We start from the raw sequence: 59,433 nt of genomic DNA, 5'->3' as shown, positions 1-59,433 counted from the left end.
CCCAGCAGATCATCGAGATGTAGGAGCATCCCCGACAGATTTTCGACCAAGTTCCAAGAGGTTCGGACAACACAGAGTGGGGAAGGAAGAGAAGGAAAATTCATCCCCAGCAAAATAATCCCCAACAAGTTTTGATAGCGTAATGAAACACAGAGCGGAGAAGGGAGAAAGGGAAAAACCATCCCCAGCAGAAGTGGCACGACCACTCACCATGTTTTAAAACTAACAAATTTTCTTTGATTTGAGCAGGAAAAGGAAATCTTATTAATGGCGAAAAAACATGCCACAAGGAAGAGCACCAAACTGGGGCAGAAAATTTTCTGCTATTGTCAAAAATTTTCTCGGAGGAACGAGGAAATCAATTCAAGTTTTAAGGGATAGCAAGACAGCACGATTTTAAGAAAAACAGTCGGAGGTAAGACAATTTCGAGTTTTGAAGATGGGTTCATCCGCCCCCGAATAGGATATTTTGGGTTCATCCGCCATCGAATAGGATATTTTGGGTTCATCCGCCCTCGAATAGGATATTTTGGGTTCATCCGCCCTCGAATAAGATATTTTGGGTTCATCCGCCCTCAAATAGGATATTTTGGGTCATCCGCCCTCAAATAAGATATTTTGGGTTCATCCGCCCTCAAATAGGATATTTTGGGTTCATCCGCCCTCAAATAGGATATTTTGGGTCATCCGCCCTCAAATAGGATATTTTGGGTTCATCCGCCCTCAAATAGGATATTTTGGGTCATCCGCCCTCGAATAGGATATTTTGGGTTCATCCGCCCTCGAATAGGATATTTTGGGTTCATCCGCCCTCGAATAGGATATTTTGGGTTCATCCGCCCTCGAATAGGATATTTTGAGTTCATCCGCCCTCGAATAGGATATTTTGGGTTCATCCGCCCTCGAATAGGATATTTTGGGTTCATCCGCCCTCGAATAGGATATTTTGGGTTCATCCGCCCTCGAATAGGATATTTTGGGTTCATCCGCCCTCGAATAGGATATTTTGGGTTCATCCGCCCTCGAATAGGATATTTTGGGTTCATCCGCCCTCGAATAGGATATTTTGGGTTCATCCGCCCTCGAATAGGATATTTTGGGTCATCCGCCCTCGAATAGGATATTTTGGGTTCATCCGCCCTCGAATAGGATATTTTGGGTTCATCCGCCCTCGAATAGGATATTTTGGGTTCATCCGCCCTCGAATAGGATATTTTGGGTCATCCGCCCTCGAATAGGATATTTTGGGTTCATCCGCCCTCGAATAGGATATTTTGGGTTCATCCGCCCTCGAATAGGATATTTTGGGTTCATCCGCCCTCGAATAGGATATTTTGGGTTCATCCGCCCTCGAATAGGATATTTTGGGTCCATCCGCCCTCGAATAGGATATTTTGGGTCCGTCCGCCCTCGAATAGGATATGTTGGGTTCCCTCGAATAGGATATTTTGGGTTCATCCGCCCTCGAATAGGATATTTTGGGTTCATCCGCCCTCGAATAGGATATTTTGGGTTCCTCCGCCCTCGAATAGGATATTTTGGGTTCCTCCGCCCTCGAATAGGATATTTTGGGTTCCTCCGCCCTCGAATAGGATATTTTGGGTTCCTCCGCCCTCGAATAAGATATTTTGGGTTCCTCCGCCCTCGAATAGGATATTTTGGGTTCCTCCGCCCTCGAATAGGATATTTTGGGTTCCTCCGCCCTCGAATAGGATATTTTGGGTTCCTCCGCCCTCGAATAGGATATGATGGGTCTATCCGCCTCAAATAGGATATTGAATTTAATCCTTCCTCAAAAGGACATTTAATTGGTCTCGACCCGAGTGGTCCTGCTTGTATAAATATTGCCAAAATATATATTTCCATAAATCATTGCCAAATGATTTATTTTTCAAAGTTGCTGAGGAAGTCAGGAGCCCGCTTGGAGAATGGAGGCTGAATTATTGTTAAATTTTAAGTTGAAGTCAGGAGCCCGCCTGTAGAACGGAGGTTGTTATATTTTAAGTTGAAGAAGTCAAGTTGGAGTCATGAGCGTCCCCGCCTGTAGAACAGAGGAATACATTTCAAGATTAAATCAGAAGTCAGTAATGAGGAGGGTTACAACAAAAATCCCCAGCGTAACAAGTTTTTGAAGGAAGCAGTATCCCCAGCAGACCGAACAAAATAATGACACTTGTAAAAGCAAAAGGCCAGTGTCATCCCCAACAGTTTTCGAAAGAAAGGCACCAGAGGAAACACAAGTCGACAAGAAAGCAAGGCATCAAGAACAAATGGAAGATAGATGGGATCTTGTCATCCGTAGTCTAGCCTAGCTTCTTGATTTTTCTTTAAGCACGGTGTAATGAGGAGATCGGTAAGTAGTAGTAACAACATGCAGCAGCACTAATAGCAAAATTGCAGTCTCATGGTAGTCCCAGCTACCAAAACTTCCCGAACTACATTAACCTGATTCTTGTTTAGCCCAGGATATGTAGGAAACCTCTGAAGCAAAGGTTCAGTCAGATCTTTCAGAAAATGCTTCATACGGAGTATTCCAACGGGCAAACAAATCGCTCGTATTCGCTCACTTTATCTTTGCGCAAAAACCCTTCGTGCTTCCGGACAAAGAGGGGCAGCTATGAGCACGTGATTTTGCCCTATATGAGAATTACTCCCAAAAATTCAAAATAAAATAATTTTTCTTTGTGTGCAATGTTTGAATTTTTCGTGGCATTTTTTGATAATTATTTATATTTTGTCTGTGCATGTTTTTTTGTTAAATTAATAAAAAATATGTCACATTTGCATTTAATATGTAATTCTACAATTAGGAGTAATTAAGTTTGTTTTACAAAATGAAAAAATTACAAAAAATAGGCATCTTTTGCATTTTTAGCATTTAATGTCCAAATTGTGTGATTTTATTTTATTGATGTTTAATTTTGGGTGATAATTATTATTAGAAGTTAATTAGTATTTTAAGATAATTTTGGTTTTTATAATTTAATTTCATACATTTTAGTTTTATCAATAAGTGAAAGAAAAGAGAACAAAAAATAGACGAAAATCGGATTGGGCCTCTTCTTCAATTTTAAACCACAAGCCCAAGGATACCCAACCTTCCCATATGACCCGGTCCATTTTAATCCGGGCCGACCCAGTCCATAACACCAAAAACCCAACACCCCTATCTCCCTATCTTTCATTTTACAAAAAAAACAAAACCCTAAAACAAAACCTAACCATCCCCCCCTCTCTTCTTCTTCTCCAAGCTTCACCAAGAACCCCTCCCATAGCTGCCCCCCACAGCAACACACACACACCCACAACAATGCACACACACCCCACAGTAACACACACGCACACAACAACACACACACACACACACAGCCCTCGTCTTCGACCAAACGACCCTACTGTGTCGCCATAGCTGTTGCCTTTTCTTCTTCGTCAAGCTCCAACAGCCATTGCGCGAGCTGCCAGGCTTTACCTTCTTCGTCGTCGTCACATCGCCGGTAAACCTTCGTCGAAACCCAGCTCCATCAAGCCAGCCCGTCGCTGTTGATGCTCCGCCACTGTTGCTGCCCGTCGCTGCTGCTACTCCGCTCCTGCTACGTCCGTCGCCACTGTGGCTCCTGCTACGTCCAGCCATGGACGAGCTGCAGCTCGCTAATGCTGCCTTCTGCTACGTCCAGCCATGGACGACCACGGACTGCCCAGCATGACTGCTTCACCACCTCCTCGAGGCCACTGTTTTGTCTTCAAACGACACCAAACGACCATCTTCTTCGATCATCCGTTCGTGGTCGTCTTCGGCGTCAAGTTATTTTGGTGGGATAATTGTTTCCGGGCAGATTTGTTTTCATTCGAGTTCGTCGTCCTTCCGATCCGGTTAGTGGGTTTAAGTTTCATTTCTGTCCGTAGTTTGTTTTGATATTCTCGGATCTTAAATCAGTAGATGTTTGATTCTTGTTTTTGTTCGTGTTTATCGTTTCTTGATTATTTCTTCAGGATTGTTTCATTTGTTCTTGTTTATTTTTATGTAGAAATTATTTGTTTAATTATAATGTTGTTAGTTTTAAGTTGAAGTTCAATTAATTATTTCTTCAGTTTGTTCTTATTAATTTAAAAGGATTTAGTTTTTAATATAGAAATATGTTAGTTTGATGACTGGAATCCTTTGTCTTGACTATTATTGTTAGATTTAGTTTGAGGTTCAATTGGTTATTTAATTTAGTTATTTGAATCCGTTTATTTGTTCTGTTTAAGTTTAATTTGAATTTGAGCTCAATGATTTGAATATACTCGTTTGTTATTGTTGTTGAATCTGAAAGTAGATTTGTTGTTTAAAGATTGTTCAGTCAAAATAATTCCAGTTGTTTCTTTGTTGTTCATCATTTAGTTTGAGTTTGTTCATAAAATTTGATTAGGAATTGGTTATAGCTGCTATATTTTGGTTGGAATTGATTAGGTGAATTGGTTATAGCTGATGGGGGTAGATTGGTAAATTGTAGTATTTTCAGGGGTAAAATGGTAATTTCAGTAAGGTCAGAGGGGTATTTTTGAAATTGAAAATCTGAACAATTATTTATTTTGAGTGCTCTGTCCATTAAGATTAAATAATATTTTAATAATATTAAAATAGTACATGGTGGGGGACAAGACATGAGGTAGTGGGGGTTTGATATAATTGTTTAATATAGTGGGGGACAAGACATAAGTTAGTGGGGAATAATGTAGTTGTTTAATATAGTGGGGAACAAAGCATGCAAGTGTGGGGGTGGAAGAATATTTTCGGGTTAGTGGTTCAAGACAAGGGTCTTGCTATAAATAAGAGTCATTTTTGACACAGAGAAAAAAAGAAGAAAAAAGGAAGAAAGGGACTGAATTTGGAGATAGAAATTTCAGAACCAAAAAAAAGATAAAAACAGACTTTTAATCTTGAGAGTGTTCGACTTCGAATCTTAAAAGAACAAAAATCAGAATTATCCCAAAGCCTCTTCTGTCTTTTTGGGTTCATTTTGTCTTGTCTGTGAAAGTTATTGAGGTTTTCGGGTCTTTTCTTGGTTTTCCTAAGTCTGGTTGGTTTTTGGGTTACTGCTCCACCGGTTTGCAAACTCTGTTCCTAGGCTATTACTGTTGCTAGACTGTTGTTGCTGTGCTGTATTGTTACTACTGTTGCTGATTTTCATCTTCCTCTTCTCTTGTATTCAATACCAGGTACATGGTTGTAACCTTGTCGATATTGTAAGCTGAAAATGTGAAAGCATGAATACATATGAAGAATGGAACTTTGAAGTTTTAATTTCGCTTTTTCTTCGTTTCTTTTACTGATTGTATTTAGGCTATTTCATGTATTACTGTTTAATAATTGGAATAAGAGGAAAATAACATAAGTTGGTCTTTAGTGAATCAGCTTGGCAAAACGGGTTAATTCACTAGCTATGAAGGTTTTAATATGGTCAACAGTAGGTTAATCATGAATGGGTAGCTAAATTTAGTTAAGGTCAAACAAGACTAGATAATGTTTAAGTTTAATAAACTTTCTAATAAGCTTTAGTAATTATGGTTAAATCTAGTTTCAAATGGTTGTGAATAATTAATTCCAATAGTTTTTTATATATATAACAATGCGAGCTTCAATCTAGCTATATTTGATTTCTTTTGAATATTAGTTGTCGAATTTCTTATTTTATTTATAATTTCGATTTTTTTTAGTAAAATTCCTTTCCATTAATATTTGTCTTAACCTAGCAATTAGTATGTTACATTTTCTTAATTTTTTTGAAAGCTCCTAATTAATTAGGATTTTCTTTCTTTATTTTAGAGACTAATTTTAATAGAAAAATGTAGTCATTTTAGGATTGTCCATTAAAAAAAAATGCGATGAGCCTCACCTAGTAAAACGTATAGATTGTGGGGCCCTCACAAATGTATGTATTAATTACTTAGAACTCGGGATCGGCCGCTTAGCGAAATTCACGGCTTTTTCCAAAAATAACCACGCGCTAGTCGTTTTAGGCACGCATTCTAATAATCTTACCTTCTTAAACTCGGGTGTGCATTTCATGCGACCCAAATCCAAATCCCAAAACATTGAATAAAATGTGTTCCGGATTGCGGGTGCATTTCATGTGACGCAATCCAAAGACATGTTTTAAACGATGTTCACATTCTTAAAAATAATAATAATAATAATAATAAAAGCGGCTAAAAGTTAAAATTTGCAAATAAGTTCACAATCGTATAAAAATCAGATATTTAAGCCAAATATGACAGTGGAGCGACCGTGCTAGAACCACGGAACTTGGGAATGCCTAACACCTTCTCCCAGGTTAACAGATTTCCTTATCCGGATTTCTGGTTCGCGGACTATTAATAGAGTCATTCTTTTCCTCGATTCGGGATTAAATCGGTGACTTGGGACACCATAAATCTCCCAAGTGGCGACTCTGAATTAAACAAACAAATCCCGTTTCGATTGTCCTTTAATTGGATAAACTCCCTCTGCGCCCTTATCGGCACGGGTAAAAAGGAGGTGTGACAAGCATAATTTCTCTTTTACTTCCTGAATTCAAGAATAAAGGAAGATATAGTGATGCCATCGAAAAAATGCAAGAAAATTTCAATTTTTTACCCTATTTATTTAATTGGTGTTGTTTTGAACTCTTCTATTAAGATCTCTATTTGTCACCAATTAATCAATGCTTTGTATACCTATACGAAAATTGGACCGACTGAAATCCTGTACATTCATACTTGTATGAGAGATCTAAATGAGCATTTGCAGCAATTATAAATTATTACGCAAACCTGAATGATGCTTCTTCTGTTGTAATAAATATTAATTCGAACATTCCTTATAGTTTTGTTTCTACTTCTGTTTCAATTGAGGAAGATGATGGTGTAGATGGTTTTGCTATTGGTCTACACTATATTTTTACACAACACAATAATAGAAATAATGATGGACATTAATTTTATTTGCAAAAACAGACATAGCCTCGCACATAGGATTTTTTGTCATGGGCATGATAGAAGGATAACACAAAGCCGTTTCCCATTCTTTTCGCATGGCTCGAGACGTACTCAATGTGCCAATTTCAATCATTTCATCACAAAAGCGCATTTAGCCAAATATAAGGCAGCACATATGAGACACATGTCACTCATTGGTAATAGTGTATTTTAGAGAATGGATTAGATCGTAGCAATGAAATTAAGGATGTGAAAATGTAGGTAAATCGGAAAACCAGAAAATTTAAAATATATTCACAATTGATTGCCCATCTGGACTAAACACCCAAAAAAAAGCCAAGTAATTCCTATTGACATGGAAGAACTACAAAAGACAATGAAAAATCTTTATTGAGGAATTTTCAGAAATGACTATTGTTTAGTGGCTATTAATTTGCTATAGCTACCATTTACTTAATTATTTCCTATAACTATATTTTCACTTGTTATAAAGTGTATTCGATGTATTCAAGCTACTGTATTAGAGCTCGGCGTAAAACAAGGAAGTCCAGCTAAACATAGACTGTATTCATATGTATTCGCGAGCTGTATTCGTGAATACAATATCAAAAATCTGCGAAAAAAAGGTCTTCATCTGTTTAAAAACGGTAAGTGAATCAATTAACGCGATAGACTCCTAATATGACTCAACAAACTCAATTATAACACGCAAAATTTGCATTTTCAGTTATAGAAAAGATTCTCAGCCGAAAAACACCTCCAAAACAGAGCAATCTTCAGAGATTCAAAAGACATGGAAGAACTACAAAAGACAATGGAAAATCTTTATTGAGGAATTTTCAGAAATGACTATTGTTTAGTGGTTATTAACTTGCTATAGCTACTATTTACTTAATTACTTCCTATAGCTATATTTTCACTTGTTATAAAGTGTATTCAATGTATTCAAGCTACTGTATTCATGAATACAGTAGCAGAAATTAGTGGAAACAAGAAAGTCCAGCTAAACATAGACTGTATTCATATGTATTCGTGAGCTATATTCGTGAATACAGTAACGAAAATCCACGAAAAAGGCCTTCAACTGTTTAAAAATGGTAAGTGAATCAATTAACGTGATAGACTCCTAATATGACTCAACAAACTCAATTATAACACGCAAAATTTGTATTTTCAATTATAGAAAAGAATCTCAGCCGAAAAACACCCTCAAAATAGAACGATCTTCAGAGATTCAATACATCATTTCTTTTTTAGTGGTATCTTTACTAAAATATTTTTAGTGGTATTTTTTACAAATAGATTATATATTGAAATTATATAATTACATTGAATACAGTTAAATACATACAATACATTGAATACATGAAGTATAACATGTCATCTATAGTGCAAAACATATGAATACATATTGCAGATACATTTGAATATATATATATATATATACACACACACACAGACACACACACATCTGAATGCATAAATTATATTAATTAAAAAAATATGAATACATTCTACAATACATTGAATACATACTGCTGAATATATAATGCTGACAAAATAGTGAAACAAAGTGAAGCTTTGAAATTATATAATTACATTAAATATAGTTAAATACAGTGAATATATTGAAAAAGTAGAAAAAACTAAAGACAGTAAATACAATGAAATACATGAAATACAGCGAGATACATTGAATACAATGAAAATAAAGTATCTTTTCCCTTAACTCCTGAATCATCATCCATAAGTTTTCTTCTCTTTTCCGTATCAGGAAGTGTAGATTCTTTCGAAGATTTCTCAAATTGGGTTTGTTTCGATGTTGGGTAACCCTCTTGTGAGTTGTTGAATCAGCCATTGGAGATGAAATTTTGAGTTTTTCTGGTGAAAACATAACAATGATGATTATTTCTAAAAAATTAGTAAAGAAAAACAGAAGAAGCAATGTACCAGCAAAAATCTAACGATTTTAACACTTACCACAACTTTTTGGAGCAAAACAATTTGAAAATTTCGCGAGACAATGGAGATGAATTAGTGGAGAATCGTGGTTACATTCATGAAGAAAAGACTGGCGTTGAGAGAGATGGTGGAGAGAGATCGTGGTTTCTGAAGTTGTATACTATATGGTGGTCTTGTGAAAGAAAGAATAGAAAGTAGGATAGAGAAAAATATTACCCGGCTTATTTAATGGCTAAATGGTAGGAAATGACCACAAATACATATTTTGCTATAAAACATAGGTACCTATAGAAAATAATATTTTAAAATGATATTTATTTATAATAAATAAGGTGTAAAGCTTTGTTATAGGAGGTAAAATTTCCATCTTTAAATATAGTGGCCCTGATATGACTAGCCTGGTACCGGAACCAAAACCGACCGAGTGACTTATTTCACGAACTAGCCTGACCCAACAATACATATACTAAAATATACTTCCTTTATTCCAATTGATGTGAACTTATTTATTTTTTAGTCCGTTTAAAAAAAAATGACATTTTCTAAATTTGAAAACAATTTAAATTAAACTTCCAATTCTACCTTTAATGAAAAACTTTTATAACCAATAAATACTCTGAACCCGCTTTTAACTTGTTTAAGACCATAAATTTCAAAAATCTTCATCTTTTCTTAAACTCGGCACCTAGTAAAAAATTGGAACGGAAATGACACAAAATAAACTAGGAATCCCCAAAAATATAAGACTAGAGACCAAGCCTAATTCCCAATTCACCTTGTTTCATCAACCATATTTCTAACAGAAATTGTAAATAGTTACGAAGTTGGTCACAGCAAACTTTCCCTCTCCCTCTCCTACCAATGGCTGACAGTTCTAGTACCACCAGTAGCACTACCGCGTTCGTCGCTGACAGTTCTAGTGCCACCAGCAGCACCGCCGCTTCTACGACGGCAAAGTCACGAGAAACTAGAAGCTGGGCAGACGAAGCCGACGAGATAGATCAAGCCGAGCAGTCTGAAAACGCTAGCGCCGAGACTGAAATTGGATCTCTACAAATTGACGAGTCCAAAAGAGTCAACAACTCCACTCTTGATGATCCAGTAGATTCCAGAATAGAAGCCGTACGCATTTCCTCACTCAATTATAGCTTCATAAGTCGATTTGTTTTACTAGTAATAACTAAATTAGGGTTTAATTAATGAAATATAGGTTACATCTGGCGACACGTTGTACAAATCAGCGAAGAGATTTGAGGATTTGAACTTGTCTCCTGAGTTATTGAAGGGATTATATGTAGAGATGAAGTTTGAGCGACCTAGCAAAATTCAAGAGATTAGTTTACCCATGATTCTTACGCCGCCCTACAAGAATCTTATTGCTCAGGCTCATAATGGCTCTGGTAAAACTACTTGCTTTGTACTTGGAATGTTGAGTCGGGTCGATCCGAAGCTTCGTGCACCTCAAGCTCTCTGTATTTGTCCAACCAGAGAATTGGCTATTCAGGTTTGACATAAATGCTGTTTTTTATTTTCTTTTGGATTTAAGTTATATGCATGACACTGTAATAAACTTTTTACACTAATGTAATCCGTTGCCTGTTAGGTTACTTAACCTTTGTTATAGATAATCAATCAATATCTTTAAATAGAATTGCATGCAATTACCTTTTAAGTGAGCTATTTGTGTAAATATTTTTTACATCGTTTGTGCATGAAACTTAAACTCCTTACTGACTAAGAATTAGGCAGGTAGCGAAGAAATAAAGTTCTTTTTTTTTTGTTTTTTTTGTTTTCAGTTTCATTAGAATTTCAATCCAGTTTCATTGACCTAGGTAAATCTTTGGGTGCAATATTAATGTTAGCATTGGAGAATTAATTCATAGCAGGATCAATTACTTTATTTTCTAATGAATCAATTTGATTAGCTGAATAAAAAGTTTTGTGCAACCTTATGTGTGTCAGGTTATGCATGTGGTTTAGTTTATATACCTGCTTTGCTACATATCTGTTTCCTTTTTTGAAAGAAAAGTGCTTCTACGCATCTATTTTTTAGAAACTTTTATCATGATGCTTGTAAGATTATGTTTTGTGTGTTCTTGTATATAGTTTTTAAGATGGTTTCATTGATGACGCGAAATCTTCATATTTTATCTGGTTGTTTGCCATCTGGAGTGGTGGTTTAAACTATTTTTTATGGGGAACTAGAATCAAATGCCGAGATAACCGTAGGAAGGATCTTTTTTAACGTTGTTACATTTCAAAGAAAAACTTAATAAGATTCTTCATCATTCAAAAAAGAAACTTGAGAAGGTTTGGTATAAAATGGTGAAAAATGCTGCAGAATATGGAAGTGCTGTTGAAGATGGGGAATTTCACTGGTATAACATCAGAGTTAGCTATCCCAGCAGATGCAGCCAACTACATACCAATTTCAAAGCGGCCACCTGTGTCAGCACAAGTAGTAATTGGCACACCTGGAACTATAAATAAGTGGGTGACAGCAAGGAAACTGGGCATGAGTTGCATGAAGATTCTTGTATTTGATGAAGCGGACCACATGTTGGCAGAGGTAATTGATTCACTATCAGCACTTACGATAGTTCCTTTGATTTTTTCCCTTTTTGTTGTTGCTAATGATTATACATGTATTATTTTTTCTTTTAAAATCAGTTCTCTCTCTTCTTTTTGTGTGTGTATTTGTTGGTGTAAACATTTTGGATATAGCTTTTGGTTTCTTAGATGGATGGTAATGTTGAGCTTAATGAGCTAAATATTTGAATATTAAATTTTCAATCTTCATTTTGGGGGGGGAGGGGGGGGACAGTTTGTGCTCTGACATTTTATCAATGACTTCCATTTTTTCCTGGGGATAAGTGTAAAAGCACATTCTTCTTATGGGTGCATTTGATCCTCTAGATTTCTTCGAGGTTACCTGCACTTGTTTGGGGGGGGGGGGTTATTGTTATCCTTGCAGACAAATCTTAAGAAATTAAAACTTTTTTGCTGGGTGAGTGTATGCGTTACCTCTTTATTAGGGGGAAGAAGGAATTGACATAATAGAAGTAATCTCGAATGTAGTATGTAAAATTTTCACTTCCTGGATAAAATTATTTGTTTCATATGCCGGCTGGATTTTTCCGTAACGATGAGGTTATCTTTCATGACCTGTCAAGTGTGCTATAAAAGGCAAGGCTCCATGTCACGGACTTCTTTGCTTTTGCCCAACAATGCAAGATTCTCACTGATTAATGGACCTATTATTAATGGAAACTGTAAAATGATTAGGAGGCAATTCATAATTCAGCTACCTCAGAGTTTATGTAAATTACGACATAGTTGGTAGACGAGTTGTTTACTAGTCCATTACTTAATTTGAATTTGGAATTGACTGCTTATTGAAAAAGGAAAAGTATTGTCTGCAGAAGATGAAGGCAGTCCAGTAAAATTAAGGCAGGCACTGTCTGAAATTCCTGCTCAGTATTTGATTGCTTATTGATGTTCTTCTTTGTGCACAGAGTGGTTTTCAGGATGATTCCATAAGAATAATGAAGGCAATTGTCAAAGCCAGTGCTGACTGCCAGGTTGGTTAAAGTTTGGCCCTTGTGCTTTTCAAAATTCCAGTTAAAGTTGTGATGAATTCTTTTTGGGGTATATTGCTGCTACATTTTTTGGTTTCCCACATGGTGTCCGCCTGTCATGCAAGATCAAGAATGCTAAAAATTCATGAAATTCAAGAAGCGAAGAATCCATCCAAGATTAGGATTTCTTTTCCTTAAAGATTAGGATTTGTTATTTCTTATTTCCTAGTAATTTAATTCTTGTTTTAGTAGGATTATATTTGTAGTTCTAGTCAAACTAGAATTGTTAGTTGGTATCCCATTCTTACTAGAATTCTTTTTCCTATTTTAGTTAGGATAGATTTTCTTAGCCTTATTCTTATTCTAGTCTAATTAGGATTAGTTTTCCTTAACCTTACCAATTTTACTCATTGTAAGGCCTATTTAAAGGGCTTAATATGCTGAAAATAAACATTGGTGATTAGTTTTTCTAAGCTATTGCTTCAAAAACGTGATTTACTTTTTATTTCATTGTTCTTCCTTTATTCAACGCTTCTTGCAATCTTGCGGGAACGCGTGGGTGAGGTTTATTTCCATCTTACATTCTTCTAACGTGAGTTTGAAGAACGCTTTCGCTAGTTTTGTGAAAAACTTTAGCGGGGTGCTTTTGTTTTTCTCTCTTCTTTGTACTTGAGAGGTGCAAAACCTTGAAAATACATCAATTTGGTATCAGAGCTCATGTTCCAGGTCCGAATTCTTGATTTGCTACTTTATTCATCGTGTCACCAAACAAGAAAATACCAAGTTCAGGATCCTTTTCAAGATCCTCTTCAATGGATCTTCAATTACAAGTTCATAAATTAAGAATTAGAATCCTTGAACGAGACAACGAAGAAATTAAAGTGCAGCTAAATAACTTGAAGGAATCAATGGAGAATCTGACTAAATTAGTTGAAGGTTTGGTGTTTCAATATCAACTACCAACTCCGCCACAACGCCTACAACCGCCACATCTACCACTTCTATATCCACCAATTCATTCACAAACAACTGAAGAGGTTGAAGCTGACCAAGGCACAAGAGAACCAAGGGCACTATGCCCATTATGATAAATATTCAGATAATCAGGGGCGTGAAGAAGACAAAGCTGATAAAGACCAATATCAAAGAGACGAGGAACATGCATTAGATCCAAAACTTGAGGAATTACCACCAAAGTTTTATGACGATCCATTGGATTATCCAGCCATATGTGTTGTTGACTTTTCACCGTCCAGAGATGCTCAACACAATATTGACTTGATTGTTGACTCAATCAATCCAAACAAGGCAACATATTGCGTTAATTCTAAAGTTCATAGAAATATGCTAGAACAAGAGGAAAAATTACCTATAAAGGAGTGGGTAATGGAGAGTTTGAGACCAGATATTGGAGAGACAAGATGTCTTAACGTCATAAGTATATATGGCTATCATCAAAGTGTCTGTTGGTGTATGAGCGATGCAATTGATGCATTCCCAAGAAGAGCGTTGATCTCCATGCTTAACTCAAAGCTAGACATGGAGTTAGTTAAGTCTATACCAATAACTTCATATCGTAAGTTGAAGTTTGAGAGTCCATATAGAAAGATTACATGGAGAAGACTTGGTAGAAAGTTGAAACATAGAAAGTGGGATTTAGTTCGACCATATGCCAAATTTGCTTATAACGTGAAGAAGCTCTATGATAAACTAGCAAAATGTAACTTAAAACCTGGTGAGCATTGGGTCCCCATTTTTTCCCCTTGGGTCTCCGTTCTTACTATAGCAAATCTTGCGCCATCTATGGAAGCTGTTAGACTCGAGGACGAGTCTTTTTCAACCAGGGGAGAATGATGCAAGATCAAGAATGCTAAAAATTCATGAAATTCAAGAAGCGAAGAATCCATCCAAGATTAGGATTTCTTTTCCTTAAAGATTAGGATTTGTTATTTCTTATTTCCTAGTAATTTAATTCTTGTTTTAGTAGGATTATATTTGTAGTTCTAGTCAAACTAGAATTGTTAGTTGGTATCCCATTCTTACTAGAATTCTTTTTCCTATTTTAGTTAGGATAGATTTTCTTAGCCTTATTCTTATTCTAGTCTAATTAGGATTAGTTTTCCTTAACCTTACCAATTTTACTCATTGTAAGGCCTATTTAAAGGGCTTAATATGCTGAAAATAAACATTGGTGATTAGTTTTTCTAAGCTATTGCTTCAAAAACGTGATTTACTTTTTATTTCATTGTTCTTCCTTTATTCAACGCTTCTTGCAATCTTACGGGATTGGGGAACGTGTGGGTGAGGTTTATTTCCATCTTACATTCTTCTAACGTGAGTTTGAAGAACACTTTCGCTAGTTTTGTGAAAAACTTTAGCGGAGTGCTTTTGTTTTTCTCTCTTCTTTGTACTTGAGAGGTGCAAAACCTTGAAAGTACATCAGTCCGGTACCTGCTTTGGGGCCCGACTTATGCGAATTTGCACCGGAAAGTTCCACTTTTTTTTTTGAGGGGGTGGGGGGTCTTAAAGCGCTCCCTACGAAAGTAGGCTCCATTCCCTGAGCTCGAACATGAGACCTATGATGTTTATTGCTGCTGCTATGAATTGTAGTTCAGTTTGTAATAAGAGTCTGAAAAACTTCAGAGGTCACATGCATGGTTGATTCGCTCAAATGGTTGAGCCTTAGAGTAGCACATTGCATTATTACCTATTACAAAAAAAGTGGTTAAATTTTTTTATTACTACTACTAAACTTGCTGATTCTATAATTTTACCAAATATTATTCCTAGGGGTGTCAATGGTTCGGTTCGGCCGGTTATTTTATAAAATTTGTACCATACTAATTTTTCGGTTATTCTATTATGTATAACCAAAATTTAACTTTCTGAAACCATCCCAATTATATCTGTTTCTCTTCGTTATTGGTATGGTTTGGTTAGTTTTCGGTTGTTTTTTAAATGTCATGTAAAAGCTACTAGTCGAAGTAGAATGCAATAACATAAGTACTTTTATAGGACTTCGCAAAACTCTCTAGACATTTTAGGGTGATGAATTAAGAAAATGTGAAAGATGGTCAGAGTATACATCTATCAACCATTCTATAGCAGTGTAAAAGAAACTAAGCAAAGACAAAGTAAATATAAATCACACTAGTGGAAAGATATTAACCAAGCTGGGACTCAAGAGTAAAATCTATAGAAGATTAAATATTCAAAAAGATAAATCTAAATCATACGAAAAGAAGCATATTTAACACATTGTAGTTTTCTACTCATAATCGCTAGAATACCTTGTGTGTTGCTAGTGAATATGCTGGAAATAAGTTAATTTCAATAGGAGGAGCATAATAGGCTTGGGAATTAAGATTTTGAGGTTAATTACTTGTTGGCTTGTAACCGTTTTAATAATTCCAAGGCTCAAGAAAAAATTTAATACTTTATTATTTTTAAACTTAATATATAAATATATTTTCCACATGTAAATTTATTCGGTATGCTTCAGTATTTTTTCAGTTTATTTTCATAAAATAAAAAACCTACCCTAATTATCTACCCCTCCGGGTAGGGGTAAGGTCTGGTACACTATACCCTCCCCAGACCCCACTAGTGGGATTAATACAGGATTATTATTGTTGTTATAAAAAACCTACCCTAATTATCGTAAGGTTATAGATTTATAAAAAAACATACGATCATTAAAAGAAACTTTAAAATCGGTTCGGTGTGGTACGGTTGGGTCGGTTTAGAAATATCCATTGATACCCCTAATTATTCCTTTACCGAGGTTTTTGTGCCACATCAACAAGGATGACATATTTTGAAGATTACACTCAACTGGAAGACTTAATAGATAATACCTGCTCTCCCCAATAAACTAATGCTGTGCTATGCTAGAAGTGAGAACTTAGTTACAGTGTCAAATTGGAGAGCAAGGATAAATGATGTGCTGTGGTGGTAAAAGTGAAATATTAGTTACTGGACTGAACTATAGGGTAAGGTCCATGGCTTATCTATACTAGGGATACATAGGTTAAAAGTTATCTTATCGACTACACATACCTCAAAGGAAAAGAGATACTTTTGCATAGCATACACGAGTGTAGCATATCAGAATTACAAATCAAATTGACACTTATTTTCTTTTAAATCACGGTGGTGTCCGGACAGCTCATTTGCACCTCTACTGATTCACTAGGTACTGCTCCCTCCTACCTACACAGGTACCATGTAAATCTTTCTACCAAAGGCTTAGATAGATGGGAAGAAACCACCTTGGTTTTTAGGCTACTAGGGTTTAAACCCATGTCTCCCATGGTCCGTTCTAGCTTCATGGACTGCTAAGTCACACCCTTATCAAATTGACATTATTTTGACATGGAAAATTCAAGTACTTAATATACTCTCGAGAAATTCAATAACTACATGAAAGATATAATCAGTCAGTCAATATTTGTTGCTCACAAGTAATAGGGTAGCAAGCATTATTTGTGTCGAGTTGTTGGTGTAGTTTTCACTAGTGTGTATCTTTCATTACATCCTCCGGAAATAGGGCATATAAAGCATGCAAAAGGGGAACGACTTTAGAGCAATTGAGGAGTATAAGTATAGACCCTTAAACCAAGCTGTTGCATGGATAATAGAAGAGAAGAAGAAGATGAGGGAAAATAGAAGAGGACAAGAGACTGAAAGGCGGATGGGGATTTACTGCATACTTTAAGAAGGGTAAAGTTTAGCACCCAAGGAGCGTTAATGATGGATTCTTTTTGTTTTTTTCTTTTTGGGGTGGGGGATTTACTTACCTGTTAACTGGGTAAGTTTTGCATTTCACAAGTCTCAGTTTTTCTCATTCTTTTGTGGATAAATTTTTAGTATTTTATAGATGTAACTTTTTATTTCATTATTTTATTGGGAAAAAATCTTGGTACAGGATATCACTGTTAAAGATTGTTTTTCTTATTGGGCATGTAATAACACTGTCAGTCCCAGAACCTTGGAAGTGTGAAGCTCGAATCTTAGCATTTCTATTATGTGTTTTACTTGTATGTTTTACATATGTAGTTGAAGCCTGGTTTTGTGTGTGTGTACATGTGTATGCCATTGGTGGGAAGGAAGAGATAGTTCAGTTAGCATTGCAGATAAGAGAGAGAGGATTAGTCTCTGCTTATTATTTTGGGTCTTTTGGTGGGGTGGGGGGGGGTGGGGGATGTGCTCTTGTATGTCCTTTCTGATAAATTTCAAATTGTTATTGGAACTATACACTTGGAACTGCTGTTAGTTTAATATCAATAGATGAATAGAGTTGTCAACACCAAGAAAAAGCAGTTCAGAAATGAGGGCGAATATTGTAATGAATTTGATACGAGTCAGCCACTCTCTCAGTGGAGATAATAAGCTGCATACAAGCTGATGTTATCTATGCCCTTCATGGAGGTTGCCAGGTTCCACGTTCCAAAACTGACCAGTTAGTAATTATTTCTTTGCTTTGAAGTACAACTGATAATATACATTGCACTTGCAGCTGCAAAATAAAAAAGAGAAGCAAAATCCCTTTGTCTTTATCTCACTTGTAAAAAGGAATAGCGTCTGCCGCATGTTTCCTTCTTATTTACGCCATGGGAACTAGAATACTGCTTCTAGCAATGTCTAACTTCACCTTCCTCATTTAGTGAGTAACTGAGTATAGTCTGAGGCTTAAATTAAAGTGCAATTCATGGAGCTGGTTAACACCTGAGTTTATCTTAGGTAAGAAAGTGATGGGATGTGAAGGGCGGCGGCGTCTGCGCTAAGTTTTTGTTTATAATACATTCTTCTTGCTAAACTTCCATCATCGGGCTATTCTTTAGAAAAAAAAATTTGATGTTAAAATTTACCTTATCATTTTTTTTAATTTTAAATATTTGACTTTTCATTTTTAAGACAAGAGGGGTTGCTCTGATGGTAAGCAACCCCCGCTTCCAACCGAGAGGTTGTGAGTTCGAGTCTCCCCAAGAGCAAGGTGGGAAGTTCTTGGAGGGAAGGATGCTGGGGGTCTATTTGGAAACAGTCTCTCTACCCTAGGGTAGGGGTAAGGTCTGCGTACACACTACCCTCCCCAGACCCCACTAAGTGGGATTATACTGGGTTGTTGTTGTTGTTGTTGTGACTTTTCTTTTTTATCATTTTAATTTTTAGGTGCTTTTGTTTTCTGCAACGTTTGGGGAAAGTGTCAAATCATTTGTGACAAAAATTGTTAGAGATCTTTTCGTGAAAGATTATAACCAGATGTTTGTGAAGAAAGAAGAACTTTCGCTGGATTCAGTGAAGCAGTATAAAGTGCAGTGTCCGGATGAACTTTCAAAAGTCATGGTGATTAAAGACAAAATTCTTGAACTAGGACAGAAGGTGGGGCAAACAATTATATTTGTTCGTACAAGAAACAGTGCGAGTATGTTGCATAAATCATTGGTGGACTATGGCTATGAAGTGACAACAATTCAAGGGGCTCTTAAGCAAGAAGATAGAGACAAAATAATCAAGGAGTTCAAAGAAGGATTGACACAAGTTCTTATATCAACTGATCTTCTTGCTCGTGGATTTGATCAATCGCAGGTAACTTTAGATTTTAATCTTCCCAGTTGTCAATCATATATGATATAAAATTAAGGTTCTTCGTGTAACTTCTTTCATAGCAATGATGTTTTATTTATGTAAATGCTTTCTTGATTTCTGTTTTGGTGGCTAACATTTTGAATTCCTAAAAGCTACTACAAAATGTATGCAGGTTAATTTAGTGGTTAATTATGATCTCCCTGTAAGACATGAGAGTCCATCAGAGCCAGATCATGAGGTATACTTGCATCGGATTGGTAGAGCAGGGCGTTTTGGCCGCAAAGGTAATATGTTTCCACTTTTTTATGCATCTTCCCTGCTCTTGTTTGTCTCTCTCGGCGTATTTATCATTCTGTATCACTTACATATTATTTATATAGAGTTATTTTAGAGACCTCCATGCACTAACTTCCCTTGTGGTTTATGATATTGCCGTTACCTCCCTTATTTTGATTTTCTTGTAACAATTCTTTAAATCTTTTTGTCATTAAATTTAAATAAAATACGATTGACAGATTGCCCTTTCTTAATATTAAACTCTTCCAATTAATTAATTCAATGAAATTATCTTAATTGACAAGTTCGTTTGAAATAAAAAAAAATGCAATCTATACTTAGCTTCTCCAGCCGTTAATATTTGGGTTGTTTTCTTTTATAATAATGTAGAAGAAGAGTCTTTGGTCTTTGGATTTGGGGACGTTGTAATCCTCTTGCAAGGAAACATTATGTAGAGTGATTCTTCCGCTCTTGGTTCCCATCCCTTTTAACTTTGGAAAATATGGTTTTCTATCTTCTTTATGTCTCGATAAAGTTTGGTTATTTTCTTTTGCTAAATCTTGATTGGAACTCTCATTGGTAATACTTCAATGAATATGCCTATCCATAATTTCTGAAATGGGTGAATTTTGTGCTACTGGGCATGTTCATGTTCTGGATAATATTGAAGTATGAAGATTCCTTCATTTGTGGGTGGCCTTGATGGTAGTAGTTCAGAACACCGAAGAACTAGCCTAGGGTATTAGGAGTATGTTTTTCTAATTCTATGAGAAATTAAAGAAAAGATATTTATAACATTAATCAAACAAGTTTAATATTAAAAAGGGTAAATTGGTCACATTGTAATTAGTTTGTATTAATGATAAATAGTTTAAAACAGCAACAACAACAAAACAACCCAGAGAATCACAATTGTTACGAAAATGAAAATAAGGGAGGCAAACTTAATATCGCAAACTCTAAGGGAGGTTAGTATGATGAAGCAAAACCTCGAAGGAGTCTCTAAATTATCCCATTTTATATTATGTTATGATACTAGCAAAAGAGAGTATGTACAGTATCTATCACAGAAAAGAGTATGTACAGTGTCCGTCATAGAAAAGGGAGTATGTACAGTTTCCGTGGTGCATTTCTCGAGAGCATTAAAAAATATACTGATATGAACGAAGATGAAGAAATAAAGGAAATCTACTTGAAAATAATGGCAAATTCATAATAACCAACAGACAAACTTTTAGCCTGCAAGTACTGAGACGTACGGTCTTGAAAAGGGGAGTTTAGTCTTAAGCATTAATTGAAAGGTTGTAATCCTTGTAGGAGTTCACAATGAAATCCCCTTAAGAACCGAGATATACATAGGGAAGAAGCACTTCAACTTTCTCAAAAAAAAAAAGCACTTCAAAATATGTATTCTGAAAATTTCTAGAATGCTCTTGTTAGCATGAAAATTCTCAAGTTTTCCAATTAAAAAAAAAATCATTTTGTATGTACTCGAGAAAAAAGTCCACTATAACATGAATACAAATTTTTATTCTGAATATTTATAGACTGCTTTTGTTAGTATGAAAATTCTCTAGTTTTCCAATTAAAAAATCGTTCTTTATGTACTCGCAAAGAAAGTCCACTGCGACATGAAAACAAGTATTTATTCCTTAACATACTCTTCTTTTTTTCCTTTCTTTTTTAGTAGTGCTCGAATTTCCATTTAAAATTCTAGTGCTTAACATTATAGTAGGATCGTAGAGATAAGACCATCAGTAACGCGCTTCCAAGCACAGTGTGAAAAGACCATAACCAACGGGAAGTGAGGCTTAGTGTCAAGCAAAAGAAATGCTGGACTGTAAGTGCATAAATTAGTGCCAGAGTAAGGCGTTTACCATGTGACATAGGAGCAGCATTGGTTCTCTGTAGATTGTCGGCTTCCCATGAAAGAAAAAACCTTCTTAATATGTGGCGAACTGCAATAGATCAACATTTGCAAAATAAATGTTCTCTTCCGTAGTTCTGTAATAGCCAATGGTTATGGTGTCTGCTTGAAGTGAAGGACTAAGCTTTAGGATCTGAAAGGAAGGGTCAATAACCTATCCAAATACAGAGTTCACTCTACAAGATAGAATCTAGTAGTTTTCTTTTCTCATTAGGAGATGAGGAACCAAATGGATAATGCAATGTGCAAACCCTTTTGCTGAGTGCTCATTGTTAAAGGGATGACTGGATATATATTTGTTGCCTGCAGGAAAATAAATTAAGAGAGAACAGATAAGAGACAAATTTGTGCTAATTCCTTTGGTATTAGAATACAATTGAAATGAGCCATGTATAAATATTACCTAGTTTATGTAACATGCTTAATATGACTTCCCTTTTGTGTTGAGCAGGTGCCATATTCAACTTGCTCTGCGATGACCAAGACAACATGCTGATGTCAAAGATTGAGAACCATTTCAATAGTCAAGTGACTGAGGCATGTATCTACTGTTTGTGTTACTGCATTTCGGGCTTTGCTCTGTGACCATTTGGGATTCTGCCTACGATTTTTGTACGGTTAGGTCATACCTGCTTAAAGGTGCTTAGCATGCTCCGCTTATGTTCATGGTTTTCTGAACTAAGGCTGGAATTCTAGTACTCCCCCTCTCCCAATTTATGTGTCATACTTTCCTTTTTAGTCTGTTTCAAAAAGAATGTCATACCTCCTTATTTAAAAATAATTCAACTTTAAACTTCCCCTTTTATCCTTGATGAGATAATTTAAAGCCACACAAAATTTCTAAAGTTTGTTTTAGACCATAAGTTTCAAAAGTCTTCTTTTCTTTTTTAAACTCCTGCGCAGTCAAACACCGCCATATAAATTGGGACGGAAGGAGTAACATGATTAACTAATAAACAGGGTTGGCAAATTTGTGGCCTGAAAATAGTTTGAGAGTATATTATCCCTCTTAATTCAAGAGATTGAAAAACCTATCCCTTAGAATTTCCCTGCTTTATGTGTGTGTGTGGGGTGGTTTCTTCTTTTTTTTTTTTTTTTCCGGGAGGGTTGGGGGTTGCAAATTCACTATTGTAAAAGCTAAGTGTTCTTCCAGTATGATACATTTCCAAGTGATCTGTGTGTGCAGATTCAATTCAAGATAAAGGCAAGATGAATAAAGCATTTAGCATTATGGTCAAATGCAACATTTGTAGTATGCTATTCACCAAAAAGAAAAAAAAAACTGGCCACTTTCTCATAAAAAAAAAAGAAGGGAAAAGAAACATCTTCCAGGGAAAAAGGGTATAGAGTATTTTTCTTAATTTGATAAGGTGTTCAAGAGTTGCTCTATTTGGGGGGTGGGGGTGGGGGGGTTCCCATTTTTTGTTTTAGAGAATTGTTTTGTATGATATACATTGCTGTGATCTTCATATTATGTAAAACAAGATAGTAGATTATAAACTCTGGTCAAAATAGTGGTCAATCACTATTTTATATTACAGAGATGCCATTCCAAATTTTCCCTTCCTGAATATTTGGCAATTTAGGTTTTGATTCCATGAATTTGGATTTTAGGATAATTCAATACAACTGGGTTATGTCTTTACAATGAACATGGCTTGTCATGACTTGTATGACCCATTGTGTCACAACTACTTTCTTATGGCATCTTGAGTGCTGCTTGAGAAAATATATACCTTGCTTATGAGATATGGCATGGTAAACTTCAGAGATAATTTTTCTCTATAGTAGAATGCCAACATAGTTGAGCTTTAACTGCTTGAATTATTTTTCAGTTTTGGTATAATTCCCCATGTCCTTGGCCATGGGCAAAACGTTAAACTCAGGTTGGTTGTTTCATGTTCGTTATGCAGATCGCCTCATGGAAAAGTGAGGAGGATTTTGAGAATGCTCTGAAGAAAGCTGGCTTGCTCTAAGTTGAGTAGAATGTACCTTTTGTTGGTTAACAGATCTCAGGAGGTGGATGCACTATCTGTAAATTGATGGCATGTATTTAGCTATTTGGTCTTGTCAGGGTGATTTTTCTTCCTGTCTTGGTAAATATGTTCTATTTTTTTTTTTCTCCTTAACAATTTTGAGTAAAACAGACTGGTAATGCTTGGAAATGGCTTTTGTACTGTTGAAACATCATAGACCTAGAGTGCTCCTGAAATGCAGAGGTTATCATTGTTCATAATTGATTGCTGTCAGGTTCACTTTCTATTTTCAATTTGGCGGTTCAACAAGCTTTATCTGATGTAAAGAGAATGTACATTGCAAATAATGCAAGTCAAGTAGGTATCTTCAGTGGTTGAATCCTGCCTTGTCAGAAGACTTTGGAGTTGGAGAAAGACTCCACTGTCTTTTCTGTTTGTGAGGGTAAATGATCTGTGAGTGACCTAGAGGCTGAGCCAGGTTTCCAAGATTTGAAGCTTATGTGTTCGTTCTATTCTGCATATGGAATTAGAACCGGGCAAACCCATGATCGTGATTTGATCATCATTAAGTGGTGAGAAAGAAATTTTATTCTTTTTTAAGTTGCTAGATTCTAAATTAATAATTTGTATATATTGAAATAATTTTTTGAGACAAATACACGAGTTGAATCAAAGCTACTGGTTCAGCTGACACTGTAGCTCGGTCCCCATGTCTAACAGCTTTTTCTATTTTTCTATTCGGACTCGCACTTTTAAGGAATTTATTCTTTTGGCCAGATATGTAACAAGCTTGGTCGGAACTCCATTTTTTCTACTGTTGCTATAGTTCTATGTTTTAAGATGTATATTTTGCTCTTTCACCGAATACTCTGCAATAGTAAGGTAAAAATTGTATTGGGCGCCCCTTTTTAACCTGTAGTTGTTTTGTCTTTCTGTTTGCACTCGTACCTGTTTTTTGTTAAAAGCCTTTTAAAAAGACTATTTTGTCCTTTTTCATTAAAAGATTACTTTCTCTCCAAGTATACGCTAGTCCTTTACTGTCTCTCTCTCTCGTTATTCGCGTTTTTTGATTTGTTCTTTTCTGAAATCAAAGGGTTTTCGTCGTTTTGACTTTTCAACTGCTATTCGTCGTTGTTCCCACATTACGATTTAATCACAGGTACATTGCATTAATTTTCTAGGTTTTATTTTATGATTTTCTAGGTTTTTTTTCTGGTTTTGGTTTTGATAGTCATGTATTTATGATTAAATAGTTTCTTAGTGTTTAGTTTGATAAGTGCATTAGTTTTACTTTTACGATTGTGTTTTTAGGTTTTTTGAACGAGTTTTTATGTTGTTGATGAAAATTTTATAAATTCTTCAGTGATTAGACGTCCAAATTTTAAAAAATTTTGAGAGTTAAATAGATGATACTATTAAAGTGATGATACCTTAGATAGGAGCTGAAGTTTTTTTCCCCATGTTTTGACATTATTTTTGGATTTGAATTTGTGTTTTGTTTTTTTGTAAAAACTAGAGCATGGGGCTGAATGTTTTGTGTTTTGTAACTGGTGAGTTGAAGTTTTTGTGTTTTGTTACAGGTGAACTTCAGCTCTAGAGCTGAAGGTTTTGTTTTTGTAATCGAACTTCAGCTCTAGAGCTGAAATTTTTGTTTTTATAACGGGTGAACTTCAACTCTAGAGTTTTATTTTGTAACTGTCGAACTTCAGCCTTCTTAGAGATTGAAGTTTTAACTGATCTTTTTGATAATGTCTTGATGTTATTTTTTGTATGTTTTACTTTTTTGAACAGATGGCACCTAAAGCACCTAAAGATCCTAATGCAGCTAAAGTACGCAAAGCAGCTAATGCACCTAAAGCACTTAAAGCACCTAGACTACCTGTAATACCCCCAGGTCCTTATGTCCCTGCTCCTCCACCTACAAGACCAGGTTAAAGATATTTGAGTTTCGAGATTGGTTTAACTCTAAGGGTTACTGGAAGGGAAACCACGATTTGAAGAAATTAATGCAACTTTCTTGACTCCTACACAACGGGATAAGCTTCATAATGGTATATTTCGATACATTATGGCTATGGAGAATTTCAAATGCAGCATGAAGTTGGTTCATTGTCTGTGTCTTTCTCGAATATTCACGAATGATCGAGACTCGATTAGTTTCAAGATTTTTGGCCATGATGTTTCCTTCACCCTTGAAGACTTTCACATTATGTGTGGTTTGCGGATCACAACACATAATGTTGAAAAACCAATTAATCGAGAGAGCAATATTCTGAAGCGCTATTTTGGTAAGTTCAAGGGTGTGACTTTGAAGGATATTCGAGATTTTATGACTCAGAATGAAATTCCAAAGAATGCTGTGAATCACATACACGTATGCGAGAGCGATGATGATACTGTGAAACTTATGGAAATTCTTGTTGTAGATTTATTTTGTTTGGGAAAAAGACCGAGTCATCTGTGATGGAGGAGTATACATCTATTGTTGAAGATGATAAGGTTTGTGCTGAATATCCTTGGGGTAATGTGGCTTATGAGAAGCTCATTTACTCACTGAAACATGCATTGGACAAGCAGAACAAATTCCATGCAACTGAGTATAAACTTGGTGGATTTCCTTATCAATTATGTGCTTGGTTCTATGAGCGCTTCCCAAATATTCGGGAGAAGTATATAAGAGAGGATGAGTACCTTGATACCCCTCAGGTTCCCAGGATGTTACGTTATGTATGTGTGGAAGACCCTAAATTTCCCGAACTTCTTGAGATGTTCAGTAGTCATGAAGTAAGTTACTTTTTTTTTGTCTTTGTGTTAATATGTTGACGTATTAGTTTTCTTCTTCTCATAATATACTTTTTTGTATTAAACAGAAATATCGCAGCTTTAGGATATTGGATATAATTCCTACAAAAGAGGAATTGAATTCAATGCCTTTAATTGGCCAATTACCATGCAACCGGATTCGTTCAAAGGTACTTAACGCGGGTCCTTCAACTGGTGAATCACCATGTACTCTGAGTTGATCAAAAGAATCGAATCGAACTCCTGTTATTGGTGAATCACCACGTAGTCGGAGTCGATCAAAAGAAGCGAATCGAACTCCTTTTATTGGCGAATCATCTCGTACCCAAAGTCGTTCTAACCGTTCTACAAGTGACTTTGATGACAATGAATTACTCGACACAATATGTTCTGTAAGTTTTGATCTGAAGTTTTTTGGTTTTGTGTTTTGTAAAAGTACAACATGTTTGAGCTGAAGTTTTGTTCTATATTTGAATTTTTGTTGTGTGTCTATTCTAGAGATTAATGATGGAGGTTCAAAGGCATGCAGAAAAAGAAAGAAGCACAATCGTGAAAGAAGTTTTTGATAAGTTTAAAAAGGAGGAGCGATCTGCTTTTGTGGATGCAGTTTTTGTAAAAGTGAAGGTAAGCTAATTTATAGAGAAGTCTTTTTATATCTGCTGATGTTATTCAGATTAATCATTGTTAGTAATTTTTTCTCTAGGAATATTTCGATGAGAAGTTTGAACAGTTGTTTAAGATTGTCAACAAATCAAATGGAATGGACGATGGCAATTTTGATTTGAGTAACCATCGAGAATATGATAGGGGGAACGACTGTTACGAACATCCATCGGATATTAATGTTGTTGATGATGCATTAGATAAAGTCGCAGATGTAAATGCTACACGTGAGGAAACAACTTTTGTAGGCGATCAACATGTTCAAGAACAATTTGAAGAGGAACGTCCCAGTGCTGATAGATTAAGCAGAGATGGAAATGATGAAGCACAGTTATCAACTGAGAATATTGGAAGCAAGCAAGGTGCATATAATCAAGTTGTTGAGACTGAAGAACATAATGCTCATGATGCATTGTGTAAAGTCGCAGATGATAATGCTACACATAAGAAAGCGGCTGTTAAAGGCGATGAACATGCTCAACAACAAGGTGGAGAGGAACAATCCAATGTTTGTAGACAGAGTAAAGATGGAAATGATGAAGAGTTAACAACTGAGAAAGGATCAGATGATCAAGTTGTTGGCACTGAAAAACATGCACCGAGTTGTCCTTTGGTAAGTGATATTGAAAAAGGCAATTTGTTTGGCGATGGAGATCAAGCACATGCTGTACTTTAGAACTGAAAGCGAGTGATGTGTCTAGCACTATTGGGAAAGACGATCAGTATGCAGTATTACTAGCTATTTGCAAAGAACTTCTAGGTGGTGATACACAGGAAATTGTTACTACAGGTACAAAGTGTGAAGTTTATAATATTTCAATGATACCTTAGATTGGAGCTGAAGTTTTGTTTCATGTGTTTGTGTTTTTTGTAAAAATTACAGCATGTTTTTTTGCTGAATGTTTTGTTTTGTAACTGGTGAACTTTAGCTCTAGAGCTGAAGTTTTCATTTTTGTAATTGTCGAACTTCAGCTCTAGAGCTGAAGTTTGTTTTTTTGTAACTGTCGAGATTTTAGTTTGTGACTATCTAACTTCAGCCTTCTTAGAGTTGAAGTTTTAACTGTTTTTTATAATATCCTGCAGTGAAATTTTCACTACAGGTATAAATATTTTCTATGTTATATATATAGAAAAACTAGTTGATATATTCACCCTCTTTATGAATATGCAGTGGAAGTTGAAACTAGTTGTGCTTCAATTGACACAACTCAAAAACTCTCTGATGATGCTGAATTGAATGAAGGTATAGTTGAGAAAAACCTTCCAGAGAATACTCCAATTCTCCTCGACGTTGGTTCACAATTGAATGAAGCTGTAAATGCTGATATTGACAAAGGCATTGACAAAGGCATGTAGCCTGGGGAAACCACAGCGGAAGACAAACGTCAAGGTATTCTATAGATCATGAATTTATTATATTTGATTGAAGTATATTTTTTACAGTTTGAAATTTTACATACTTTATTTTCTTTCTTATGTTTTTGAATGATTTTTCAGAAAGACTCGAGACAACTCAAAAAGAATTTGGTGAGCTTATGCAGCTATATGAAAAAGGAGAAATACATATATTCACACATGTTGCCTCACAGAAAGGTGTGAAGTGTGTTGGTATTATTTTATAAAATTTAGTTAGTATTATTTAGTATTTTTTGCATGAAGATACAGGATCTGTTGGAATGCAAACACCATATGTGTCGCAACACTTAGACCAAATAGTTATTTTCTGCAATTCAATTACAAGCTATTTTTTTGCTTAATGTGTGTTTTCTATCAGTTTTATTTATGTTTATATTTTCCTTGCTTTTGCAGATCTCATCTGATGCATCGGAACTTCTTCCAAAACCTAAGAGAAGGAAGATTTCCAGTTCTCCTATGTGTGACACCAGTGATATCCCCAACTTCAATTTATGTTCATTTTCACTTGGTAGTACACAAGGGACTGATTCAGAAGGTAATTCTGCTGCTGTTGTTGTTCGTGAAGAGACACAAGAATGTCGTCAACAGTAGGGAGTTGGTCAAGCATCTGGCACGATGGCTGTAGGTTTTCCCCCTGCTGCTGAACAACAGCAGTTAGTTGTGACGGAACAGCAAGAAGAGCAAGCAAAAAGAAAACCAGATAAAAAAGGAAAAAGGATTCGTATGGAGAGTATTTGGTTGAGATCTCCTTATGTAGTTTATCAAAAAAAAGCAAAGGGGGCAAGATTGGAAAGTAGGAAAGAATACAAGAAGGTGTCCCTTCCATTATGTTAATCAAGATAATGGATTGATCGAAAGATTTACATAGTGGTTGGAGATGGATGCCAGTGAATATGATTCCAATCGATTCAGATTAGCTGGATTTAATATTGCAAAATCATTCTTTACCAAGCTTATGGATCCTGACTCTGATCTTGCGATGAAGTAAGTTATTAAGTTTGTTTTTTGAATTGGTTTTCAACTGTATTTCCCAAAACTTCAGCTTATTTTTTATAGTAAAGTTTTTGCACTGTAATTTGGAAAACTTCAGCTTTATTCATAGTAAAGTGCTGAAGTTTTTTAGCTTATTTGCTAAAACTTCAACCTAACACTTCAAACTGAATATGCTTAAGTTTTTGTCATGCTGTTTGTAGTTTTGTAGTGAGTTTTTTCTAAACTTCATAGTGGTAATTTCACATGTTATCATTTGTTGTTGTTCATTTGCAGCATATTGATGTGGGCATATATTACTTGCGCAAAAAATATTGCTATCACCTTCCACGTTATCCAAAATCAAGATGTGCCGTAACAGATTTACTTTTCGATCAATATATGACTAAGCTGGATGGTATTCATCCTTCAGAAGAAAAGATGAAGATAATTAACAAAAGAAAGCAAAAGAGAATGCATGATCAAAAAAGAGCAAATCAAAGAGAAAGAGGATATCCAAACAACAGGCTGAAGAAGAAGAAGAAGAAGAAGAAGCGATATTCAGCCACTTACGAACTTTAGTTGGTTTGAGGAAGAATCAACGAATGAAAAGGTGGCCAACTACGTAAAAGGCCTCGACCTTTCCTGTGGTATCTCATGGGCATCTGCTAGAAAAGTATTCTTTCCATTTCGACTTAAGCCAAGGACGGGCCAGACATCTACACACTATTTTTTTGGAATTTTGGACTTTAAAGATAAAATTATATATGTGTATGATTCCATGGGCAGTGTAACATACGATCGTGCGCTTGAACATGTCAGAATTTATGCCCGGTTGATCCCACACTGTCTCAAATGCTTGGATTTTGGGGCACACAATAAATTTTATGGGGAAAGTCCTGTGGAAAAATTTCAAATTATGTGGATGAAGACACCGCAAGACTAACAAGTACGTGTTTCGCATATGTTTTACCATGCATCTTATGTTTATTATTTTTTGCCCTTGTGTTAACTATTCTTCAATTTCTTTTTTCATGTGTTTTTTGTAGTGTTGATTGTGGTATATTTGCTCTTAAGTTTATTGATATGCGGTTGAAGAAAGAAGATGTCTTCAATTTCGATCAAAGTCAGTCATTGACATTCAGGAGAGAATTGGCTGCCAATCTTTGGGCTCATGGAAAGTGGAAAAAGATAGCGGCTATGAAACTCCAGAAGAACAAGAAAGACATGATTATGGAGATTTTGAAGAGACTCTCTGTGAATTTTTTGATTAGAGGATTGGTTGAACATAATTTGGATTTTATGAATATACATTAATTATTTTTTTAGTTCACTTTTGTGTCATACAAATATGTTTGTGTCTTTTATCATGAATTTTAAGTACATTTTTGTTTGAAAAAACTTAAGCATGAAGTAAATGACTTCTGCTTTTTAAGCTGAAGTTTTGGTTAAAAGTCATAACAAAACTATTGAATCCAACACAAAAACTTCAGCTTATCGGGTGCTGAAGTTTTTAGAAATATACTAAAAAACTTTAGCACATTGGGCCGAAGATTTTTGAAAATGTTTTACGACAAAAACTATTGAATCCAACACAAAAACTTCAGCTTATCACGTGCTGAAGTCTTTAGAAATATACTAAAAAACTTCAGCACATTGAGCCGAAGTTTTTTGAAAAAGATTTACGACAAAAACTATTGAATCCAATACAAAAACTTTAGCTTATCGGGTGCTGAAGTCTTTAGAAATATACTAAAAAACTTCAGGACATTGGGCCGATGTTTTTTGAAAAAGCTTTACGACAAAAACTATTGAATCCAACACAAAAACTTCAGCTTATCGGGTGCTGAAGTTTTTAGAAATATACTAAACACTTAAGCACATTGGGGCGAAGATTTTTGAAAAAGCTTTACGACAAAAACTTTAGCATGTTTTGGTATTTTTTTTTAACTTGATACTTATCTTTTTTGCATTTTCTAGCTACTTTTTGTCATTTATCACCTATATCACCTACTTTTTGTGGCCTTATTTTTTACTATTTTTTATTGCATTTACCAACTACTAGCATTTAGCACTTATTTGTTTTGCCAACTACTTACATTCAATTTCTGTGAACAAAAAATAGTTAACAATCTCTTCAGCATTTATAGATATTAAATTGATTAGGTGCACTCTTTGGCTATATTAACAATCTCTTCACTTGAAAATTTCATAGTCATCCATAGACTTCCATCATATTTCTTTAAATTTGTATTCAAAGAAAAACAAGAAAATGTTGGCTAAGACATGCTTATTGGGTGTAGCAGGGAGTTCGTGGGGAGCAAAGATAGTGAAGGAGAAGTCCAAAATACTTCATATGTGACGGAGAGTGGCCACATCAAATACTCGAGCTCCAGGACAATTTGCTCTTTTTACTAGTTGATAAATTTAACTTTTAGGAAAAAGAGCAAATTTCCCAGGGCTCGAGTATTTGATGTGGCCACTCTCCGTCACATATGAAGTATTTTGGACTTCTCTTTCACTATCTTTGCTTCCCACGAATTCCCAGATGCACACCAGTAAACATGTCTTTGGCCAATATTTTCTTATTTTTTTCTTATGAAAGAAGACGATAGTTGCTAAAAAAATCATAGTACTAAACTTCGTCAACCTGTGTCAGGTGCTCGTATTGCCACTTTTGTGAATCAGTTGAAGACATAGTGAAGGTTCATGAAATGTGGTTAAGAAAACCAAGAAGAGCAACTAGGATATGACTATGGAGAATATGAAGACACTCTGTGAACTTTTTGAATAGAGAATAACTTGTAAACAAAAAACTAATTTTTTCTTTTTTTCCAAGGATGTAAGTGAAAACAAAATTGGATTTGTGAATATACATTATTTTGTGTGAATTATGTGACTTGGATTGATTCAAATATGTTTGTGTGTTTTTCCATGAATTTCAAGTATATTTTTGTTGAAATTTAGCATGCTAAACTTGAGCATGAAGTAACTAACTTTTGCTTTTTAAGCTGAAGTTTTGGTTAAAAGTCATAACAAAAGTGTCAAATGTACGACAAAAACTTCAGCTCATCACTAAATACACTAAAGCAGTTTCTGCGTAAGTTATTTGAAAAAGCTTTACGACAAAAATTATTGAGTCCAGGACAATAACTTCAGCTTATCAGGTGCAAAAGTTTTTGTAAATGCACTAAATAACTTCAGCACATTGGGCTGAAGTTATTGAAAAAGCTTTACGACAAAACTATTGAATCCACGATGAAAAGCTTCAGCTTATGATGTGCTGAAGTTTTTAGAAATGAACTAAATAACTTCAGCACATTGGGCTGAAGATTTTGAAAAAGCTTATGACAAAAACTTCGGCATGTTTTGGTATTTTTTTAAGTTGATACTTATCTTTTTTGCATTTACTATCTACTTTTTATCTTTTGTCACCTATTTCATCTTTCATTTAACTTTTTTTTCACTATATAGTAAATGATCCAAAAAGATATTTTTCAGGCTGAAGTTATTTTTTTACTATAGAAAAACTGTGGGCTTTATTAGGGCTGAAGTTACATTTCTTTTTGCATTTACCACATACTTGTTTTTACCACCTACTTATCTTGTATCATTCAATTTCTCTGAACGTAAAGCACTAAAAATAGCTGAAAAGTTACTTTTACATTTATAAATATTAAATTGATTAGGTGAACTCTTTGTCTATATTAAGAATCTCTTCACTTGAAAATTTAATAGTCATTCATAGACATCCATCATATTTCTTTAAATTTATATTCATCCTTATTCTTTCAGCTTTTGTTAAAGAAAAAATGTCTGGTGCAAGCGAAAGTAGGAAGCCTAATATGGATGAAATTATGTAGAAGTGGGAGAGTTTGAAGTGTGAGTGGTACAATAACAAAGCGATGGCTAATCTTATGCTTTTGTGGGATCAAATAAAGGCTAATTGAGAGAGAATCAGACCAAAGCTCTTTGCGAATGAATCATTCTAGAACAGGCTTAACCTGGAACGTAGTTGTGGAGGTTATTCAACCTCGTTCGACAAGGTTGTTCAACAGTTTGATAGTTTTCAGTTTCCCAGCTGGAATGACTATTCCAAGCTGCAAAACAACCTAAAGACTCTTCTTACTCTTATGGACAGAGTAATCGTCGAACAAAGTCAGCTGCGTGATGAATTCAACAAGTTGAAGATTGATCTTCTTGGATTCAGTGGTCTTTTGCACGACTACCCTATAGTTATCTCCGATGCTGATGATGATGAGATATTTAGAGAAATTGAGGAGTACTATGATGATGATGATGATGGTGATGATTGTTAGTGTTTGTAATCCTTTTTTTATGTTTTAATGTTATACTTTGTTGTTTACTTCAGCCCATAGAGCTGAAGTTTTTAGGTTCATTTTGTATAACTTCAGCCCAGAGAGCTGAAGTTTTGTTTGTATTTTGTTTGTTGTTCTCATCTCTTTTATATTAATGTAATTGTCATCCTCTTTGTTATTAGATTTCTATTGCATTATCCTTGTTATTTGTTGGTATTTGCTTTATATTTATTAGTTGCAGTATGGTTCTTAGTTTTTATTAAGTTCTTTTTCTATAACTTCAGCTTAGAGATGCTGCAGCTTTTGTTTGTACATGCATTTCTTTTTGTGTGCTGTACGTGTATGTGTGTGTGTGAGTGTGTGTATATGTGTGTGTGTGTGTGTGTGTGTATGTTTGTTTAAGGATATGTATTTCACATACTGTAAGCTGATGTTTTTTGTCGCAGAAGTCATTGCGTACTTTTTTAAAATGCAACCAAACCTGTAAGCCTGCGCAACAAAAATGAGTGATTTGTACTTTAGCAGTATATAAAATAGTCCAAGAGCTTATTTTTTTTATTCCTATAAAAAAATCACATTTCAATTATGTCATACAATAAAGAAAGTCTAAATTCAGACCAAGGATTATTGAAGGTTAGAGTATTTTTCAGTGTATTTCTTGGAATATGGATGAGGTGCTGGAGAAGATAAACAAGTTGTTCTGTTATGCCCAACTTGTTTACATCGACTGAATTTGGTAGACTTGAATGGTACTGATTTAGTCGCAGGTATATGCCTCTTCTTTTGTCTCCTTTCTTGTAAAATCTCTACATCGAGAGGTTTTGTGATCTCAAATTGTACATTTTGTGGTATATCCCATGATTTTTGATCTCCCACGGTATTCACATGTCCTTCATATGTTTTCAACCATGTTTTCCTTGAATACCAATTTGAGCAGTAATCAGATTTCTGCAAATATCTCTAATTTATAGCAGCAATTGCATGTGGACAGGGCAATTCATCAAGTTGGAATTGCAGGCAGTCACAAGTTCTCTTCTTTAAGTCCACAATGAATTCGATTCCTTCACTATTTATTCTAAACAACATTGAGTCAAGGTTGAACACCTAACAAGGAATAAAAAATTAAGACAAACTATATTAGTGTATTTTTGCTTCAAAAAGAAAAAGTATGAAATTTTTTAAATGTAAGCAGTAAATCACTGCAACAGATATAAAAAGTTGAAGTTAATAAATATACCCACAAATGTTTTGCAAGCCAAGTCCATCTTCTTAGTCATCTCTTCTTCTGCCCATATTGATACTCTGTGAAAAGTTTCATTTGCCTTTTTTCTCCGTTTGTAAAACCACTCTCCCAACATTTCTTGGATGAAATCTAACATTCTTAAAATAGGCATTTCTCTCCCTTTTAGTAAAACGGAATTCATTGATTCTACTATGTTTGTTGTTAGCATATAATAACGTCGTTGTGGGAACCACGATCGAGCCCATCTCTCGGGAGGCTCTTCCATTATGTAATTGTATGTTTTCTTGTCAATACTTTTGAGTTGGGACATTAACTGATTAAAATCTTCATGTTTGTATGACCTTGCAACACTTTGAAAAAGATTTATTACTGTGGCTTTTGCATGTCTTTGCTTTAAATTTTTTTCAAAGTGATAGAGGCATATACCATGGTGAGCTTCAGGAAAAACTTTTCTAATCCCATTTACAATCGATTGGTTTCTATCTGACAAGAAAAGCAGTTCATGACGGACTTGAATTGCTTTTCTCATTTCCCCAAAGAACCAAATGTATGCCTCATTGTTTTCTGAATCTGCTACACCAAAACATAGAGAAAAGATTTGATTGTTTGCATCCTTTGATACAAAAACAAATAGAACACCACGAGTCTAAAAACATTGCATCTACTACAATAACAGGTCTATAGTAGTACCAACCAACTATTGATGCCGAATGAGCAAAGAACATGTAAGCAAATCTGTACAGTGAAACACAAAAAAAACAAATCATAAGATGTGAAGTTTTTCAAATAGGAACATTTGAAACTTCAGGCTGATGGTTAGTATTGTTTTGCTTACCTATTCTGCGCATCTCTTTTTATGCTTGTGTACGTTCCTGGGTTTTTGCCCGCCATCATGTGAAGGTATGGAGGAAGAATCTGGTAGTTCTCTTCAGGTATTCCCCTTATGCAAGCAACAACTTTTTGAATAGCACACCATGCCTTGTGATAATCAATGTCAATTCTAAATTTCTTTTTCATTTCATTTTCTACAAAGGCTAGTGTAACCTCTATCTTTTTGCCTCGAACATGTTCTATAATTTGTTCACTTATAAAATTTGATGTAGCATGCTTCTGATCTGATTTTCTTGCATCAACCGAGCATTCATGGATGTTATGATATTTTATCACCCTGAATAGTGTGGAATATTTTATTCTGGTAGCACGTACATTCCAATCACATTTGTCCACGATGCATTTCAGCTCGTATCTCTTTAAACATGATCTAACAACAGTGAATTCAACTTTCTGGTTTATCTCAAAGCTGCAGAAAAATTTAGTCATGTTTTGTTTGTTCTAAAAAATTGATCCAACTCTTACTTCCTCAGGCAACACATCGTGCCTAAGTATTTTACATGGTGGAGATTCTTTCAGCTTTCTCCTTACTCTTTTTCTTGATTTCTGAGAAGCACTAGAACTTTCAGCAATTTCTTCAATTTTATCTGATGTTATCAGTATAAGCTCCATGTTTATTTCATCTTCGTTGTTGCTTATCATTGCAGAAGGTAACAAAAAGCTTTGTTAGATTGTGTGTTGGTTGTCAATTTGCATTATTAGTTGTCCTTCTTCTTGGTCATCGACAAACTGGGATGAATTTATTGGAGGAGGGGTAATTGTTGCAGCATTATATATTCTGAAGCAGCTGTAATGTTAGAAGGTTGTTGCTCGTTGTCTACTTCCATTATTGGATGTCCTACTTTATGTTGATAATCAGCAAAAGGTTCTGAATCTATCTCATATGCAAGCGATTGTTTGAATGCTACAAATTCTGAAGGATGTATTTTTTCGATGATGAAATGGCAATTCTTGTAGGGTGAATCAGTTGTAAGCAAATGTATACAGGTACTGAGTTCTTCATCTAAAGTTACAAGCATTCCTTTTCTTGTATTTAGTTTGATATCAAACCATACTTTTAGTGCATATCTGGTTGAATCAATATTTGCAACTTCACAAATTTTCTTCAAGAAAGTATTGAATGATATGTGCTTATTAAGTAGAATAAGTTTTGTATCATGATCCAAGTATTTGAAATCAGGAGTCCAACTCCCATTGAAAGTTATAACAACGCAAATCGAACTCATCCTGCAGATTTATGTTAGTGGCAAGTATTAGGAAAGTGAACAAAGGAATTTTTAGGTTGTTTGAGCTGAACTTTTTTGGAAAACGATGTATGACATAATTAATGAATGCTGTACAGAAAACTTCAGCTTATTAAGTGCAGAAGTTTTTAGAAATAAGCTATCACGACCCCAATCCCCGGTCGTGATGGCACCCAACACGATGCTAGGCAAGCCCGACCAATTCGTCACTCACAATCCCTTATTAGAATTCATTACCAATTAATAGAATTTAATGCCAAATTAACATGATTATAACTCTGTAGTAATAGATAAACAGTACGAAAAATCCATAAAATATCAATATAAATCCCACCGATCTGGTGTCACGAGCCAAGAGCCTCTAATACAAGTCTGTGTAGCAACCTATACATAAAGTTGTCTAGAATGCGGAAAATAAAGAGGATAAGGGGAGAAATCGGGTCCTGCGAACGCCATGCAGCTACCTTAATGACTTCGGGATAAGTTGAACAGCAGCTGAAAGCTCAAACTATGCCTCCGGGATACCTGTATCTGCACACATGGTGCAGGGAGTAAAGTGAGTACTCCAACTCAGTGATTAATAGCAATAAATAATGACTGATGGAAAGAAAACTCGTAAAACACTACGCGGTTCTATATTAAAACAGTGAGAATATAAAAAAAACAACAACTGAATGAAGAAGTTAGTTAAAAGTCCTTTAAGCCAGTATTCATTTCATTTACTCCTCACGATAACCGAATTCATATTTATACTGCTGCGGCGTGCAACCCGATCCATATAGTATACTGCTGCGGCGCGCAACCCGATCCATATATATATACTGCTGCGGCGTGCAACCCGATCCAAGAATAGTCGACTGCGCTCACTGGGGGTGTGCAAACTCCGGAGGGGCTCTTTCAGCCCAAACGCTATACTACTACGGCGTGCAGTCCGACCAATATAATATACTACTACGGCTTGCAGTCCGACCCATATAATATACTACTGCGGCATGCAGTCCGATCCATATAATATACTACTGCGGCGTGCAGTCCGATCCATATAATATACTATACTGCTGCGGCGTGCAGCCCGATCCATAGCATATCAAATACCCTCACAATGGGGTTCTCGACCCCTCTCAGTCAATATAGACTTGGCCTCTCGGGCACACTAAGATAAGACGGGGTTCTTAACCCACACGTTACTCTCATTAGGATTCAACAATTTCTAAAGCTGGTTCATATTATGTTTATCAGTTAAGAACATAACTGAGGGTATGATTTCGACAAGAAAAGTGAGGTCAACCAATACAAATGCCCCTAAAGGTTCTACAGATCGGCACAAGTCCCCAAACATGGCAACTAGCCCATAATATAATGATATTAATTAAGTCTCAGTCAAAAGTACAGTAGAGTCATCAAACGGGATGGACCGAGTCCAAATCCCCAGTAGTAACAGACCCCACGCTCATCAAACAGTGTGTGTCTCATCTCAACATAGTACCTCATTGTGCAAATTCGGGGTTTCAAACCTTCAGAACATCATTTATAACCATTACTCACCTCAAGACGGTCAAAGTCTAGCTCGCAATGCCCTTGCCTCTCAAATTAGCCTCCTCGTGCGACGAATTTGCTCAAAATCACAATGAATATGTCGCATTATGCTAAAGATACAATACCTAATCGAAAACACTCGATAAATATCAAAATTAACGAATTTGACAAAACCCGAGCCCCGTGCCCATGTCTCGAAACTCAAAATTTTTTACGTCATCGGGTTCCTTATCTCGCCACGAGTCTATACATACAAAAATCTCTCAAATCGGACCACAAATGGCCCCTCAAATCCCAAATTTAGAATTTCAATTTCAAGCCCTAATTTCTTACAATTTGGCTATATTTTCATGAATTTCAAGGATGATTTCACAATATAATCATGTATTTAGTTCATAGGACTTACCTCCAATCACTTCCCGTCAAAACCCCTTCAATTCCCGTCCAAAAGCTCTCAAGGTTGCTCAAAAATGGTGGAAAAATGGGTTTGGTTCGCGGATGAAATGTTTTTAACATTCTGCCCGGGTACTGTAGCTAACCCTATGCGATCGCATTAGAGCTCCTGCGATCGCATAGAACAAAATTCCCGAGCACTGTAGCTAACCCTATGCGATCGCATAGAACAAAATTCCAGGGCATTGTATCTAACCCTATGCGATCGCAACACCTTCTATGCAATCGCATAGAGCAAAATTGCTCTGCACTGACTGCTGCATTTCTGCAGCATTTTCCAACTTCAAAAATTCCCGTTAGCCATCCGAAATCACCCCGAGGCCCCCGGGACCTCAACCAAATGCACAAACATATCTTAAAACATCATCCAAACTTTCTCCAATCATCAAAACACCTCAACTAACACTAAAGTCATCGAATTACATCGAATTCAAGCCTAAGTTCTTTTAAAACATCTAAAATACGCATTCGATCGAAAACCCAACCAAACCACGTCCGAATGACCTGAAAATTTGCACTTGCATCCCAAATCACTTAACGGAGCTACAACAACTCTCGAAAATTCCATTCCGACTCTCGGATCAAAATCTTACCTAACAACCGGAAATCGCCAAAATACTAACTTCACCAATTCAAGCCTAATTCTACGCCGGACCTCCAAAATTATTTCCGATCACACTCCTAAGTCACAAATCATACCCCGAAGTTAACCGAATCATCGAAATTCAAATTCGAGCCCTCTAACACATAAGTCAACGTCCGGTTGACTTTTCCAACACAAACCTTCCTTAAAGAGACTAAGTGTCTCATTTCTTATCAAAACCACTCCAATTCAACTCATCCACATAAGCATAACAAAATAGGTAGTGGAAAAAATAGGGCGGTAACTCATGAGACGACGGGTCGGGTCGTCTCATTCTCCCCAACTTAAACAAACGCTCGTCCTCGAGCGTACCCAAAGTTGTCCTAGAAGCCAACCAAAAGCTGAATGACCTTATCAAGAATAAACCCGGGGATGATCCCACGTCACCCTATATCTCACATGGGTCCGATAATGCGTTTTAACTAAAATCACACAATCTAGTCTAGCCCATAAATCATAGAGCCACATTTCACCTTTTCGGAATCATACACAAGATCAGAACCTCACACCTACATTCAGAATAAGTCTGAACCAGCTGTAATAGACCATGCCTGCAACCTTAGGTGCAATTATATGATATACCAATAACTCAAACAAATGCAGCGATAACTTCCATTCATAGCAGCTGCCCACAACAACCAAATACCGATAGAAATCTCTTATTAGCCAAGGTCTCATTCCAACACTCTCATATACTGCCAACGATAATTGAAACACGCAATAAACCATAACCATTGCTCAGATCAACCATTCATGAGGCCATTTCTCCTCTAGCAATTATCATAACAAATTTTTGAACCGAACCTTGATATTTACCCATCAAACATGCTGAAATCAAATCCGTTTGTATTCATTAATGACCCCAACGATCACTTCGAACCCAACACACCACTCTGGTGACATGACACATGAATACATTCCTAAGCCACAACTTGCATAATACGTGCACCAATAAGAAACGGTCCGAACATACTCAAATCATGAAAATGACTCAACTGAGAGAGTTGTACCTCAAACTCACCAGTACTGCCACAACACAAGGCTGAGACCCTATCTCACATCATAGAAATAGGACACACAAATTTGACCCGCAAGGTCATGTTTCCACACAGCTTTGCTGCAACGCGCGATCCTATCCAAATACTACTCCACATGAAACACCTCAAGTCACTATGCTTGAAATCGACAACCATGCTCAATTGATGTCTGGAGCCAAAGCAAATCATTACACCAACGGTGAAACAAATAACACACACCACGCAAACCTGATAGAACATAACCGGTACGTTATTCACCGAGCAACACCCAATTACTCATCCCGCTCGACTTCCACTACTACAACTCCTATCGCAGCCAGACGATCCAGTGCCCGACACCAAATTAATACTGAAATCAACAACCTTTCTCGGCGACATGCCTAGCCACACGAAACGCATCCAAAAAGTCCCTCAACACTGGAACTGAATTAATGATAGCAACCTTTGCACTGACATCCATCACGAATGCCCAATTAAGAAATCAATCCTTCCCAATCGTCCGTTGGTTCTTTGAAATATAAACAACTATGCTAGAACATAATCCAACGCACTTCATCACTCAACCCGTGGCATTTTCGGTATTGCCCGTAGCGCAATAGTTCAAAATCACTCAACACTAAGACAACCGGTCTGAATTTTTACATCACATCTAAAATCTAACATGCCAGCAAACAAAGATCCACTCGAGCCTCCAAATCCCGATTGCCGCTAAACGGTGCCGAATACACACGATCCACCACCACAACCCAGCCTATACATGAGAACTCCCAGTCTTCAACTCCATATGGCACACAAATCATCATACCTGATTCCAGTTTCCACCGTGCGAATACATGCACACCTTTAATACCCAATCATCCCACCATAAATACTCTAAAATTTCCATGTGCCATACAAGCAACTCGAATATCAGCAGTCAATCCAGCCTTAAAGTGCCGCAATACTATTGAAGTGCCATCAACTTAATCACATTGGCCTTTTTCTGAAACATATACCCTCGATAAATCACTATGATTAGAAATACAATTTCCTTAATCATCTGAAGATCATTCACCCTAATCATCTGAAGCTCATTTCTCTAATCACCTAAAGCTGCCCGTACTGCCTAAGAATGTTATGAATTTCCATTCAGAACTGAACCATAACCTTACACATGCAAATCTCAATCCTTCACAACATATCGCATATACCATATCATCCTAAGGTAACATGAGGACTTCACCTCCTTTCTTAACGATGAACGTTTACGTACTCAACTAGTCAAGAACTTCCATTGATCTCATCTAGAAGAAAAATCATTACACATCCCATGCTTTGCATGACATACATAGGTCTTGTTCAAATTCTTACAATACCGACACGACGGATGAGATATGTATAAATTCATAACACCGCCGAATCAACAATTCATTGGGTCTATACTTCTGGCAAGAGCTATCACCTCATTATGAACCAAACAATGGTCTTAGCCCCTTATTTTACTTCATATACTCAGATTGCACTGATCTCGAATTCAATGATCTCGTCTCACCCATTACGAACTGCTCAGGCAATAAGCCACCCCAGACATAATCAAAATCCGAATATGATACCCTAATATGCCAATAGGATACCAATTCGAACGCGATACAAAAAAGAAAACGAACTCTGGAAGGAATTACCAATCCTACGCACTAATACAAACTTTCCTTAGAAAACATGAAGCAAGGCATACAAAATAGCATATAGAAAACTATACTCAACATCACACTGTTGCGGCGTGCAACCCGATCCAGATAACATACCCATGGCGGCGTGCCACCCGATCCACACATAGATCTCACATAAGGAGATGCACATCGAGCCAAATTTGCTCATTACAACAAAATACCGAGTATCGGTCGTAAGCATGCTAAGTGCATAATAATATCTCTGAGGGACATATAGCGTTATAAGCTACAAAACTCAAGCACAACTGAGGTGCGATGTACAATCTGAATTTCAAGAGCCAAGATGCTCATATAACGTCATTCCTACGCGGATTCTCAACACATAGAAATTTCTCAAGCCGTCTCACAACTCACACGGTGCAATGCATCACTACACGAAATATCTGACAATGAAACATCAACCTAACTACTCCTCCATGAGGACCGCGTTACTAAAATGCACACATCTGGCCTGATATAGAGCCATTATTCACATTAAATCTATCCACCTACTTCAAGTTGATTCTGATCACACTGAACTAGTCTGATAACCTTTTAAAGGTCCATAATAACTCCCATTTTTCTCATAACACACAAGAACAACCATCACAAACGGAGTAATCCTCCCCAGTTCACAACCCAATATGCCAAGTGACCTCCAGGCATGAATCTTCAATTTAACGACACCATCACAAACTTCATACTTGGTTTACATCTTTAATCAATCAAGTGATCACATGCCACACTTATATAATCTTCCCGTGGGACACACTCCCACAACCTACCACAACAATATCTGGAGCGTACCTCCAAACCACCGGTCGCACTAACGCTGAAGAGCGATCAAGAATCATTAACCAGGACGCAAAACCCTTTTTACAAAACACCGATCTTAGGTGATGCTGAAGACAATACCAACTTACCGTAAACATCGAAACTTATCTCCTGTTGTCAAAAATTTTCCTTCACTCGTGCCATTCTCGGCCCAATTTCCACAACCAAAACTGATTCACCAGCATGTATCAAATCGGAACTAATATAGTACATAACCGCACAATCCGCTAACCAATAGCGAGCTCCCCAACTTGGCTCGAAGCCATAGATCACAACACACTATACTCATAACGCATATACTCCATTGTTGCCTCAATACCATAGTGAGGTTAAACTCAAACCCTCTGTAAGCTTGTGTAAACACATTTCATCTAGTACTTCAACTCTTTGGCAATCTCGCAACAGTTAAACTCACTCTCTTAAGTGAACCAAAAATTTCAAACCTCAACACTTACAATTCATTTGCACATGATATCTTCTGTCATTCACATGAGGATCACACCGCCTCAGCACACTTCACGGGAGATAACCCACCTGCTTCGCCTCAATATAACATTTTCTTATACCTTCCACCGCCATAAGTATTACGCGGTCACTTGATCTTCCTGAGTCTGTACTCATACCACAACATGAAATTTACTTTACTCCCAACTAGGAGTCATGAAAAGATTCTTCAAACGCCCATAACTCGGGCTATAACTTGAATCAAGATAGACTTCAAGCATCTACTAATTCTTCCATCATTCAACAGACCCCTTCTCGTCGCTTCCAATTCATATGGATATGCCTCGTAGTACTAACATACTCCTTACATAGCCACAACCGTCATTTCCACTAACGGGGACACTACCGAACATATAAGTTCAAAAACACTTGTTCACACAATAAGCACCTCGGCACTCCAGCCATAGGCAAAGATCCAACCTCAAGTCCTCTAGACTAGCCCACCATAAACTCACAGAGATAACACCTCGCCCCTCGATCGGGAAATCACAAGCCATCGAGGCACATCTGATACTGAGCGCTCATGCGCGCATACGAACGCGTGGAAGGAATTCCAAAAGTTTCTTTTCAAGATGAATCAAGGACGCACGATAAGAATTCAAGAATGTAAAGTTTTCCTAAAGGTTCTGCAGCCTCTCGAGGATAAATACAGACGTCTCCGTACTGATCCGCGAGACTCTACTAAACCGGCTCATGACTCGCGAGACCAAGTAACCTAGGCTCTGATACCAACTTGTCACGACCCCAATCCCCAGTCGTGATAGTGCCCAACACGATGCTAGGCAGGCCCGACCAATTCGTCACTCACAATCCCTTATGTAGAATTCATTACTAATTAATAGGATTTAATGCCAAATTAACATGATTATAACTCTGTAGTAATAGACAAACAGTACGGAAAATCCATAAAATATCAATATAAATCCCACCGATCTGGTGTCACGAGCCAAGAGCCTCCAATAAAAGTCTATGTAGCAACCTATACATAGAGTTGTCTAGAATGTGGAAAATAAAGAGGATAAGGGGAGAAATCGAGTCCTGCGGACGCCATGCAACTACCTCGATGACTCTGGGATAAGCTGAACAGCAACAGAAAGCTCAAACTATGCCTCCGGGATACCTGTATCTGCACACATGGTGCAGGGAGTAAAGTGAGTATTCCAACTCAGTGAGTAATAACAATAAATAATGACTGACGGAAAGAAAACTCGTAAAACACTACGCAGTTCTATATTAAAACAGTGAGAATATCAAAAAAACAACAACTGAATGAAGAAGTCAGATAAAAGTCCTTTAAGCCAGTATTCATTTCATTTACTCCTCACGATAACCGAATTCATATTTGTACTGCTGCGGCGTGCAGCCCGATCCGCATCCCGATCCGCAGCCCGATCCATATATATATATATATATATACTGCTGTGGCGTGCAACCCGATCCAAGAATAGTCTACTGCGCTCACTGGGGGTGTGCAGACTCCGGAGGGTCTCCTTCAGCCCAAGCGCTATACCACTGCGGTGTGCAGTCCGACCCATATAATATACTACTGCAGCATGCAGTCCGATCCATATAATATACTACTGCGGCGTGCAGTCCGATCCATATAATATACTATACTGCTGCGACGTGCAGCCCGATCCATAGCATATAAAATACCCTCACAATGGGGTTCTAGACCCCTCTCAGTCAATATAGACTTGGCCTCTCGGGCACACTAAGATAAGACGAGGTTCTCAACCCACACGTTACTCTCATTAGGATTTAACAATTTCTAAAGCTGGTTCATATTATGTTTATCAGTTAAGAACATAACTGAGGGTATGATTTCGACAAAAAAAGTGAGGTCAACCAATACAAATGCCCCATAAGGGTTCTACAGATCGGCACAAGGCCCCGAACATGGCAACTAGCCCATAATATAATGATATTAATTAAGTCCCAGTCAAAAGTACAGTAGAGTCATCAAACGGGATGGACCGAGTCCAAATCCCCAGTAGTAACAGACCCTACGCTTATCATACAGCGTGTGTCTCATCTCAACATAGTACCACGTTGTGCAAATCCGGGGTTTCAAACCTTCAGAACATCATTTATAACCATTACTCACCTCAAGACGGTCAAAGTCTAGCTCGCAATGCCCTTGCCTCTCAAATTAGCCTCCTCGTGAGACGAATTTGCTCAAAATCACAATGAATATGTCGCATTATGCTAAAGAGACAATACCCAATCGAAAACACTCGATAAATATCAAAATTAACGAATTTGACAAAACTCGAGCCCCGGGCCCACGTCTCGAAACTCAAAATTTTTTACGTCATCGGGTTCCTTATCTCGCCACGAGTTTATACATACAAAAATCTCTCAAATCGGACCACAAATGGCCCCTCAAATCCCAAATTTAGAATTTTAATTTCAAGCCCTAATTTCTTACAATTTGGCTATATTTTCATGAATTTCAAGGATGATTTCACAATATAATCATGTATTTAGTTCATAGGACTTACCTCCAATCACTTCCCGTCAAAACCCCTTCAATTCCCGTCCAAAAGCTCTCAAGGTTGCTAAAAAATGGTGGAAAAATGGGTTTGGTTCGCGGATGAAATGGTTTTAACATTCTGTCCGGGTACTGTAGCTAACCCTATGCGATCGCATTAGAGCTCCTGCGATCGCACAGAACAAAATTCCCGGGCACTGTAGCTAACCCTATGCGATCGCATAGAACAAAATTCCAGGGAACTGTAGCTAACCCTATGCGATCGCAACACCTTCTATGCGATCGCATAGAGCAAAATTGCTCTGCACTGACTGCTGCATTTCTGCAGCATTTTCCAACTTCAAAAATTCCCGTTAGCCATCCGAAATCACCCCGAGGCCCCCGGGACCTCAACCAAACGCACCAACATATCTTAAAACATCATCCAAACTTTCTCCAATCATCAAAACACCTCAACTAACACTAAAATCATCGAATTACATCGAATTCAAGCCTAAGTTCTTTTAAAACTTCTAAAACACGCATTCGATTGAAAACCCAACCAAACCACGTATGAATGACCTGAAAATTTGCACACGCATCCCAAATCACTTAACGGAGCTACAACAACTCTCGGAAATTCCATTCTGACTCTCAGATCAAAATCTTACCTATCAACCGGAAATCGCCAAAATACTAACTTCGCCAATTCAAGCCTAATTCTACGCTGGACCTCCAAAATTACTTTCGATCACATTCCTAAGTCACAAATCATCCCCCAAAGCTAACCGAATCATCGAAATTCAAATCCTATCCCTCTAACACATAAGTCAACATCCGGTTGACTTTTCCAACACAAACCTTCCTTAAAGAGACTAAGTGTCTCATTTCTTATCAAAACCACTCCAATTCAACTCGTCCACATAAGCATAACAAAATAAGTAGTGGGAAAAACGGGGCGGTAACTCACGAGACGACGGGTCGGGTCGTCACATAAGCTTAATAACTTCAGCATATCAGCTGAAGTTTTTTTGAAAAAGCTGTATGACAGGGATTCGTGAATGCAGGGAAAACAACTTCAGCTCATTTGGTGCTGAAGATTTTAGAAATGAACTAAAGAACTTCAGCACATTGGGCTGAAGTTTTAGCAAATGAATTCAACAAACTTGAGCATATTTCAGCATTAATTGCATAGTATACAGGAGTAACCTATACAATTAAAGTAGTAATTATATTGCGTTGGGGGTATGTGTTAGTGTAATAATTACATTTCTATCACATTCATGCACATTTTTCATTAGACAACGTTTAAAATTCCTATTTGCCTTTTTATATACCATGCAGAAGTTTTTTTCCCCTATATAAGCACGCTATTCCTTGTGAGTTTATTCACTCAAACACATATATTTTAGCAGACATAATAAAATACAAAAAGGAAAAAATGGATGCTGTTATCAGGCAAAGAGTGGAAGAAATCAAGCAAGACATTATAGAGGCTTTTGAGCTAAAACTGGATGAGCTCATACACAAGTACGACATGGAGCTGGAAGAAATTAACAACAAGCTTGATATGTTTGTGATGTATGCAAGATTTGATAATCTTGCTGATGAAGATGCTCGTCCATTTGGTAGTGACGACGACGACGATGATGATGATATGGACGATTAGTTTTTCTTTTTGTTATTTATATTTATTTTGTTATTTATGTAGTTTAATTTATCTTTTTTGATGTTTAATGAAATATTCAGTTTTTGTTTTAAGTTTTTTCTGTGTTTTTTTAATATTAATTCTATTCAAAGTCGAAAAATAGCAGAGGACATGAACTATATAAGTTCAGCAGGAATTAACAAAAACTAATTCGAATATTAAGCATTTTTTGGTATGAAGTTTTTTCAAAAAATCATAATAAAATACACAGTGCTTGATGAAAACTTCAAGCATGAACTAAAAATTCTTTTTAAACTTAGAAAATAACAGAACAATTAACAAAAACTTATCCGAAAATTACATATTGCACGACAAAATATTAAGCATTTTTAGCAGATGAACTAAAAAAACTTCAGCATACAAAATATTATATGAAAAATGTTTTACATATTCCTGAAAACATAAGCATTTTTTGGTATGAAGTTTTTCCAAAAAATGATAATAAAATACATAGTGCGGGAGGAAAACTTCAACTCCATTAGCCGAAGTTTTTACAGATTAGCTAAAGAATTTCAGCACCTGTGTTGAAGTTTTTTGTTCAATATGAAATTTTAATTTATGTTTTATTTTTTTTACAGAGTGTAATAGGAACACTTCAGCTCCTCCTGCTGAAGTTTGTAAATATTAATGTGATGGCCCAAAGGGTCATCATTTGTTTTCATACCCATTATATGCTTTCGAGGCCTTGAAAACCTCATTTAGAGTCGCTTCAATTTGTGTGCACATTCCGAGCGCATAGCCGGAAAGCTTAAATATGAAATTTTGTGAAAAATGCTAAGTTTTGATGTTAAAATGAATAAATTTGACTTCGGTCAACATTTTGGGTAAACGGACCCGGACCTATGATTTGACGGTCCCGGAGGGTCTGTAGGAAAATATGGGACTTGGGCGTATGCCCAGAATCGAATTCCGAGGTCCCAAGCCTGAGAAATGAATTTCCGAGTAAAATTGTTTTTTCTGAAATTTTCAAGGAAAAATTGAAATGAAAATTGATTAGAACGTGTTGGTATCGGGCCCGTATTTTGGTTCCGGCGCACGGTACAGGTCTTATATGTGATTTAAGAGGTTTCTGTAAAGTTTGGTTAAAATCGGACATCGTTTGACGTGTTTTGAACTTGAAATCTTAAATTTGAACTTGATTAAATTTTTGGAAAAACTCTTGTTTTTGAGGTTTGATTCATTGTTTTTGAGGTTAGTTTGGCGATTTGATCGCACGGAGAAGTTCGTATGATGTTATTGAGTTAGTGCATATGTTTGGTTAGGAGCCCCGAGGGTTCGGGAGTGTTTCAGAATGGTTTTAGCCTTGTAAAAGTTGCAGGTTCAGGAAGTTGCAGGTCTCTGAACCCTTTAGTGCGGTTTGCGAGAAATCGCGTGCGACTGCGGAGGGGCCAGCGCGACCGCGGTCGCCTTTGTGCGGGGCGCGGTGGAGGTTATGCGGCCGCAGTCGCCTTTGTGCGGTCCGCACAGGGTGCTGAACTGCAGGTCTTTAGGGAGGCCTGTGCAGCCGCAGTCCGTTTAATGCGGTCCGCGATGGAGCTCCGCGGCTGCGGTCCTTTTTATGCGGTCCACGGTGAGGGTTTGAGAGGGGTATAAATAGACGGAATTTTCAGTTATTTTTCACTTTTCAAAACCCCAAAAACATAAGAGACGATTTTTCAAACAACCTTTCTTCTCCAAATCAATTGTAAGCCATTTTTAATACTTCAATCATTAACATCTTTTAACATGGTTTCAACTTAAAATCAAAGATTTTCATGGGGGAAATTGGGTGTTTTGGGTAGAACCTAGGTTTTCCAAAATTGGGGATTTGGACCTCAATTTGAGGTTCGATTTCAAAATAAATTATATATTTGGACTCGTGGGGAAATGGGTAATCGGTTTTTGGTCCGAACCTCGGGTTTCGACCACGTGGGCCTGGGGATGATTTTTGACTTTTTGGGTAAAACTTTGGGAAAACTCGTTTGCATACATTGGGGTTGATTCATTTAGCACTTATTGATGTAATTAAGTAACTTGTGACTAGATTCGAGTGGATTGGTGGTGGAATCAAGGGGGTAAAGCTATAATTGAGGCTTGAGTGGTGTTCAAAGCTTCGAGGTAAGTGTTTGGTCTAACCTTAGCTTGAGGGATTAGGAGTTGAGTCTTATTTGCTACGTGCTAATTGTCGAGTACGACGTATAGGCATGGTGACGAGTATCTATACGTTAGTGTCTAGCATGACCGTGAGTCTTTATATTGCGGATATTCTGAGCTTGTTGTATCTTTCATGCCTAAATGATGATTTCTATATGTTGTAAAAAGCATATGAAAGAAATTGTGATCTTTGAACTTCGAGAAGCATTGGCTCGAGTGGTAGTACGAATTGAGAAAGTATATGAGATAAATGAAACCCTTTGGAGCATTGGCTCAAGTGGTAAAGTGAGTTATAAAGTAAGAAGTGAAAGAAAGAGAAAGAGTTATTGAATTGTTCACTTGCCGGGATGCTTGTTGCTTTGTTGAATATCTCCCTTGCCGGGATGTTGAGATTTATTGATATGGTTCCCTTGCTGGGACTTAGCTGTTTAATTGTATTTCCTTGCCGGGATTTCTATTATTATTATTATTATTATTATTATTTGTTTAATCCCTTGCTCCTTGTTTGTGATTGTTGATTGGGTGAGGAAGAGCGATAAAGCACGAAGGGTGATGCCGTGCACTATTTGCTACTGTGAGGAAAGATTGTAAAGCACGAAGGGTGATGCCATGCCGTACGGTGTTCCATTCCATACCGATATTTATCGATTATATGGTGAGGAAAGAGTGTAAAGCACGAAGGGTGATGCCGTGCCGCACGATGTACCATTCCGTGCCGATTTTATTGATTATATGGTGAGGAAAGAGAGTAAAAGCACGAAGAGTGATGCCATGGATTTGTTGATTTATGATTTCCTTGTTAATATCCGAGTTATGTTGTTTCTTTCATTACTTGCTGTTATTTGATTATTTCGAGGTATTAGATTTTCTTATCCTATTTGCCTTGTGATTGTTGTTTAGGTGAGGAAGAGCATAAAACACGAAGGGTGATGCTGTGTATTATTTTGGTGAGAACGAGAGTAAAAGCACGAAGGGTGATGCTGTGCAAATTGTTGATTTCTGCTTCCTTGTTGATATTCTAGTTATGTTGTTTCCTTCCTTACTTGATGCCTTTCTATTCGGAACTATATTCACCCCCACAGCATATTTCCCCTACCCGCATTGACTAGTTATTCCTGTACCTTTTTTTCCCGTTGTATATATATATATATATATATATATATATATATATATATATATATATGAACTGCACAGGTTTATTTGGAGTCTGGTCCTAGCCTCGTCACTACTTCGCCGAGGTTAGGCTGTGTAACGACCCGACCGATCGTTTTGAGCTCTGGCGCATCATTCAGCAGTTTGAGGCCATGAGCGGCTTCATCTCAGGTATATTGACTTGTGTGTATGGTCATAATTAAAATTCAGGAAGTTTGGAGTCAAATCTAAATGGAAATTCTCATTTTGAAAGCTTAAAATTGAAGAAATGAACTAGGATTCGAATTTTGAGTAAACGACCTCGGAATTGGGATCCGGAGGTTCCACCAGGTTCGTATGATGATTTTGGACTTGGGCGTATGCCCGGATCGGGTTTTGGATAACCCGGGAGCGTTTTGGCGCCTATTGTGGAAGATAGCATTTTAGAAGAAATTGCATCAGTTTGGTTTAAAATGCATTTCAGTGTTATTGATGTCCGTTTGGGATTCCGAGACTGGGAGTAGCTCCGTATGGTGATTCTGGATTTGGGAGCGCGATCAGAAGTGAATTCGGAGGTCCGTAGGTCATTTTGGAGCCGTTCGGCTAAAGAGGGAAAATTGAAGGTTTTTGAGAAAATTTGGCCGGAAGTGGAAATTTTGATATCGGATTCGAAATGCGAATTTTATGGTTTGGATAGCTTCGTTAGGTTATTTGGGACTTAGGAGTGTGTCCGGAATATCTTTGTGTTGAAATATATGAATTATGGGAAAAATTTGAAAAATTTTGATATTTAATATTGTTAAAGTTGACTTTGGTCAACATTTTTGATAAACGGACCCAGACCCGTGATCTTTTGGACTTGAAAGGTCCATAGAAAAATATGGGAGTTGAACGTGTTTCCGGAATCGAATTCCGAGGTCCCAGGCCCGAGAAATGAATTTTTTCGTGAAATTGTTTTCTGAAAATGTTTAAGGAAAATGAAAATGAAATTTGATCAGAAAGTAATGGTATCGGACTCGTATTTTGGTTCCGACGTCCGGTACAGGTCATATATGTTGGTTAAGCGCTTCCTGTAAAGTTTGGTTACAAACGGACGTTGTTTGACGGGTTTCAGCCTTAAATTGGAAAATTTGAAAGTTTATGAAATTTGAAAGAATTCTTGGATTTAAGGCTCAAATCATTGATTTTGATGTTATTTTGGCGATTTGATCGCTCGATCAAGTTTGTGTGATGTTTTAGAGTTAGTGTTCATATTTGGTTTGGAGCCCCGAGGGCTCGGGAGTGTTTCGGAGGTGTCTCGGAGTGATTTCGGACTTAGGAAAAATTGCAGAAAATTGCAGAAATTCTGCTGCGAGTAGTCCAGTTTGGAAGCTCAGATCTTGTAATCTATAAGAAATCAGAAAAAGTGCAAAACATAAAAGTTGTAGCCCATACATTCTAGTTTTCGGAAAGTTAAACCATTTGCGATTTGGATATCATCTCAGAAAGTTACGATGGATCGAAAAGGGCTGCTGGAGCAATTTCGGCAGAATTTACGATGCACTTTAGAAGCTCATATCTCGGGATATATAAAGAGTTATGTGGTGTACAACCTATCAAATTAAAGATCTTTGAGTCTAGTTTCTAAATATTCAAACCGTTTGTCATTTGGATATTTATACAAGACGTTATGGGTGTTTAAACAGAAGGTGTCCGACAAGGAACAATTTTAATAGGATGTACAACTTGTTTAGCACAAGTGCAAGGTACAACTCGACGAAGCACAGACAGATTCTTTTATACACGGATTTAGCTCACTTTTCTTCGTTTCTTCAAAGTATGGACGATTTTTGGGGAGCTTCAAGGGGGGATTTTCATCATCAATGTGAAGGTAAGTTATCCCCACCTATTTTGAGTTAAGTACATCAATTATGTATGGATTTGAGCATGAAAATTGTAGAAAAATTGAGGATTTAGGCCTAGGGATTTGAAAATAAGATTTGGTGATTTGAGGGGTCAAATGAACTCCGATTTTGGTAAATTTTATATGTACGGACTCGTGGAGAGACGAGGAATCCGGTGATGTGACTTTCATAATTTTTTGAGAAGTGGGCCCGGGGCTCGGGTTTTGCTAATTTCGGGATTTTCGACATTTTTAGAGTCTTTTCGATTGGGTTATATTACCTTAGCCTATTGTGACATATTCGTTGTGGTTTTGACTAGATTCGACGCACGAAGAGGTCGATTCAAGAGGAAAGGGCATTGCGGACTAGTCTACGGCCGGTTAAAGGTGAGTAATAGATGTAAATGCTGTTCTGAGGGTTTGAAACCCCGGACTTTCACATCGTAACGCTATATTGAGCGTGACACGCACTCCATGGCGAGTGCGGGGTCGGATACTATTGGGGATTGTGACTTGGTCCATCCCGTGTGATGTTTATACTATACTGGTGATTGATACACATACTTCATTGATATTACTGGGCTTGATGCCATGTTTGGGGCCTTGTGCCGATTTGTAAAATCCTTCGAGGATTGATATTACTGCTTAGCATGATTTGCATATCATTTAATTTCAGTCCAAGGTTTTAAATGCTGTTTTGCAAACTCAGCCATAATTCTAAGTGTTGAAAACTTAAATGATATTTTTAAATGTATTCCGGGCTGGGAACTTCTGTTTTGTAAATGCCCAAGGGGCTTATTATATTATTTTCTGGACTGATTATAAAGTGACTTGAAATAGTGGTAACAATGACACTGTGTGATATACTTGAAACAGTGGTAACAATGACACTGTGTGATATACTTGAAACAGTGGTAACAATGACACTGTGTGATATACTTGAAACAGTGGTAACAATGACACTGTGTGATATACTTGAAATAGTGGTAACAATGACACTGGATGATATACTTGAACAGTGGCAACAATGGCACTGTATGATATAAATTGGTCAGGTAACAATGGCTGACCCGTCAGGTAACAATGACTGACCAAGATATTGCGCTTGGGCTGTAGGAGCCCCTCCGGAGTCTGTACACACTCCCAGTGAGCGCCGTCGACGATAAATAAATATGGATGGCTCGGGCTGCACGCCGCAGTGGGTACTGGAATGTACCATCATATGCATTGCATTGCATTCATGGATTTCTATTTATACTGTTGTTTAGCTGCCCAATTCCATATGTTGCTGTATATTTGGATTTTAGCTTACTTTGTGTATTTACTGGATTTTCTTATCTTCGGACTGTAGTTACTTTAATTACTCACTGGGTCAGAGTACTCACTTTACTCCCTGCACCTTGTATGCAGATCCAAGGCAGTCTCAGGCTCAGTAGATCCAGTTGATCAGCAGATCCAGCTTCTGGGAGTATCGAGGTAGCTGCACGGCGTTCGCAACCATTGATCTTCTCCCTTCTATCCTATCTCTTTATTTCCGCATTATCAGACTTTGGATATACCATGTATTATGATGATATTCTGTATTCTAGAGGCTCAAATTCGTGACACCGGGTTCTAGTGAGATTATACTGTGTATTTTGTTAAATTCTTCAGTACTTTAATCTTGCTTAATTGATATTTCTTTTCGCTATTTTTGATAAATTGGGTTAAGTGTTGAATAATGGTCGGACTTGCCTAGTAGTGTGCTGGGCGCCATCACGACCGGGATTTGGGTCGTGACAGGCTGGATACTTACCAGCACATGGGGTCGGTTGTGCTGATACTACACTCTATGCTCTTTTGCATAGATTCAGGTCTTGGACAGCAGCAGTAGCGCGAGAGCCAGCCTTCAGTCCAGTGAGACACCGAGGTAGCCTTGCAGGCGTCCGTAGGCCCGACGTCTCCTCTATCTTTTATTTCAGTCTGTTATCTCATGTTTCCGAGACAAACAATTTATATTTTTCTTTCAAACGGTTGTATTTAGTACTTTTATAAGTTCGTGAGTAATGTGACACCAGTTCTTGGGTAGAGGCATATGTCGATTTCCGCATTATTGTTCAGTTTCTTTAATGTACGTCTTCCGCATATTATTTAATTCCGTTGTTTTCATGATATTACTGATAATTGTCAAAAGAAGTAATTTGTTAATGACGTAGCAGTTAAGAATTGGCTTGCCTAGCTCACATTAGTAGGCGCCATCACGACTCCCGAGGGTGAGAAATCCGGATCGTGACAATTAACTAAAAAATTTCAGACCTATGCCGAAGTTTTTTGTGCAATATGAAATTTTAATTGATGTTTTATTTTTTTTACAGAGTGTAATAGGAAAACTTCAGCTCCTCCTGCTGAAGTTTGTAAATATTAACTAAAAAACTTCAGCACCTATGCCAAAGTTTTTTGTGCAATATGAAATTTTAATTGATGTTGTATTTTTTTACCCAGTGTAATAGGAAAACTTCAGCTCCTCCTGTTGAAGTTTTTAAATATTAACTAAAAAACTTCGGCACCTATGCCGAAGTTTTTTGCGCATATGTGTTTTAAATATTAAAACACTCATATAATGTTTTGATATAATTTTTTTTCGTTGTGTTACTTGCCAGCTCGTTTTGCTGAATTTTTTAGATATGAACTAAATAACTTCAGCTTGTTTCAGCGTATTTGTCGGATTAGAATTTAGAATTCATCGTCAAATAGATTTAGAATGCAAATTCAGCATATCAGTGAAGTTCGTCAAACAACTTTAATCAATCAATCAGAAAACATGTAATTCAAAAACTATTTTGAATTCTGAAGATGAATTTGAATACTTACAATATATTTTGTAATTTTGAATTTGGAATTTGAATCTGGTTCAAATCTGGTTTGCGAGAGGCGATCTCAAGAGAGACGAACTGATGGAGGAGATACGAAAAAGATCTGGAATTTGATTCTGGGTATGATTGATGCATCTTTTATATGTTTTGGAAGGGGTATAATGGTCATATTATTACGGATTTTTTGTTAGTTGGTTACAAAATCAATAGGTTTTAAAAATAGGGTACATGTTAAAAGGTGACATAAAAATAGGGTACGGCTGCAAATCGCCCAATAGTAAGTGTTTCCGATTTTTTTTTTTTTTTTTTTTTTTTATAAAAAAATTCGATAATTAAGGGATCACGATGTAACCGCAATACAATAAGTTCATATTGCTTTAGTTTTATCTCTCATGTTCGCTAATAATGCTACCCAAATTGGTTTTTTCATACTTTCCTGCTAACTACGTGCAAAGATATTTTTCCTGAAATACTGCAACTGGATACTGGCAAATCATGCGAACAATAATTATTTTCTTTTTTCTTTACTATCTTTCACTGATGACTGTACCTAACATATATTTGGCTACATATATATATATATATATATATTGGACAAAATTACACAATAATGCACTTCATAAGTAGACCTTGCACTATTTTAGCCCAGTTACAAGTTTGCAAATATATAGCCAAATATTAATAAGACCTTTTCTTTTACCATTCCCTCTAACTATAACAACCTGATCTTTTTTTCATCACCTTCCTACCGTATTGTAGCTCCCTCCTCATTTTTCACCCATAAAAAAAATAATCTAATTAATAGAAAAGTATCATATGCAAACAAAAAATGAAAACGAAAATCAATTTCCTATTTTTAGTGTAACTATTGATCGAGATACTCAGTCAACACTCATTCATGCCTTCTTCCATAACCAATATTTCTCCGATTTTTTTTTTTCGTTTTCTTATTTTATGTATCTTTAGGCGTGAAATATCTGTGAGTTTTTATTCTCTTTTTTTCCTCAAGTTTATATATACCTATCACAACTACAAAACACAAAATCAGACGCGAGAAACCTAAAATCTCATCTCGTTCAATGCTAATCTTCTTAACTTTCGATTATGATTTTGTAAGAATTTTGGAGTGGGTATTGTTTGAACTTATTAGAAATAGTCTAAGTAGGTTGTATACAAAGTTTGAAGTTATTTGCTGGAGATTTGGATTAGTTTTGTACAAGAATTGCAAGTGAAAATCGTACAAAATGTTCATCATAGATGCTTATACACTTTTATACAATGTTATACACTTCTATACAAAGAGGTACATTATGTATATAGTTGTATAAAAGTGTATAAATATGTATAATCACAATAGTAAAAATATTCGTGATACACTATGTATATAGGTGTATAAGAAGAATGAGAAGAAGAAGAAAATGTGAGAAATTCACCAAATACCTGTAAATAATGTATCAACATTGTATAAAATAGTGTATAAGAGGTGTTTATATACTTTATATACTATTTATACAATATTATACATTATTATACAAATGAATCCTATCAATGGAACTTCACGGGTTCTTCTTCCTCCTTGGGCATCCTTTGAAATTTAACTCAAATCCAGCATAAATCTATTCCAATTCACTTGAAATTTAAGTTTTGAACTCCTGTTGATAATTCCAATCAATTTGGACAACACCCATTCCAAACAACTAATAAATCGGAAAATCTAATTTTCTGAAATCGAATCTTTGAACCATAAGTGACAAAATTACAGAATAATGCACTTCATAAGAGATCATTATCTTTGAATCTGGAAGAAGAATTGAAGGAGAATAACAATGGTAGAAAGATTTTGGGTGCAAAGGCAGGACATGGGAAGAAGAAGAAGAACGAAGAAAAAAAAGGTGGGCTAACTGATGAAAAGTAATTTTCAGGTTATGTACAACCTGGGCTACACTGGGTAAGGGCTCCAAACGTGAACCATTTTCTGATGGGTTATTGGGCCAAGCGACAAGGGGTGTAATTCTCGGGGAAAGTGCACGGTTAGCCACTAATAACACATGTATTTACTTTTAAGCCACTATTTAAAATATCTTTAGTCTTTAGCCACTGCTTTAATAAACTTTAACTGCCCGAACGAAAATAACCTTCTGCTCATGTCCTTAGCTTTTGAACTTAACTTCAGGACTACATGTCCTTAACTTTTAAACTTAAAACTCTAAGTTCAGGACTTCAGGACTACATATCCTTAACTTTTGAACTTAACTTCACGACTTCAGGACTACATATCCTTACCTTTTGAACTTGTAACTGTAAGTTCAGGACCAAGTGTCCTTAACTTTTGAGCTTGTTAGTCTAAGTTCAAGACATATTCTCCTTAACTTTTGGGCTTCTTAGCCTAAGTTTATGATCTATTGTCCTTAACTTTTGAGCTTGTTAGTTTAAGTTCAGGACTTCAGGACCTATTGTCCTTAACTTTTGAACTTGTAACTGTAAGTTCAGGACCTATTGTCCTTAACTTTTGGGCTTCTTAGCCTAAGTTCAGGACCTATTGTCCCTAACTTTTGAACTTGTAACTGTAAGTTCAGGACCTATTGTCCTTAACTGTTGAGCTTGTTAGTCTAAGTTCAGGATCAAGTGTCCTTGACTTTTGAACTTGGAACTCGAAGTTTAGGACCAAGTGTCCTTAACTTTTGAACTTGAAACTCAAAGTTCAAGACCAAGTGTCCTTAATTTTTGCTACCGCTAAGCATTGAAAATGCAGAAACCTCCATTACTTCTTTTGCTTTCATTCTCATCCCTCAAACTTGCTAATTCTGAGTTACTACTACTAGATTTGGAAATATTACAAGTAACCATTTTGTTCCTATAAACTGTAGTGTTTTCTATTACTCTGAAAAAACACAAGAATTGGGTTATGTTCTTTTTAGATCATGAACTGTGAAGAGATAGAAGAAATATGGCATAAACAAAATGAGATCGCTGCAGTCAAGTCTTTCCATTGCAAAAAGGAGCTTAACCCTTGATGATTCGAGGAGGAACTCTGATGCGTCCGTCAATCCAACATACGAGAAAGAGTCTAGTTGCACAGTACTTCTCCTGAAAGAGATAGAAGAAACGGTAACACGGTCTTTTCATATTAATTTTAATAGACTAGTGGCTACTATTACTAAGTATTGAAAATGCTGGATAAAAAATAAATACCACTTTAAAAAGTGGCTACCCCATACAATTTTTACGTAATTCTCCCTATATTTTAAAACATTCAAATTCATAGATTTTGCCTTCTTCTAAAGCGCTCTTCACAATAAATTGAGATTCGAATTATTTAAAATGGAATGCAAGCCCACTTCACCGGAGGTTTAGGTAAATAACAAAACGAATAAATTATACACTGAGTCAACAAGTGAGATTGCATTCTCATTTATTTATTTATTTATTTATTATGACATATTATTATTTACACATTCTTTGGGTATTGAATTTATATTTTCTAATCTTTCTCAATCCAAAAAGGCATTGTTCTTATCATGATTGGTAAGCAAACTAGAAAAAATGCCATGCCAATTTCATTGTAGCAGTTGCTATTTTGTTTTATAGTAATTGTACTTAGTTCAACTATCAAAAAAGAAGCGGGGTAATTCCAACTATCCAATAGTCTAACAACTAACTTAGAATCTAGTTTTTGTTGTATTTTGCAGCTTACATTAGCAAAAACGCACTTCCATTTTTTAACTACTATTTTCTTGGATAAAAAGTG

At 36.5% G+C, this 59,433-nt stretch overlaps 3 protein-coding genes and 1 long non-coding RNA gene across 4 annotated transcripts; 3 read left to right on the top strand and 1 right to left on the bottom strand.

The window, feature by feature from the left end:
- Positions 1–9,687: 9,687 nt before the first annotated feature.
- On the top strand, positions 9,688–24,024 carry LOC104247485 (DEAD-box ATP-dependent RNA helicase 38-like). Its single transcript, XM_070164973.1, has 8 exons — positions 9,688–10,041; positions 10,130–10,423; positions 11,261–11,488; positions 12,435–12,500; positions 18,669–19,085; positions 19,258–19,369; positions 21,740–21,825; positions 23,202–24,024. The coding sequence occupies exons 1-8, from the start codon at positions 9,781–9,783 to the stop codon at positions 23,262–23,264; spliced, it is 1,527 nt and encodes a 508-aa protein (XP_070021074.1). The 5' UTR covers positions 9,688–9,780; the 3' UTR covers positions 23,265–24,024.
- A 3,466-nt stretch (positions 24,025–27,490) lies between these two features.
- On the top strand, positions 27,491–28,921 carry LOC104247496 (uncharacterized). The gene is made up of 4 exons (XM_070163210.1): positions 27,491–27,519; positions 27,901–28,119; positions 28,227–28,322; positions 28,539–28,921. Exons 2-4 carry the CDS (start codon positions 28,048–28,050, stop codon positions 28,734–28,736), a joined length of 366 nt encoding a protein of 121 aa, XP_070019311.1. The 5' UTR covers positions 27,491–27,519; positions 27,901–28,047; the 3' UTR covers positions 28,737–28,921.
- A 5,708-nt stretch (positions 28,922–34,629) lies between these two features.
- LOC138883469 (uncharacterized) lies at positions 34,630–36,179 on the bottom strand. Its single transcript, XM_070164158.1, has 4 exons — positions 36,033–36,179; positions 35,512–35,924; positions 35,345–35,411; positions 34,630–35,289 (listed from the first exon to the last, which is right to left on the bottom strand). Exons 1-4 carry the CDS (start codon positions 36,177–36,179, stop codon positions 34,630–34,632), a joined length of 1,287 nt encoding a protein of 428 aa, XP_070020259.1.
- Positions 36,180–52,747: 16,568 nt separating this feature from the next.
- LOC138882602 (uncharacterized) lies at positions 52,748–54,522 on the top strand. The gene is made up of 3 exons (XR_011404155.1): positions 52,748–52,821; positions 53,154–53,220; positions 54,244–54,522. It is a non-coding gene; the product is annotated as an uncharacterized lncRNA (long non-coding RNA).
- Positions 54,523–59,433: the final 4,911 nt, after the last annotated feature.

The sequence above is a fragment of the Nicotiana sylvestris genome, chromosome 12, assembly GCF_000393655.2.
Source record: "Nicotiana sylvestris chromosome 12, ASM39365v2, whole genome shotgun sequence".
NCBI lineage: Eukaryota > Viridiplantae > Streptophyta > Magnoliopsida > Solanales > Solanaceae > Nicotiana > Nicotiana sylvestris.
Note: the sequence above shows the minus strand (reverse complement) of the source record. Positions and strands in the feature narration are given on the sequence as shown.

Coding starts and splice junctions, on each gene's coding strand:
- LOC104247485 (XM_070164973.1), top strand. CDS start 9,781: ATGGCTGACAGTTCTAGTACCACCAGTAGCACTACCGCGTTCGTCGCT. Junction 10,042..10,129: donor TAGATTCCAGAATAGAAGCC/GTACGCATTTCC, acceptor AATGAAATATAG/GTTACATCTGGCGACACGTT. Junction 19,086..19,257: donor GTGGATTTGATCAATCGCAG/GTAACTTTAGAT, acceptor AAATGTATGCAG/GTTAATTTAGTGGTTAATTA.
- LOC104247496 (XM_070163210.1), top strand. CDS start 28,048: ATGCTGATATTGACAAAGGCATTGACAAAGGCATGTAGCCTGGGGAAA. Junction 28,120..28,226: donor AGCGGAAGACAAACGTCAAG/GTATTCTATAGA, acceptor ATGATTTTTCAG/AAAGACTCGAGACAACTCAA. Junction 28,323..28,538: donor ACATGTTGCCTCACAGAAAG/GTGTGAAGTGTG, acceptor TTGCTTTTGCAG/ATCTCATCTGATGCATCGGA.
- LOC138883469 (XM_070164158.1), bottom strand. CDS start 36,179: ATGGAGCTTATACTGATAACATCAGATAAAATTGAAGAAATTGCTGAA. Junction 35,412..35,511: donor AAAAGAGATGCGCAGAATAG/GTAAGCAAAACA, acceptor TTCACTGTACAG/ATTTGCTTACATGTTCTTTG. Junction 35,290..35,344: donor ACTACTATAGACCTGTTATT/GTAGTAGATGCA, acceptor TTTGTATCAAAG/GATGCAAACAATCAAATCTT.